Source organism: Lissotriton vulgaris, unplaced genomic scaffold (assembly GCF_964263255.1).
Source record: "Lissotriton vulgaris unplaced genomic scaffold, aLisVul1.2 SCAFFOLD_921, whole genome shotgun sequence".
Classification (NCBI taxonomy): Eukaryota; Metazoa; Chordata; class Amphibia; order Caudata; family Salamandridae; genus Lissotriton; species Lissotriton vulgaris.
In genome coordinates this window covers 648,252-720,340 of record NW_028255581.1, presented here as the reverse complement: position 1 = coordinate 720,340, position 72,089 = coordinate 648,252, and the positions used below count along the sequence as shown (strand labels likewise).

Genomic DNA, 72,089 nt, shown 5'->3' with positions numbered 1-72,089 from the left:
GGCTGAACTGGACAATGCCATAAACAGACCTCGAAAACTCTTCGAGATCTTAAAACAACAGTCAAACAAATTAACCAAAACGGCCCAAGAGAACCCAAAGAATCCCATAAGTTGTGAAAAATTCTCCTCATTTTTCATGGATAAAACTAAACTGCTAGAAGCTGAGCTCACAAATGCAGCGGCTAACCTCACGACCCAGCCCGTTACCAAAAATAAGGCGAACGCGACAACGGAAGATCCCCCAACAAAAAATAAGGCAAGCTGGGATACATTCGAACTATACAACCAGGAAAAGATCGCCAAAACTCTAGCGGAACTTAGACCCAACAACCACTACCAAGACCCGCTACCGGCAAAATGTGTAAGAGAAATCAGCCACACTCTAGTTCCAATCTGGACCGAGATAATAAATGCCTCACTATCACAAGGGACCCTACCTGACTGCCTAAAAATGGGGCAGGTAGTTCCCATCATCAAAAAACCGACAGCGGATGCAACTGACCCAAATAATTATCGACCAGTGACCAACATCCCTTTACTGGCCAAACTTATTGAGAAATGCGTGCAAGGCCAACTGAGTCAACACATCGCTAAGTTCTCACTATTAGATGACTGCCAACCAGGTTTCAGAACAGGACACAGTACTGAAACTGCGATATTACATATTGTTGATGACGCCCTACAAGCCCTTGACCAAAATCATGCATGCCTACTGATTCTACTAGACTTGTCATCAGCATTTGACACGGTAAACCATGAGATACTGATGACCAGATTACACGACAGGATGGGTCTATCTGGAAATGTTTGGAAGTGGTTTAACTCCTTCCTGCAGAACAGGACTCAGCTATTCCTGGTCGACCAAGCAATCTCCTCCCCTTGCCCTAACACAATAGGGGTCCCTCAAGGTTCAACGCTATCCCCTGATCTCTTCAACTTATATGTAGAACCTCTCACAGAGATCCTTCGGAATACACAGATCTCCTACCACATGTACGCAGACGACACACAAATATACATGAAGATTGCCTGCAGTGATGACATTGACCTTATGAATGAAACTCTAAAGAAAGCGTTGCATTGGCTAACAGCCAACCATTTGAAACTTAACGCCAACAAAACAGAATTCCTGTTAATCTCACCGACAAGAAGTCAACCAGAGGTAAAGGAATGGGCTAAAATGATAACTGAGCTTAACTGCACTCCGACACTTGTTAATTCAGCCAAATCTCTAGGAATTACACTAGACGAGAACCTAGACATGAAAGAACACATCAATGCAATGGCTAAGAGCGCCCGTTTCCATTTGAACTATCTAAGGAAACTGAAACCCTTTATCTCAGAAGCAGATCTAAAACTTGCGATCCAATCGCTAGTTATCTCAAGGATCGAATATGGCTGCACTACGTTAGCTGGCCTACCAAAAACATCCACTGCCCCGCTAAAAGCCTGTCTCAATGCAGCGGCAAGACTTATCACGGGAACGAGGAAATTTGATCACATATCTCCCCACCTGAAGGCACTAAACTGGTTACCCTATGATGCTAGAATTAAAATGAAGATGGCCTGTATTACACACAAAGCGGTCCACTACGACACGCCAAGATATCTAGCCAAGAAAATCAAGCTATCGGGAGGTAACAGATCAACGAGAAGCGCTAAAGAGTTGCTCCTACGGCCGGCCTTCTTCCGGAAAAAAAAGACCTATGACCGAGCTTTTTCGGGAGCCGCCCCCAGAGTCTGGAATTCACTCCCACCCTATATCAGGAAGATTCAAAATATTGCAGCATTTAAAAGGGAACTGAAAAGCCATATGATGAGTAAATACCCTACATAGAGATGACCACAGACCAGTGGCGCAAACTTTTTTTTTTATGCCAAAGATGACGGGAGCCATCATAAACAATTGGAAGACCAATAAGACAAATGTCTAAACACTCTAGTTATGACTATGACTATAACTCAAGCTTCGGCTGTACACCCTATCGCTACCTCATATTTAGGTGTTATCTGCACTATGTATCACACCAAAGTTACTATCCCTATCTTGTCATGTGAATATTTATGATCGTTACAACTAGCTATACCCATTTTACCCTTTGGTAATTACTCTGACACTGCTCTGATAATAATTTACAATCCTACCTCATCGAACTTGACTGTACGACTATGGCACAACCTAAACCATATGCACCACTTATCGCTAAGTGATCAGGCGTTAAGAATATATTTACTCAATCACCCTAGATAGCATATTGCCTCCTTCATTCCACATTTGTTTTTGTTGTTATAATTGCTACTATAATGTCAAGTTATTAACTTCATATGTCAGTTTGTAACCATCCTAGATAGTATATCGCCTTCTACCTTCATATATGTTTGCTGTTATAATTGCTTATATAATGTCAATCTGTAATCTCATATGTAAAGCGCTCTGATACCCACGGGTCTTGTCCGCGCTATATAAAACACTATAAATAAATAAATAAATAAATAAATAAATAAAGTTCACTTTAGAATAACTGGTATTGCAGGACAAAATGGATGTTTCAGTGCAGTCCGTTAGGGCATGCCCGGTGCAGAACTTTACAGACAGTGGGAGTCATGTACACCTTAGCACAAAAGTGGGCACAAAAATGCCCGTTGCAAACAACATTTTTGCCAGTGCCTGACAATATTTTACTCTGCAACTTGTGTGTGTGAGTGCGCTTTAAGAACCATGATGAAGCTGATGCAAACTGTTGTAACTGGATTACCTCTGATGCATCCTCTCCTTAGCTACTCAGCCACGATGAATGTGGTGTCTGCGTGGAATGTTGGAGTGCCTGATGAGAGAGAGATTGGAATGTTGGTGTGCCCGATTGTGTGGAGAATGACAGTTGGAGAGAGTGGGCTGAGTAGCCAAGACGCTGCTCCTGGTGGGACCTATTTAAGATCTTCATGAGACCTTCATGGAACCTGTAACATCTTATGAATAAACCCTCTACTTGAAAATATACCTCCTGGCTACCTCGGTCATTCCTACAAGTTAACTTACAACATTTTGGCGACGGTCTTTAATGCACTGTTTCACCCTCCCTTCTTTCCAGTCTCCTTGTTCTACTTATTCATTTCTTTCTTCCCTGCCACACTACTTTCATTTTTCCTTTCTTGCAGAGTAGTTGTAGACTATTGTTGTTCATTGTTCGCCAAGGGAAGGGGATGTGTTGTAACTTGATTACCTCTGATGCATCCTCTCCTTAGCTACTCAGCCAGGATGAATGTGGTGTCTGCATGGAATGTTGGAGTGCCTGATGAGAGAGAGATTGGAATGTTGGAGTGCCTGATGAGAGAGAGATTGGAATGATGGTGTGCCTGATTGTGTGGAGAATGACAGTTGGAGAGAGTGGGCTGAGTAGACAAGACGCTGCTCCTGGTGGGACCTATTTAAGATCTTCATGAGACCTTCATGGAACCTGTAACATCATATGAATAAACCCTCTACTTGAAAATATACCTCCTGGCTACCTCGGTCATTCCTACAAGTTTACTTACAACACAAACCTTTATGTAAGCGCAGAGATACTACAGTTAATGCCACTACATTGTTCCTGCTGCATCTGCATCTTTCTGTGTGCCTGCCTATCTCCGTTTCACTTGTGCGGTAAACAGTGTGCCCGCTTCCAATATTGCAATGCACTGTGTGGCCCTCGTCACTCCTCCCAATATAGAGACAACGCTAGTTGTGATTTTCGGGTGGCAAGTAATTTTTTTGGCAATTATTGTCCTGCATCTGGTTTCCGTTCATGCTGAGTTTCTCCATCTGGGCTTACGCTGCACAGCGACGCTTTGCTGCGATGCACTCAGGATTTCACTGGCTTTGGCTGCTGCAGGGGACAGTTGTATAACTGGGTGAACATCAGGATACAGTGCTTGTGAATAAAATGTTGTATGTGCAGGACACTGTTTGCATCATTTCAATACCTATAGTATGGCGCAATATTGCATAGCATGTGTTACATATCACTCCAGCAGCAGTGAATTGTGAAGTACATTACTATCTGACATTATTACAAACCTACTACCAACTTTAAAGAAACGTAGGAGAATAGCGTTGTACCGCCCCAAAGTTACTGAACAACCCTCAATTCACATTCAGTTGGATGGGGAAAACCTCTGTGCTAGCAAGGGATGATGGTTTGTTGCTATGCAGCAAGTGTATTTCACTGTATTGTAACTCTTGTATAGTGCCTTTTATCACTGACAAGGCTCCAAAGGGCTTTTGATTTTAAGGAAAGAGGCTATTCTCTTTCAAATGCATGGTTTGCCAAGTTCGGATTTATTGTGTGGTTTATGGAAAGAATGTGGGAGTCATGTGTGAGGTTCAGAGGTGCCCTTCAAACAATTGAGGCAAACTTGTGGCCATGTTTAAACGTGCACTGAAGCAGAGATTTGTGAGGTATGCTCACATTTACTTGGGCATTTACCATCTTCTAGTAAGAGGTTTCACAATAGTTATGCTGCTGTGCTAGAGAGCAACTTATATGGGAAGAGATTGGCTGTCATAGGCAATGTTCAGAGGGGTGAGACACATGTAATGGGGACTTAAGGCTATGTCTAAGCTAATAGTTATAATGTACGTCAAAATGTGTTCTTTTATTTTTGCACAATGCAGTATTTGAAGCACCAGTTCTTGGAGCTTGAGAAGATCTGCACTTCTGGGAGCACAGCACCAAATAGTAGAGAGGCAGGGACTTTGGAAATGGGTGTCCGCAGAGTCTTTCGCCTAACCACTTTCCAAGTCCACCTGCAGCCACTGAAGGAGGCATGATGCCAGCAATTGCCAACATCATGGACTGGCAGGTGTTTGGATGCTGCGAGGCTGGGAATTTACCTTCGGCTAGGCAGGGTGTGGGAAGTGGCAGGGACTACCTGTATATTAGAATTGCCAACACAGCCCATTAGGAATGCGCAGTATCTGTACTTTTCAGCAGACCTGTTATACCACTAATGGACAGTACCAACGCTTCTACTTAAAGCTGCTGTACCGTTAGCAATCAGGTACCAGTACCTTTCAGCAAGGCTGTCACCTTGTGAAATGGAACAGTACCAGTTTTTTCTGCTCTGGGCAGATGTTTCGGGACGAAACCACACACACACACGCACACTTTTCTTTTGCATTTGGGACCATTAACCCCTCCCACGCTGGTGACGGAACCGCTCCGTCATGCCCCTCGGGTGGGCTGTGCTGGTGACAGAGCGGTTCTATCACTGCCCGCTCGCCGAGCAGGCGCGGCACTGATTTGGCGCCTGCGCGGCGCATTCTATTGAGCGGGCGGGGCCATGTCGGAAACGCTCCGTCACAAGCACAGCCCACCCAATGGGAGTGACGGAGCGGTTCCGTCAGCAGCGTCGGAGCTGCGCGCGGCCCTCCCGCCATCTAGCGCTGCAGCGGAATAGCCGCCGCAGAGAAAGGGTTAAACACATGCAAATACCCCAAACGTAAACACCAAAAATATTTTTAAACATTTCGGGGCTCCAGGGTTCGTTATTATAAACTTGTCTTCTCATTGTTTTGCCTGTCCCCAGTACAGCTTGGTTGCACGGTTGATCCACGGAGCATTTGACGCAGCCTTTTGACTAAAGAATTCTCATGCTGCAGCGCCCTCTGCTGGGAGTATGAGGATGGACTGTCAGGGTAGCGGCTAAAGGGGGAATTCCAGCTTTGCCCATCGCGTTCGTTGTCAATGACACCTACACATGTGGGCGAGGAGGCATGATGCCAGCAATTGCAAACATCATGGACTGGCAGGTGTTTGGATGCTGCGAGGCTGGGAATTTACCTTTTACAACACTTACACATCTTCACTGCACTATTTCTCACTACTGTGAAGCAGTGGTCGAAGTGGGGGGGAAAAAGTAGGGGAACTGTGGGCGGAGAAACAGAAGGCGGGACTAACCCAAGGATTGGATCAGTGGGAGGAGCCAGAGGTGTGGCCAGAATGCACAAATATCCCAATTTTTAGTATTTGTTTGGCATTTCACTGCCCATTTTAATCAACCAATAGATACACATGATTATTTAAGGTTATAATGAGTTATTGACATTAAAATACATTCACAAAGTGGGATATGCTTCTAATCACAGAATGTCCCACATACGATAAAATGTGAAAGCACAAGCCATTTGTCTCTGAGCCATAGAGTTTCTGTCATCACCAATTCTCAATTTTTCCACAACAGCAGTTTAAACATGAATGGCAAAATATACTAGTTTGCAAATGTTTTCTATATAATTATGGCCATATTTGCCTCATAATGCAAGATCTGCTGCATGATCTGACCATTTAAACTAATACATTGTTTGTAGCTCAAATGTATCAAAAGTTAATAAAAAATGTGACTTGTGTTGCTGCGGAGTGGATGGCTTATTGCAAAGGTTGACTGATCACCTTTCTCACTGCTGCATTTGTACGTTACACTAGTACTAATAAGGCAACATCTTTTAAGAGACTGTTAGCATGTGTACACATGTCACAATAATAAAATATCAGAAAATATACTGTATTACGCTGCAGTCTTTTTTTAATGCATAATTTGGTCAACACTGTGGCATAATGTTGTCCTCCTTTGCTGCATAATTAATGCCAGTGGCCCCAGAGCAGGCAGCATATGTTAAAATTGCTTGTGAATGAAGCAGAGACTGTGAAGTTTGCGAACTTAGTAGTTTGGTGTGCGTGCAAATCCTGAATTGCTAATCCCTGTTGAGTTGCAGCTACTACTGCTGAAACAAGGCAATGGAGGTACCTATGGATGAGGCAGACTGGCCTCATGGGCTAGGGCGACCTAAGCACTGCTGGTGCCCTGTGCATTAATGTTTGTTAGTGCCCCCCAATTTCCACCTCTGCCATGGATTCCCTCACTACCACCCTTTAACAGTGCCCCTCAAGTCGTCATAACTACACTCTCTCTCAGATGCATTTAATTTGATTTACAGCACCACTCATACCACTGTAGGGTGTTAGAGCACATTACATCACACACATTACACTGTATACAAAATGTTACCTAATACTTATGACTACAAGGTGTAGGAGATAACTTGTTTAGGTTAAATTAAATGAATATCACTTTTTCTCATAATTGCCATGCGAATGAATCCTGCAATGGAAAAAGAACACAGAGAAAACAAAGCCCAAAAACATTTGTTGGTTCAACAGACCACATATAAACCAGGACTGTGTCTCACAAAAAGTAGAGAGACGTTCTTATTTAATATTAAATTAGGTTGAAACAATATTGCATTTCATACACACTGCACTTTTCGTAAAACAGGGGTTACTAGTCAAATAAAGTGCACAGGAAAGAAGTGAAAGTAAGTGCTGTTGTGAGCGACCGAGATGGTCAGAAAAAAAGAAAAGGCACAGTTGTCAAAATTGATAAAACTAAGGTTGTTACACCAATCCTTAGCGTAGCAAAACGGGGGAGCCTGCCCTTAACATGTGATTTGCAAAAATGTACTCCTTTTTGTTTAGGCACTGTGGACAATTCATCCGTACTGTCTTTTTATGGGGGCACAAGGGAAAAAGGGGAAATTCAAGGTACAGGCTCAAGGGGAGAATTGTCGACGTTTCGACCCAAGGATGTAAAGGGCGATTGAGATCCTCATGGACGGGTCTTCATCAGGACAGGAGGGTGGTGGAAAGGGGAAAAAACTTGGTTTGCACGACAGAAGGAACCCCAACAAGGCTAATTGGCACCCTCACATGGTGTGCCAACAATGCGAAATCAATTAGCACCTCCGATCAATTATCTTTAAGCCGTCACTACGTGCTTGGTGATACAAGGTAATGTAACCGGAGGAAAAAGATTCCAGTTTTGAATTGCTGTCAGTGGATGTTCAAGTGAATCTCCATTGTCAATGAACGTGTGCCGTCATCTCGGCTCCGTTATCCCAAAATGTCGTACCGGAAAACCGCCTGCGTCCGCTCTTTGAGATGCAAGTAGCCTTGCCAAGAGCGTGCACGCTTCCGCTATACGCTATACATTCCCAGACGTATAGCGGAAGCGTGCACGCTCTTGGCAACGCTGCTTGCATCTCAAAGAGCGGACGCGGGCGTTTTTCCGGTACAACATTTTGGGATAACGGAGCCGAGATGACGGCACAGGTTCATTGACAATGGAGATACACTTGAGCATCCACTGACAGCAATTCAAAACTAGAATCTTTTTCCTGTGGTTACATTACCTTGTATCACCAAGCAAGTAGTGATGGCTTACAGATAATTGATCGGAGGTGCTAATTGATTTTGCATTGTTGGCACACCATGTGAGGGTGCCCATTAGCCTTGTTGGGGTTCCTTCTGTCGTGCAAACCGAGTTTTTTCCCCTTTCCACCACCCTCCCGTCCTAATGAAGACCCGTCCATGAGGATCTCAATCGCCCTTTACATCCTTGGGTCGAAACGTCGACAATTCTCCCCTTGAGCCTGTACCTTGAATTTCCCCCTTTTCCCTTGTGCCCCCATAAAAAGACAGTACGGATGAATTGTCCACCTTGCCTAAACAAAAAGGAGTGACATTTTTGCAAATCACATGTTAAGGGCAGGCTCCCCCGCTTTGCTACGCTAAGGATTGGTGTAACAACCTTAGTTTTATCAATTTTGACAACTGTGCCTTTTCTTTTTTCTGACCATCTCGGTCACTCACAACAGCACTTACTTTCACTTCTTTCCTGTGCACGTTATTTGACTAGTAACCCATGTTTTACGAAAAAGTGCAGTGTGTATGAAATGCAATATTGTTTCAACCTAATTTAATATTAAATAAGAAAGTCTCTCTACTTTTTGTGAGACACAGTCCTGGTTTATGTGTGGTCTATTGAACCAACAAATGTTTTCGGGCTTTGTTTTCTCTGTGTTCTTTTTCCATTGCAGGATTCATTCGCATGGCAATTATGAGAAAAAGTGATATTCATTTAATTTAACCTAAACAAGTTGTTTCTTTTGACGTAAACGTCTAGGACCATTTTCATCTGTAACAATTGATACCCAGGTCCTTTGACTACAATTGGGTCGCCCCATTGGCAATAACGTACAAGGTGTGGGAGTCACATGACAACCATACTAGTAGGCCGTATAGTTTAATAGTGATTGGTCTAGAGAAACAGAAACTCAGGATTTAAAACGTAATACCATGGCTGGAGGTGCTCTTTAATAATCAGAATTGATCTGGGGGTCATGATAGACCCTGCCCTTGACATGAGCAAGCAGGTCAGTCGAACCATCTCCACCTGCTGGGGCATTATCCATATCCTGAGAAGGATTAGAAACTACCTTTCCCCTCAGGCCAGGAAACAGCTAGCCGTTGCTCTCATAGGCTCAAGAATAGACTACTGCAATGCGCTGTATGCGGGCTTGAAAAAGAGCCTACTGAAGCGCTTGCAGGTAGTCCAAAACGCCGCTGCCAGGTTTGTCCTGGACCTTCCTAAGCGCTCTTCAGCCACAGCGGCTAGAAAGCTGCTTCACTGGCTCCCTGTCGAGGCACGGATACACTTTAAGATCGTGTGCCTGACATACAAGGCCTTGGCCAGAAATAGCCCCTCTGGTCTTGGATCTATCCTGTCCCGATACTCTCCCATTAGGAATCTACGGTCCTCTGGCAGACTCCTGCTATCGACCCCCCGTTTCAGGAGAGCGAAATGGGGTGGCAGGGCCTTCTCCACCCTGGACCCTAAGTGGTGGAATGCTCTTCCCCTGGAAATAAGATCACTACCTACCCTTCAGGCTTTCAAAAGGGCCTTGAAAACTCACTTTTGTGTGCAAGCGTACCTGTAGCAATGTAGCGAATTCCTATTTTATTGTTCTGTTAGGCGCCTTGATACCCTCGGGTTATTGTCTGCCTTCAACTACAACCCAATTGTTGCCGGCTGTAAACACCTGGATGCGGCTCAATCTAAATTACGCACTAGACAAGAGCAATATGCGGCCTACAAAAAAAAGTAACATCCTGGAAAAAGCAAACCTTCACAGGGAATGCAAAATTTAGCAAACTATGCGAAATGTAAGCAAGAAAAACATGGTTACCATAACACTTTTTCACTCACTATTCAGATATCAGTGAGTTCTTGTGACTGAAAAGTTAAGGACATGACCACAGGGAACTGAATGGACCCATTTCACTGTCCATTGCTTGTATCCTTACAAAACGTAAGCAGTATGGTAAAAAAAAAAACACACCCTGGACGCAGACCCGCAGTACACATTTTGTTTTCCAATCCACATATTGCAGTACCTCCAGGTTTGGTACACTTGTTGCAAGCCCAAGGAAAGCAAAGACAAGAAAACAAAAATAGAGCTTCACTGGCAAACTCTGTAAAAGTGGCGCTAATGTGTTTGTGTGTGAATAAAATTAATCTGGCCAGTTTGCTACCACTCTGTCTTACTTTATTCAGTTATTTTTCATATTTTAACCTTTTATTCCCGATGCTGCACTTTGGAATTAAAATGTCAGAAAAGTACGACATTTCCAGCAAAAGTGGTTTTCTTTTTGGATCCATTTCACAGGGGAGCAAATAAACGCAAGGAGAGGAAAACGAGTAAGAACCGCTTCTTGAAGTCGCGGTTTTCAGTAAGAGGAGAACTGCTAGACAGAAAGAGAGGAAAGAGTGGGGGTGGCGCTGAAGTGGCGGATTAGAAGTGAACACTGTATTTTTCTTGTCTGGGCAAGAAGGAAAAGACAGAGTCCTGTTACTTCTCTGCCGCCTCGCCCCTCACGAATGCCAGGAACGCCAAGCTTTATTTATTGGCAATGGCAATTTCCTCTGGGACGCATTTTCAAAATGAAAAAGTAGGGGAACGGAATCCTTGGAATAAAAGATTTAGAGGCATGGCGTGCCCTACCGATCCCGCCCACTTCGACCACTGCTGTGAAGACATTGCAGGCCGGTCTTTTCCTCTGATATTTACAATCTAACAAGTGGTCCAAAAGGCCCTTTATTGCAATGCAATGGGTTTCGCATTTGCAAGAGTTTAAGCTATTAGTATTGCAAATGGCAATGCCTTTTATTTATGTTTTAAAACCTAAAACATATATAAAAGGCATTGTCATTTACAATGCCAATAGCTCAAACTCTGGTGACTGCGAGACCTATTGCATTGCAAATGCTTGTTAATCTTTCACCCTAGGTAAAATATTTGTCCCCATGAATAAAGACCTTCCCTCCACCAATTTTTAGAAGGGGAAAGAGTGAGGCGGGGGGTTCCTTTCCCACGCTTAAAAATGGTTTATTTATGTCCTTGTCAGGAGTAAATTTGCACATGTTGTCATGAAGGTGTATGGATGGTAAACGGTTGATCATAAACTTGCATGTTTGCACGTGTTGACCACTTTTGGATGTTACTACAAGAACTACCAGATATACTCACTCTTAAAATTGTCACAGTGGCATAGAAAGATTTTATAAGTGCATCGCTTTTGAGTGTAAATTCAGATTTTTGTGGATCGCTAAGGTGAGGTTCCATTCCTAAATAGCCATTTTTGTGTAAGTTATGGTCACGCATATCCTTGTTAAATTTGGTCTTTAAGCATCAATTTACTCCCAAAAAGTTGCAAATCTTAATTTGTTGTTTGAAAGGGTGGAAGGTATTTTCAAAAATTTGCTTTAGGGTGAGTTAAAATTAGGGGACCTCTTCGACTCATGCCAGACTGCAGAAGAGCACCAAGGATGACGCACAACATATGGGCAAGTACCATTTAATGTCATTTTATTTGTTTCAAATGTTGGTGTAATGTAGGTCAGTGTAGTGATTTAGTTTGTGTTTATGTTGCATGAAGCTGATTTTTATTTCTGGGCTTTTGGAGGAAGGGGTTGTTTTATTTATTTTTCTGGAAATCAGTGGGGCACTTTGCTCGGCCCATCACTTTCAAAGGTTACCAGCCACTCCTGGTGCATTATCAAATATGCTCCATCTGAGAGTGCACATTTGCACACATCTCTATTTGGGCAGCTATCTTCCTTCTTAGAGTGAATGTCGGTGCCTGTCTGGCTGTCACTCATTCACAGCTCTCTGCAGCATTCATGAGAACACTGGTGTGAAGTGCCTTGCACCGACTTCAACACGGGCAACATGTAAATAATAAAACACATGCCTTCCCTCAGTCCACTAGAGACTTAGTCTAGATCACGGGTACTCATAGTACGGCCCGCGGGCCGCCAGCGGCACGGCTAGCCTTCCGTGGCGGCCCGTGGACCTTGCAGACATTGTACCTGTGTTTTTTTAAAGAGTGTCGTCAAACACCGCCGCAGCAGCGCAGACTCAGAGAGACTCTGCTCTGTGGTAGACAGAGGATGGAGACGGAGGGAGAGGGAGGGAGACAGAGGGCGGGAGTGAGGGGGAGACAGAGGGAGGGAGAGGGAAACAGACAGAGGGAGACAGAGAGGCGGGCGAGAGGGAGACAGAAGGATGCAGAGAGAGAGAGCGAAACAGAGAGAGGGAGACAGAGAGAGGGAGACAGAGACAGAGACAGAGAGAGGGAGACAGAGAGAGGGAGACAGAGACAGAGACAGAGACAGAGACAGAGACAGAGACAGAGACAGAGACAGAGACAGAGACAGAGAGAGAGAGAGAGAGAGAGAGATGTGTGTGTATGCCGGGTCTGCTGGCTCAGTGGACGAAGGCGTCCGCTGCAGGGCCTCGGTTCAACCTCATGGTGAGTTTTTTTTACTCTAGCCCCGCCCACTTCCCTCACAGACCCCGCCTCCATCGGTGCGGCCCTCGGCCACAAACCACACTGTAAATTTGGCCCCCAGAGAAAGTTTGTGAGTACCCATAGGCTAGATAAAATGAGTCGTCTCCTACGAACACATACTAAAGCAAGGACATCGTGTTCTAATATGTGTGTCCCTGGAACTAACAGGGTTGACTACAGAGCAACGTCTACCAAAAACAAATGTGTGCATTGCACATTCTTGTGTTATTGAAAAATATGTTCAAACTACCATTTAAAAAAGGATGCAAAGTTAAAAAGAAAACCTATAATTGAGAATTAATAGAATCCCTGTAACAACACTTCCACTATGTTTTGATTATCGGCCAGCCCCAGACCATGTGGAAAAAATCCTGCCAACACATGGCACCAAGAGCAATTTGGGGCCAGGATCCTTCTCTTTTTCCATGATTGTTCAGGAGTATAATAAATGCTGTGGAGATATTTATGTTGAATTGGGAATAGTCTAGTTCAGATAGCTGTGTCAAGGGGAGCCATGTCTGCCTCGCTCAACTCTTCTTCCTAACCAACAGGACTATAACTCAGTAAAGAGGTCAGGAGCATTTAGCACCAGTGATTGATAGACCCAGGAAATCCCTCTCGTGACCAATGATGAGCACGATCATACCCTTCGTTAGGCTAACTCTGGAAGGAGGAGCAGGTGCGATTGGTACACCACCAGGGTTATTGCAACTTCATGAATCTATGGAACTAAAACTTAATGAAGGTTGAATTCCCCTACTTTAATAGCACAATATAAATCATTTATGGTGATGTATTAATATTGTTATGAATTATGGTGAGTTCATAAGGTAGTGTCATCATGGAAATTATGAGTGCTCCAGAAGTTAAAATGCACACATTTCTTATAAATTCACAAATATCTTCCTCAGCCATCTCAAAAAAGGCCAGATAAGCCAAGTAAGCGTATTTTCAGCAGCAGCAGCAGCGGTCTGTCACTTGACTCCCCAGTGTTCTGCAGCTTCCCACAGTATTCTAATGAACCAGAGTGCTAGCATTCTGTATTTATGACAAAATGGACACCGTGCTGCTGAACAGGGGCTGGTGAATTTAACGCCTTTCATATCGTGCAGGCTGTATTAAATGGACTTTAAATTGTCAAAGCAGCTGTTAAACCAGCAGGATAAAAATGTTAGAGGGAGTTTAGGTTTGAATTCCTTTATGGCATAATTTAGGCTCCCTGTTTTCCGATTTTACTGATTTTTACAGATGTGGATAAAAATAAAAATTGGGTTGCTTTTTTGAGTGATTCTAAATACTGGGTTTTCCATGACTTCCAGGTCAATAGATGTGTGGATTGATAGATAAGAGGGTCAAAAAAGAAAGGAAGTTTAGTAAAGAGGCTTTGACAGCAGTAGATATGCACAAGGTTGATACTGAAGTGTGCATATTTTCATATTAGTGCACTGATTGATCTTCTGCGGGTGTTCACAGCTCTGAAACCTGGCCAACATTCAAGCATAAGTGCATATTTATCCGGTAAATAATTGGCGTAATATGCTAATTTCAACTTAAATTTCCCACAAAACCCAAAATAAATATGGATAAATACAGATACAATTAACAAGAAATGATATGGATAAATACAGACTGAAATGGGAAAAAAATTAATACCATAAAACCGGAAGCCCTAGGAATAATCCATTTTTAAAGGGTTTATAATTGTTGATGAACGATCTCTACACAAGTCCAGCATTTAATTTCTGTTTCCTCAGACTTTTCCTCTTGTTCATCATTCATTTACTTGTTTTTTCTACGTTTCACAAATTCCTTTTCTCATTACTAGTTGTACTTCTGTGCATGACTGAACTATAGTCAAAGTCATTTTTATTGTGACTATAATACAAGAAAATTATAAAACATTTAGAGCCTGACTTAGAGGTGAACAGATGAAGTAAAGACCATCATGGTGGAGGAGTAGTTCAAGTCCACCACACCACCTTTCATCGTCCTGTCAACTTCAGAGTTCACGTCATCCCATGAACTGCCGCCATGTCGGTTCATACAAAGTCATTTAAAAGTCACTGGTGATGGACGCATACACCAAACGTTCAATATATTTTTCTTTAAAAAAAACAAAGTCCCAAAGTGTGTTCTCACACATGGTATGGCCAAGTTTTCCTTTTTATTTTACTATCCCTCATAATCGGAAATTTATGTCAGTGAAAGACAACAAAATGCCATCCCACTGCACACTCTAAATAGAGGTTATCTCTGATGGCCTGTACTCCCTGGGGCTGAGAGAGGAAGGTTTACACTATGAATGGATTTTACTCAGTCTGCGTAAATCTGGCGGTCCACCTGACCCTAAATAGGGTGGGAGGACCGAGAGTTTGTCAGGCAGGGTACTTCGTTCTGTCTATCTTTGAATCAGGCCCTTAAACATATATATTGGTCTATAAAAACTTTTTACATTGTATGCCTTACAAATGAGTGACATCTCATAAACACACCCACCCACAATTACGAGTACTCTACAATTCTTTTTTATTCTATTCTTTATTTTGGTCTAACAAAGATCATAAAAGCACAAATATTAAGAAAAAAATAACTTACAAATATAGATTTACAGAAAAGTACTATGTACAAAGCAATTATTAAAAACAAAGCATTCACAGTTAAAAGCATTCTCAGTCATACCTAAAAACAAAGATCCATTTGCCTCCTGAAATTCAAGCAAAATACTCAGTTTGGCCTCAATAATTCATAGAATTACTCAATAATACATCGACCACATGAGTTAAAAAAACATTGAATGTTGAAGTTTTATGGCAGATTTTAGAAAATGGCCAATCCTTAAACATATTTCTATACTACATAAGACACTGCAGATTATTCAGATCTGCTCCACATTTTTATAGGACTCTCCTGTATGATAGTAGCCAGAAAACCCTTCATCAAATGTTTATAAAAGTTATAGAAAAATACAAAGTGCAGCAAAGCTTGATCCGAGGTTTCATCTCAAGGACAACATACACTAGTAGCATTGAGGCAGGCCAAGAGGGCAACATGGTTTTCATCTGACTGCACAAACAGAACCTGGTGAGTAGTGTTGTTTTCCCATGGGTGGCTTACTCCCTCCAGATAGGGCTCAATCTGGGGATACATTTGGATCAGCAAGTATTCCTTAATGGTGTGCATAGACACCCCCAGGTCCCTATCCCTCGCCTTATTCTTCATAAAGTTTTTATTGGCCCATACTTTGTATCCTTTTCTGATGGAGCCTGGGTCACAAGTGAGATTGGTTCTGCCAAATCCAACAAGCTCAAATGATTATTCTTTATCCAGGAACCATTGGACTGGAAGCAGATGCCAGACAATCCTAGATTATATCTCTATTTAGAGTGGCCTGGTTATTGCTCCAAATGCAGCACCAGAGGAGAAAATGCACCAATTTATTACAGTCCTCCACATAGTCCAGACCAAGTTCATTATTCACTATAAATTTAGGACTCCTAGGTTGAGTACTGAGAAATCTAATAAGCACCACATTTTTTCGAGTTGTAAATTGTTTGTGTTGCAGTAACCCCATACCTCTGCTCCACATGCAAGAACGGGAATACATCTGTATTTATAAATCAACCAGCAGACAAAAGGGCTGGTTCCCTATGCAAGAAGAGACATTAAAACTAGAACTAATGGCCCGTGAAAAGCGAACAGTCTTCATGGCAAGACAGGTAGACCAGATGGTATTTTGCTAAAAAATTATACCTAAATTAGAACACACTCTCTCCAAGCACTTTCCCTTAGGGGTAAAGGTTCCAGTTTTCAATTTTATGGGCCATATGCTATGACAAAGGATTTCAATCTACTTGTTTAAATATTAAGGTTCTCCATCATGCCCACAAAACTTTCAACTAGGGCCTCTCGGCTATTGGGAGTCTTTGCTAGTAAAACTGCATCATCAAATGAGGTATAAAGAGAGGAAGAGAAAAAGCTTATGTTTTCAGCTGCTATGGTACAAAAGCAATCTATCCTCATTCTGGAAATAAATCAAACATTTCATCACATCAATTCGGAGAGGCAAAAACAACCATGCCCAACTTCAGTAGCGTTTCTTAAATGCAATCATTCAGCATCACAAATTCCATTTCAGACTCTCAATTAATTCATTGGTTAAAAATGCATTAGTGCTCGAACCAATACCACCAACTCCTAAATTAGATGAAAAGTAGCCCCGTGGCTGCCCACTGCAAGCTCACACCACACCTTCAACATCGTCAAAGAGTTCTCTTGCCCCTCAGCCACCGGAAACGCCATTTTCACCAGGCTCTGCGACTCCCTGACAGACTTCTTCCACAACAAGATCTCCACCATCTACAGAAACTTCAATCCCAAAGACAGGCCCTCCTCAGTCAGTTTGATCTTACGAATAAAGAACCTGACCACACATTCACCACTTGGAACCAGCTCGCCACACAAAGACACCACAGTCATCATGACCTCCATCCTCTCAGGGGCACCCAATGATCCATGTCTCCACTACATTTTTAACCTCGGGAGCAAGACAATCAGCAGTGAGCTCCTTCCTCAACACATTGATCCTCACGGGCACTTTCCCTGAAGGATGGAAGCACGCAGAGGTCAAGCCCCTACTCAAGAAACCATCCGCTGATCCAAACGATCTCAAGAACTACCATCTCATCTCTCTGCTCCTCTTCCCAGCCACAGTCCTCAAGGCCATCAGCCACCAACTTGCTGAATAGTACGAGAGGCACGACCTTCTGGATTCGTACCAATCTGGATTCAGCACCAAAACTACCCTGACTGCAGGCACAAACCCATCCTAGACCAAGGCAAAACAGCAGCCCTGATCCTCCTTGACCTCTCAGCAGCGTTTGACACAGTATCACACCACACCCTGATCAGAAGCCTCCACAACATCTCAATCCAAGGATACACCCTGAAATGGATTGCCTCCTTCCTCAAAGACAGAACACAGAGAGCCTGTCTCCCGCCCTTCACCTCTGAACCTAAGTAGAACATCTGCTGCTACCTCCCAAGGCTCAGCCCTCAGCTCGACCCTGTTCAACGCCAACCTAACCTCCCTGGCCAACATAGTAAGATCACATGGACTCAACATCACATCCTATGCAGACGATACACAGCTCATCATCTCCTTGTCAGAAGACCCCACCACGACACTGACAAACTTCCCTATGAGCAAGACGAACGTCGCCAAATGGATGAGGAACAACAGCCTACAACAACACAGACAAGACAGAAGTGCTGAACTTTGGAAACACCTCTCCATGGAATGACGCCTGGTGGCACCCCAAACTAGGACCCACACCAACATCGACTGACCATGCCTGCACCGTCTGCTTCATTCTGGACAGCAAGCTCACCATGAAATAGTAAAGCAACGCTTTCTCATATGTCTGCTTTGTCACCCTCCGCAAGATCTTCAAATGGCTCCCCATCAATACCAAATGTACAGTGACACAGGCCCTTTGCACCAGCCAACTCGACTATGGGAACACACTCTATGCAGGAATCACCTCACACCTCCTCAATAGACTGCAGACGATTCAGAACACAGCAGTCAGACTTGTTTTAGACCTCCCCAAGCAGACCCACATCACCTTCTCACCACAGGAAGCTCCACTGGCTCCACATTCACAAGAGATGCCAGTTCAATATACTGACCCAGGACTTCAAAGCCCACCACAAATAAGGATCAGAATACATCAACCACTGACTAAACTCCCACCATCCCTTCAGACACATGTGATCCGCCTCTCTCTGCCTCACCCACAACCTCTGCATCCACTGCAGCAACAGTGGAGGACGCTCCTTCTCCTACCTCGTGGCCTGGTTGCTCAACCAAGCCTCTGCAGTTGCACTCTCCGCCCCTGGATACTCTTACGGGTTATTAGCCGCACTCTACAAATCGAGACTGATTATTTGTTTTTTGGTAAAGTGGAAAACAGTTTTTTGTGGGACATAATACGGGGCAAAACCTATTTTTGACATGTCCCCATTTAAATTACCCTTCCCATGAATAGATCTCTGCAAAATGTAAAATGCCCAAATAAACTTGCTCACCAACGACCCTTTTCAGTTGAGGCATGGCAGTTGGATGAGTCTCTTGATGCCCTCGTACCTTGTCTAGAGGACACTAAAAGTTGTACGATTTAACCTTTAGGCTTTCTTTCATGTATGGACACGTTGGTACAAATCCAGTGCCGCGTGTTGTAACTTTCTCCACTTTTGATATTGCGATGATCGAGGTAAGCATAATCCGAGTAATCTGCAACCAGGAACCTGTAACAAAAATACACCGTTAGGACTGTGGAAGACATTTACACTGATACTGATGAAATACAAGTAAAGGCACAAGTGCAGCTAAAGTCTTTAAAACATATACTAGGGAAACAAGCGACATAATCTAGGTATGGGATTCAGGCTTGGAGTTCTGGACTTTTTGGTTCCGTCCAGAGGTGTCAGGGAACAACACCCAAAGACCCCGGAGTTCCACCTGCCTTGGTGCGCAAATGAACAGAAACACGGGCTTCTCGGTGGTGGCGTCAAAGACCAAAGGTTTATTACTGCAGGGACACAGAAGTCACAGAATCTACACACGGGCAGAGACTAGGAGCCTGTTCGATTTGTACATTGAGGGTTGCTCCTTATATACCAAAAATTGTGCTTCAGGCAAATATTTCACATGTCAGTACATTCCCAAACCTTTGTGTCTTAAACAATAAATATTTGGCGTTACACAGGAACTGTCGATAATATCTGATGCCAAACATCACGAAGAGGGGTTCCCACTAGTCCATCACAATCCCTTGTCAATATTGCATTCAAGAGCCGGACCGCCTCATCGTAAAGTTTGTTACCTCCCCCTAATAAAGATTCAGAAAGAAAGGAACGGAGCCAGGTGTGGAAGATGGCAAGGTGGGATAGGAGATGTTTGTGGGTCGTAAATGGGCAAGGCTACCGGCTTCGGCCGCCTAATCATGATCAGGACAATGGACACGAGAACCAGTTCAGGTGGGCTGGCCTCGGGCAGAGGAGGCAGCCTTTGTTGAGTCATGCAGCTTCAGCGTGATCTGGTTTAAGGTGTACGTGTCATGTAAGAGGTGAATCTCCGGTTAAGACTACGTGTCCTTAATCAAAGTGGAGTGAATGAAGTGATCAGAGGCTATTGCATATGTGAGGGCAAGGAAACACAAAATGGCGGCCATGATCTAAGATGGATGCCATGGGTAGATCAGAAATGTGTTCATAACAGGAGTGCTCTTGCTCGTAGCGTAGCGAAAACACCAGGATGTGCTAAATGGATCATTTGCGGTTCGCTGATACTAATATTATGTATTTCCGACAAACTTGAAAACACGGGTTCAAATCGTCACGGAACCTCAGACCCTCCTTTTGCCCTTACATAGGCAATTAATCAGTCTATATCAGAGTCTAATTCTATGCTCATTAGGTCAGTGACATGCTGTTGTATCATCATCCTTTCTCGTGCCTTTTCTCCAAACGCAGGTGGTTTCCTAAAACAGGTTGCAGCACAAAGACTACACAGAGCTGGACCACACTGGATAATCAGGCAACATGAGAATAGGAATACTAGGATGACACCAATGACCATAAGAACCTTCCATCCCCATGCTGAGATCAGAGTCCAAAACCATTCCATAAAGGACCAGTTTCCCTCATCTACATGTATGGAATCGGAGATCTTATGTAGCTTTGAGATCGCCTCATAGACTGTTGGAGCATTATTAGGAATAAAGACACAGCAGCTCGATTGGATCATTCTGCATACCCCACCTCGGTCTGCAAGGATAACGTCTAAAACCATACGGTTTTGCAACGTCATGAGTCTATCCGCCTGAAGCTCGGCTGTCAAATTGCTAAGGGCACCAGCAGTTTCGGTAATAGTAGATTCAACTACCCGTGTTAGCTGACGTATGTTTCTACTATTAGCCATTGGCCCCCAGAACGGAAGGAAGCCTTTGAAGAAGTCTCCAGCTTCCTGACCAGCAGTATCTTCTTTGTTGAAGACGCCTCTCGCTACTCTTGTTCTGTGGTAATCAGATGAAGCAGTGTAAGTCGGAGGCAACAATCGAGCAATGTAGCATGAACCTGCAAAGTCAGCAGGCAACCATGTATATGCTCTGTCTCGACAGATGAAGTAGGTACCCCTAGCAGTAAGAAAGGCAGGGGAAGAGTTAGACGGGAATACGTAAGTTTCTACGCACTCACTCCTCCCTAGCTGAGCTCTCGGATTTCTCCCATTACCTTGCAAACAGACCTGACCTCGGTGAGGTACGACCCAGATTGGAGTTGAGCTTTTACGCTTGCTTTCTCCTAAACTAAGGCGATACTCTGAAGTATTCCAACTTAAATACACTCGTAGTTCGTCTCTAGGGTATGATGGAGTATTATTGACATCCTTGATCATGTCAATAATTCCCTGGACTAAAGCTTTGTTGGCAGAGTTATATTTAGTGGAACGTGGTGGACGTGGAGGATAGGTCTCAAGGGCATAAGCAAAGATGGTTTGAAGGGCCTGAAATGATCCATTGTAGCTGAAAGGCAAAACCAGATAGGGAATACCTTTATCCATAGTGTGGGGTATCAAGCCACACACCCAGCAGTCTGTAGTGTTAACTACCAGTTGGTGTTGATGCAAGAGCTGTACAAAAGTGTTGTTAATGAATTCTGAACGTCGGAGTTGCTCATGTTCAGGAAACGAGTGAAAAGAGTGTATAGAAGAAACAGTAGAAGTAGCAGGATCAAGGGGAGGTACTGTAGTAACTGGCACAAAAATCAGATTTATACTAAAGACTATTCCACCCACCAATGTTGCTAAAATAATCAAAAATGTAACGGCACATTGCATCAAAAAGCATTTGCTACGAAGAATTTTGTACAGTCTGTTTCTGCGAACATAAATCACATTTTCTCGTTGCAGCGCAGGAAGCTCCATCTTCTACAATCCGCTCGCGACCACTGATGATGTGTACGTAGATGAAAATGCCTCTGTCAGCCCTGGGAGTTCCCAGAACCAACAGAAAGATCGACCTTGTGTCAGACCCCTGCAAATTCAAACTAGGCACACAGCCACGACCCTACGGCTACCCAGACGGCAAGGCAATTTAAAAACAATAAACAATAGCAAACTTCCTGGCTGAAAAGCAAAAGTTCAATATATATATATGTATCGAAATTACAATATGCAGTTGCCTGCTTTATTAGTCCTTTTTATGGCTTCTAAGGTTGTATCTCTTCTTCGTTGGTACTGTCTGATCGGAAAATAGTGTATCACTAGCAGCTGTTGCAGAGTTTAAGTTCGCAGATAACAAAGTTTCTTCTGATGCTGGAGACAAATGTTCAATGTTCGAAGGAGTTTTCTCAGGAGAAGAGTCAGGTTTCAAAGTGTCAATAATCAAATCGGCATCACTGAAGGGGATAAATTTCGGGGTGATTTCAGATTCGGAGGCACCAATTCCCTTCTTCACCCAGTCGTCATAAGGCAGCGGCAACGGAACACGCTTTACGTGGGAAGCGTGGATCCAGTGCTTGCGGCCAGCAACACGTACGGCTGTCCTCGTTGCCAGCAGGACCTGGAAGGGGCCGATGTAGCGAGGCTGAAGATTCTTTGTCCTCCCGAAGTTCCGGACCACAATGAAGTCACCCGGTTTCAGTTGATGCCCTGGACTCTCCGGAGGCTTTGGTAGTGCATCGAAAACCTGTTGATGAATAAGACTCAATTTAGCAGTCAAGTCGTAAAGGTAGTCTATCAACATAGGATATTCAATGGAGCAAAATTGTTTAGGCCTTGGCACACCCCAGACATTTGCCGGGCGGCCAAACACAATCTCGTATGGAGAAAGCCCTATTCTAGAATGCACTGTTGCTCTCGTTGATAACAAGGCCAAAGGAAGTGCGTCTGGCCAAGCCAAACCTGTGGAAGCTTGTATTTTGGCTATCTTCAGCTTGAGGGTGCCATTATAACCCTCCACTAGACCAGCAGACTGGGGATGGTTCGCACTGTGAAATTTTTGTTTCAGCCCTAGGCCTGCACACACACTCTGCATAACTTTCCCTATAAACTCACTTCCGTTATCTGACCATACAATCCGTGGCATTCCAAATCTAGGGAAATATTCTTTGAGAAGGATTTTGGCAGTTGATAAGGCAGTATTGTCCTTCAGTGGATATGCTTCTATCCACCTGGAAAAAGCACAAACCACCACCAAGACGTATTTTAAATTATTACAGCGTTCCATGTGAATGAAATCTAACTGAATCACTTCAAATGGACAGGAAGGAGGAGCGAAATGACCAGCTGGAGTTGGAGTTCCCTTACCAGGATTATGCATCAAGCACACCATACAATTTTTCACCACTCTCTCTGCACATTTACTGATCCCATCATTCTTCCAGACCGGAGCCAACATCTTACAGATGCCTTTAGAACTTATATGCGCTACTCCGTGCGCCATTGTCACTACTGCAAGCACATACGCATCCGGCAACATCCAACGCTGCTGTTCTGTCAAATCAATCCAACATCCATTTGAATCCAACTTGCCCGTACTCTCTCTCCATACACGTTTCTCTTCCTCAGTCGCTTCTCTCTGAATCTCTTTCACACTTTCCATTGTATCTTCACACATTCCAGACTCAGCAATCCATCTTGCAGACGTTGCAACATACATTCTGCTCATCATGTCTCTAGCTGTTTGTTTAGCAATTTCATCAGCAAAAGCATTCCCACGTCCAACATCATCCGTGATTGCTTTATGAGCACTGCACTTCACAATCGCAACTTCAGTCGGCAAGGTTAAAGATTCCAACAAGTCGTTAACTAGCTGACCATGTTGAATCTTAGTCCCATGGGACGTAATGAAACCTCTTTCTCTCCACAACCGGCCAAAACTATGGGCCACGCCAAATGCGTACTGACTATCTGTGAACACATTCACTCTCTTTCCCTCAGCTAAAACACATGCTCTCGTTAGAGCTATTAATTCTGCAGCTTGGGCAGAATTCTGACTCACTCTTGCAGTTTCCACAATCGTCTTCAAAGTCGTCACCGCGTAAGCAGCAGTCACATCACCATTCTCTAATTTAAAACATGACCCGTCCACATATAGCGTACCATCCGGATCGGGTAACGGAGTATCTTTAAGGTCAATTCGTCCTTTTGTCTCTTCCTCCGTTTTAAAATAGCAGTCATGTGGCTCAGAATCACTCGACTCTAGATCAGTCGGCAACAGTGTTGCTGGATTCAATACATTACATCTTTTGATCTGAATATGACTCGCTAGTAGTGTCAATTCGTAACCAGATAATCTCGCACTGGTAAGGTGTTGTGTCTTCGTTCGGTTCATGAGTGTATCCACTGCATGAGGAACCATGACCACTAGCATGTTGTTCATCACCAATCCAGCAGATTGTCGAATGGAAGCCGCAGCTGCCGCTGTAGCCCTCAAACAACTAGGTAACGCTCTGGCTACCGGATCCAATGTTGATGAGAAATACGCACAAGGGCGTTGTTTATCACCAAACTTCTGTGTCAGAACACTCAACGCGCAACCTTCTCTTTCGTGAACGTAGAGCGTGAATGGTTTACTGTAATCAGGTGTACCCAATACAGGAGCTGAACACAAGGCTTTTCGCAATTCAGTGAAACTCTCCTGACATTCATCAGACCAAGGCACCGGACTCTGAACATTTTTCCCAGTCAAAGCTACCAATGGCTTCGCTAACAGAGAAAAATTCGGGATCCACTGCCTACAGTAAGAGGTAATACCTAGAAAGGCACGTACTTCCCTCTGTGTGCGTGGGACACTCATTTGTGTAATTGCTTTTATTCTTTCTGGGGTCAACTTCCTTCCCTCCTTTGACAAGAGATGACCTAGGTAGGTCACTTCTTGGCAGCAGTATTGCATTTTGGAAGGTGACACCTTGTGATTCAAATCAGACAAATGATGCAATAGTGATACCGTAGCTGCTTTGCAAGTGTCCTTGTCATCGGCAGCCACTAAAAGATCGTCTACGTACTGTACTAGGGCAGAGCCTGGAGGAAGGACAAAAGAATCTAACTGGCTTTTTAATGCTTGACTGTAAATAGATGGACTCTCACAGTAGCCTTGTGGAGCGCGTTTAAATCTGAAGCTTCGACCTCCTAGACAGAAGCCAAAAATATCTCTGCTTTCCTCGGCTATCGGAATGCTGAAAAAGGCATTCTTCAAGTCGATGACTGAGAACCAATTGGCTGTGGCAGGAATCAATGTTAACAAGGCAGTAATGTCTGGAACCACAGGAAACTGCGGAACCACAATCTTATTAACTTCTCTGAGATCTATGACAAACCTATATACTGGAGGCTTCGTAGGATCAGTTCGTTTCAGAATCGGCAATACAGGACTATTACAAACATTTCCTCGAGTTTCTTCAACCACACCTTTCTTAATCAAATCTTGCACAATCAATAAAAGTGCACGTTCTCCTTCACTTGATATTTTATATTGGGGAATTCTAGGAAATTTTACATTCGCTTTCAAAGTTACTACATACGGTGGTATTTCCAAAAGGCCTACATCATTAGGACCAGTCGCCCAAAGAGAATCTGGGAGTGAGCGCAACTCTGGCGGGAGTGCGTCCATTGACAAGTACATTGGAGAAGTGAGTCTTTTACCCAACGTAAGCTGTACCCCTTCCGGAGAACAGTACAATGTCGCATATAGTCGTTTTAACAAATCTAAACCAAGCAGATTTTCATTACAACCTGTCGTCAAAATCAAGGGTGCTTTCAATTGGCATGGTCCAACAGAAATAGACAAAGGATTAGATATCGGGTTGTAAACAGGGGCGCCTGAAAAACCTACGGAAACATTTGTTGAGCCAGACAAAGGTGCGCCAGGGAGTTTCGCATGAATTATAGAACTTTTCGCAGCACCAGTATCCAACAGAAACGGTTCGACTACACCTGATGTTGCTACTGCGACATAAGGCCCACTCTGATCCACTGGAACTGATACTACTCCCTCTCTCTGTCTATGGCTGTCCTAGTACCCATTTTGCTGGAATCCCTCATCAACTTCACAATAATCCTCAACAAGATATTGCTGAGATCTATTTTGTTGAGCTGACTGTACGTTTCGTTGATCAAAGTGATTAGAGGGACGATCATTTGTTTGCGGAGGCATAGCACCTCGCCCTCGACCTCTAGAATTCTGCGCAACACCACCACGACCTCTCTGAGCTGCTGCCGCATTATTTTGCGCTAGAATCTGACAATCATTCTTGTAGTGACCCTCTTTCTTACAGTACGCACACTGATTCCACTGGTATTGAGGCCTGGTCGAATTATAATCTGTCTTTTGATACAAATTCTGTTGCATATTAGTCTGATTCGTGCGAGGCGGATACGCCTGCTGTAAAAGAACTTTAGTCTTTAAATCTTTCGTTTTCTTCTCTGATTTCTCTTTTTCCTCTTTATCCCTATTTTCGTAGTACTGTGCAGTCGCAAGAATTTGCGCAGTCGTGGAAACAGCCCACGCACTCTCTGAGTCCTTTAATTTATTGCATAATTCAGGTAACAGATTATGCACAAATTTATCGACAAACAATCTCTGTCCTCCTTCTGTGCTCATATCCTGACCACTATGATCTACAAAAGTCTCTTCGAACCTCGTGAAGAAGTCAGAGACACTTTCGTCTTTCTTCTGCTTGCATGCAGACAATTTATCCCAATTAACACGCAACGCAGGCATCAGAGTCTTCATTAGATCAATTATTCTACCAGGAAGATTAGCAATTAGGGGTTCGGGTTTTGCACCACCCGTTTGCTGACCATCTGCTGCAGTGATAGCTGCCCAATCACCACCTAAAGCTGCTTGATGATCCTCTCTACGAATTTTAGCCCACACTGGTTGTGGAACTACATTGCCAAATAGCATGTCAATGTCTGCCAAATTCATTATACAAGCTTCAACTGTCTGTGTCAATTCCTTGTAATATCCAGCCGGATTCTTACGCGGATCTGGTAAAGCCTGTTTCACTGCTAGTACTTCTGCTCGCTTCCATGGAATGTGTATCCACACTCGTTGGAACTGTGCTGGAGCAGCTACAATACCAGCGTTTTGATCAGCTTGCACAGCTTCGCGCCAAATTGGAGGAACCTCCCTCATAGGATATTGGCGACTTAGCTTCATTCTACCTTTCTCTAAATCTCTCGGCGAACGAAGAGATGGATCATTCCTAAAACTCAAAATAAGTTCCATCGCTTCCTTTATATTATCGCCCACTATCATTCCTGCAGCAAACTCTTTTTGCACCTTAATTAAATCTTCCAAGTCTGATTCAACATCATCTTCCTCTATTTCCTCACGTAACAACGAGCACATCTCATCAAAGACGTACCGTTGCGTTGGTTCTTTCCATTGCATAAACGTATCTAATACATCTCTCGTATTATATCTTCTAACTTTCGTAATCCATCTGAAAGCCGTGGAATCTAAAACTCCCCGTTCTTCAGTACTTGGTAGCTGACTACGTCTCTGAACTGAATCAGAAGTAGGAGTCTTAATTAGGGATTTATATAAAGGAGACAGAATATTAGCAACAGAATCAGTTATTTTTCGACGTACAGAAAGTGGAGTTAACATACTCGCAGACGTAGAGAACACAGTAGAGGTAGGAACAGATTGCGAAGCGGTAGGAGTATCGATGAAAATAGTTTGTGAAGTAGTAGGTGTAAGCGAGACAGATACAGGTATAGAAGTCGGCAACCCAGGAAAAGGAGGAGCCGTAGGAACATTCACATTGATCACAGGAGGTACAGGAACTAGATTCTGAGGAACAAGAACGCCAGGTTGTCCAGCAACCGGCAATTGAACATTCGGTACAAGTTGAGTTGTAGCACCTTGTGCGTACGGTGGAGGTGAGCGTAACAGATAAGACAACAGAGGATCGTTTTCGGGATCCTCTAGTATCTTAGCTGTTTTCGATGGCAAGGCAGGGTAACACTTGTCAATCGCTAAATTATGCTCTCTAATTGCTACATCTATAGCCTTCTCGCACTCATTATCTTGCAACTTTTTAGTTGCTTGCTCTAGAGTTAACTCTTCTTGCTCTTTCTGTTCTTTTTTTAACCTCTTCATTTCTCTCTGTTTAGATTCCTTTCGCCAGTAACGGAAAGAATCAAACATTGCCGGCCGGGCTTTCTTCTTAAACAGTTTCGCTTCTAAATTGTCAAGGATCTCGGGTTCAAAACTACCATGTAGTGGCCAACTAAGGACACCATCTTTCTTACAGTAACGGACCCACACTTCGTTATAGGATATAGGACCCACTCCAAATTTGCAATATAGGTCATAAAGGGGAGTCCCAATCGGAGGAACCAGACAGGAATCCTCCAATCGTGAATCACTGTTGCAACTAAAACAAGACAACATTTTCCGACTTACCATTTTCAGCCTGGAACACAAGACAAACAAAACACGGAACAAATATGTGCACTCGAACCAAGAACTTAGGCCTACCAAAACCAAACTAATGTATCGATACCCAAACTGAACCAAATAGATTATCGTAACCAGAACAACTAGTGATAATCTTACGAAACCAAACCAAACCAAGAACCGATCAAGGATTTTTAACAATCCTCACAAAGTAACCAGCTAGCTATCACTAAATACTTAACTGAGGCACTGAAGACGTCACCAAGGAGAAACCCGTCACGTTTCGCTGTACTAAGGCTGCACCTTGGGTCCAAGACAGGGCGACGGTCAAGGCAACGGCCCACTGCAGCCGTCTTGAACGGGAACCCTCGTGGAAGAGAACTTCAGGGCCACTTTTGCGATATGCCGGGATCGATGAAGTGGGGCGCCTCCCTCAGGAATCTTCACACGAAGCTTCTCGAACTCTTCAGGCTTTTGGACCGGTACCGAATGACGTGGCCCCACGTTGGGCGCCAATTGGAGTTCTGGACTTTTTGGTTCCGTCCAGAGGTGTCAGGGAACAACACCCAAAGACCCCGGAGTTCCACCTGCCTTGGTGCGCAAATGAACAGAAACACGGGCTTCTCGGTGGTGGCGTCAAAGACCAAAGGTTTATTACTGCAGGGACACAGAAGTCACAGAATCTACACACGGGCAGAGACTAGGAGCCTGTTCGATTTGTACATTGAGGGTTGCTCCTTATATACCAAAAATTGTGCTTCAGGCAAATATTTCACATGTCAGTACATTCCCAAACCTTTGTGTCTTAAACAATAAATATTTGGCGTTACACAGGAACTGTCGATAATATCTGATGCCAAACATCACGAAGAGGGGTTCCCACTAGTCCATCACAATCCCTTGTCAATATTGCATTCAAGAGCCGGACCGCCTCATCGTAAAGTTAGTTACCTCCCCCTAATAAAGATTCAGAAAGAAAGGAACGGAGCCAGGTGTGGAAGATGGCAAGGTGGGATAGGAGATGTTTGTGGGTCGTAAATGGGCAAGGCTACCGGCTTCGGCCGCCTAATCATGATCAGGACAATGGACACGAGAACCAGTTCAGGTGGGCTGGCCTCGGGCAGAGGAGGCAGCCTTTGTTGAGTCATGCAGCTTCAGCGTGATCTGGTTTAAGGTGTACGTGTCATGTAAGAGGTGAATCTCCGGTTAAGACTACGTGTCCTTAATCAAAGTGGAGTGAATGAAGTGATCAGAGGCTATTGCATATGTGAGGGCAAGGAAACACAAAATGGCGGCCATGATCTAAGATGGATGCCATGGGTAGATCAGAAATGTGTTCATAACAGGAGTGCTCTTGCTCGTAGCGTAGCGAAAACACCAGGATGTGCTAAATGGATCATTTGCGGTTCGCTGATACTAATATTATGTATTTCCGACAAACTTGAAAACACGGGTTCAAATCGTCACGGAACCTCAGGCTGGTGATCTTAGTCCAGGATAGGTGGGCATTTTGCAAAACGGAAGTGACAATTTGGTTTACAAAGAGGTCTGTTCTCAAGCTGGTGCTTCTTAAAGCTTTTCTAAGCAATGTTGCACATCAGTGGGAAAGTATGGAGTGTGTGTATAGAGAGAGTAAAAAGCCCTGCCATGGTGGTTATCTATAAAAAAGAACTATGTAAAGAAGTACAATTGTGGGTCACTGTGTAAAGATCTTATGTAGAGATCCTTAAAAACTGTTATGGACCGGACCTTGTTGGTTCTACATTGGGAACTTCAGACATAAAAATTGTGAAAAAGCCCTTGGAAGAGCAAACCTAAGGCTAGGACTCAGAGGAGTGTCCTGTATCACGAAGCTGGCCGACCGAGGCAGCCGGCGGAACCCCATCGAAAGAAAACGACCGACTATTAGACGGAACCCGCGGATGCGGTCCCCCGCGATGGTTCTAAAACTCTGTCGGTGGAATCCATAAATTAAAGCCGGGCTCGAATTAACTCTGAAGTTACGGAGATACCAGACGCACTATATATCTCTTTACCCGATCTATGGCATCGAAAATAAAGGATTAGAAAATACAGGAATATCTAGCTACTATCCCTCATCCTGATGCCCGTCAGCATTTAACGAAGAAGCTATAACTAACTAACTGAGCAACAAACCGAAAGAAGGACCTGATATTTCTGTCTGTCCGAAGTGATAGGATTCATCCGAATCAATTGATCTGATAACCCTATAGGAGGGGCCACGGGTGGACTCCTTAATCTTGGGTGACAAAAGAAACTTACCCCCTCCTAAAAATGGTGAAGATGACACTTAGTTCGTAGGAGTCTCCAATGACCTAAACAGATTTTTTACTCCTTACCCCTGCCCAGCATACTACCTTGGCCCTGACGAAGGTGTGGCCACATTGGCCTTCCACCGAAACGCGCGTCGGCACGTTGTCCCAGGAATACGGCAACCATTCCAAGAAAACATCAGGACCCGTATTAATACCATCCTCCTGGTTTAACCCCCCGTTTTAGGCAACTTATTTAATATCTATTGTTGCCTGCGCCAGGACTATAAGAATGAATGAATGAGAGTCGAATGTCCCTATTGTAGCTAGGAAACTCCCTGTGTGAATGAGTGTGGTAGATTGATTGAAGTGTGGGCAGGCCCTAATCCTGAAAAGAATTTTGCTTATGTATTTTATGAAATATCACTGATTATTTAAATTTATATATGTATGTCTTTTGAATATATTTAAGAAGAAAGAAAATAATAAAAAAATATGTATTTTTTCACAACATGTTGTCTATTTTGGTTGGAATGACTTAGTTTTGTCCTGTGCAGCCTCAGCCTCTGAGTTAATCACCCCCTCACTTTATCACAGTAGGATCCCCCAGTTGGGACCTCTATAAATAACTGGCAGGGTACCTTCTAACTTTCTTTATACAGTTGTCTTTCCCCCTTGGCCTGCCTATATCTTTAAGATACCCTACGGGGAGCCCCCTTCTATTGTTGTTGTTAGGACTCAGAGGGAAACTTACAAAAAAGAGTTGGTATTTCACAGTACATGCATTTAGCAAGCAGGCATGCTAAAATGGTTAATGCCTACTTGGAGTAGACCGCCAATTCAGGTATGGTGTAGGAGAGGAACAGGGCTCAGCTGGCAGGATTCACTTACTAGTAGATCATACCACTCAGTGCCACTGAGCAAGTGGAATTGAAGTTCACGTGGCCCATAAAAGTGTAGTCTCACCCCCTTCTTTCGCCAAATGCCACACTGGTTTTGAAGAGCTGGCAGAGGTTAGGAGGAATGTTCCTAAAGGGGGTCAGAGGGGAAGAAATGGAGCAAAATCACATAGCTTGGAACCCACCCATACCTGCCTGGAGTGTGGGGGGCAATGATGGTGACAAGTGGGAAAATGCACCACTTAACCATCAGCACAAGATAGGGATCCAGTAAGACTTCGCCAGATTTAAGGCGGCGGTATACCAAGTCCAGAAGACCGATGCCAGCCAGTAACATACACCTAAATCGAGCTATTGAAACTTTTAGTCCTCAAACTGAAAATAACCATGCAGATTTTGGATTACCTGGTCTCTTTTGCATGATCATCCTCGATTCCAGGAACTTTTCTGATCTCTTGTTTCACTTGTAATGAGCATGTGGTAAATAGGAATGGAAGGCCAATGTGGGTTGCAGGTGGAGCAAAGTGTAGGGAGGATGGTGGGGCGAGTGGTGACTCCATATTAATTGGAGGGTGCGTTACATCCACACAGAGGTGTGGGCTGGGGAGAGGAGGGCTCAGCCCTTCTGGAGGTCCCTGTGGTTTTATAGGGTGCAGGCCTGTACCCGAAAAAACAAAGCAGAGGGTTTCCATGCCCAGTGATCATATGTGCAGAAGCAAAGGCTCACTTGGGATCGGCTGGAGACGGATGGACCGAGTGCTATCCTACAGAGTATTATTCTGTCCGAGCTGTAACGGGGCACCTAGGCCCCACAGGGGTACAATGGGATGTGTTTTGCTATTCCAGACTGCCTGCATCTGCGGAGGTATTCTAGTTTTAGAAAGGTCCTAAAACCTGCCATTTTAAGTCAAACCCGGAGCCAGCGCGCATACGCTGCTCAGCGGGGCATGCAGCAATTCCTCTGGGCTTTTGAAAACGCCTATGCCGGTGGCCTTTGTCACTGTAGTTCTATGGCCCTTCTGGTTCAATTGTGGAACAGCTGGGTTTTGAAATCCTTTCATACGCCGACCACACTCAGCTGATGTTCACGATCGAGAAATGTCCAGAGCAAGAAAAAATGCGCTTTGCCAATGGCATGAGGCTGATTTCAGACTGGATGACTATGAACTATCTTCAACTGAACCCAGGGAAGATGCAAATTATGCTAATGGGGAAAGCCCCAGAAATCTGGACGGATGATTGATGGCCTGATCAATTGGGCACTGCTTCCTCCCCTAAACTCTCCGTAAAGGTCTTAGGAATAAAAATTGACCGCTCCTTGTCAATGAAAGACCATATTGCGACTAAGACCAGCCAATGTTTTTATGGTCTCCGACTTCTTCGGAAAATACTAACGTTTATACCCACCTCCCATCGTAAGACGTTAGTACACGCAATGATAACCAGCCGTCAGGATTATGGCAATGCCCTGCTGGCAAAAGTGGGGGAGACTCTTCTGGCGAAATTGCAAATTGTTCAGAATACGGCTGCAAGAAGGATTTTAAATCATCCAGCCGGCTCTCCATCAATTCCGCTGCTTAGAGAACTGCACTGGCTTAATGTAAAAAAGAGATTTCTGTTGCCCAACCCATAACGCCCTCAATGACAAAAGTCCCCGTTACCTACAAGGTAAACTGGTTAAATATTTCCCCAGTAGGAGACGAAGATCCACCTCACAGGATCTGTTACAAGTTCCCCGAATTCGTCTGACCCGGACAGGGGGGAGAGCCTTTTCCTATCTGGCTCCCAGGTATTGGAATCAGCGCCCTCAGGCTCTCCGATCCATTCCGCACTATAGCACCTTCCAGTTAAAACACTTGAAGACCTTTCTGTTTTAAATTCTTGCCCCAGCCGGGCTTTTTCGTTAGCAGTAGTCCAGTCCCTAGTTAGCGCCGAGATGCCCCAGGGTGAGTTGAGCGCTTAACAAATACTTAATCAATCTTAATCAATCTTAATCAAAGTCTCCTATTGTAAATAGGTTTCTTACGGGCATTACTCAACTCTTTCCTCCTATTCCTTTCATAATGCCTCAGAGGGACTTGAATCTCATCTTAACCTACCTTATGCGTGCCACTACATAATCTCTCAGACTTTTGACCTTGAAGGCTGCTTTTCTGGTCGCCATCACCTCTGCTAGGATGTGGAATGAGCTTCAGGCTCTATCGTATAAGGCTTCTTTCCTTGCTGTCCATTCGGACAAGCTCGTCCTACGAACTAGGCCTTCTTTTCTTCCCAAAGTGGTTACCTCTTTCCATATCAGGCAAACCATCACTTTGCCTACCGTCTTCCCACCCCCGCATCCTTCCAAGGAAGAGGAAAGACTCCACTCTTCATCCAAAACGTGCGTTATCATTTTATCTGAATCGACAAAACAATTCCGGGTGTACGATCAAAACTTTGTTGGCTATGTGGGTGCCAGGAAGGGTCAGGCCGTGCAAAATCAGACTGCACGCCCATTCCACCAGGGTGACAGCAGCCACTACCGCTTTGGGATGTGGAGTTCCCCACAGTGACATATGCCAGGTAGCCACATGGGGATCACTGCACACGTTCACTTAACATTACTGCCTTGATAGTCCAGTCCGGAGAGATGGCTTCTTTTGCCATTCAGTTCACCAACACTTTCTGGGGAGAACTTGGTTTGCTGACAACTCCTGGGCTGGAATTGCTGGGGTATCTATTCTAAGGTAAGGAATCTACGTCTCTTACAGATATATTGTTACCAAAGGTAAGTAACTTTTTTTTTGCACACTTCCATCCCTGGGCTGTACTTGGAAGACTTATTTGTTATGAAGGGCCCCAATGTTCTCATTTACAGCAGTATCCTCAGTAGAAAATGCGTTCAGCTTTCCACTTTGATTCCATCAAGATAGTGCTCAGATGTTCCACACTTTTGGCATGAATTCAGAATGTTAGCACTCTAGTTGCCCATTAGAAAACTGTAGTAAAGCTGCTGATCACCCGGGAACTAAATGGCAGTCTTGCTGCTGGTGTTGAAAGTGCATGCTTCAGTCTGCATGTCAGAATGTATTATTGGAATAGAAGAGGACGATATACGAGTGCTTACTCAAAATGTGTCCTAATTTTTCTTTCTACAGCGCTAACTATCATTTCTATGGCAAAATCAACCCCTTCATTTTGTCCTTTCTGAATTAAGTATTTAACATTTTAACAGTTTGATGCAATCAAGATGGCTTCAGGTGAGCCATACTTTTGTCATAAGTAAGACTGTTATCGCTCTATTTATTTTTAGAACTCTCTAGAGCCTGCAGAAGAACGCAAGTGAATCAACTGACAGATTGCTCCTTTTGAAAGTAAGCATTTTACTGAGAATGTCAGACTTCATTCTCGTATGGCTGAGAAAGTTAGTGTGAATTTACAGGAAATATGCTCTCATTTTGGCTACTAAAGCACCTTTCATAACCTCTATGGGAAAATCATGATAAAACAGTTCTCTCTCAAACATGATGAATGAAATCCTGAAGAAGGCTTTTTCACAGAGTAACATCATCTTCAAACACACCACAATTCCTAAAATTAGAATGGTACAGTCAACAAATGATTTATATTGTAACTAACATCTGTTATCACCCTTTATACGTTCTCCTTTCTGTGACCTTCAAAACCGGCCATTCAATACAATGCTCTTCAATGGGGTGCCACCGTATATATTGGTCCGAAGATGGCTGTCAGCACTTCCTGGTTGAAGTGTTGCCAGCTAATCAGATCTCACCATGAGATCTGTCCCTAGGCTCTGGACTGATATACACATTTCTTTTTCCTTTAGTATCTTAAAAGTCATTGAATGGATTTACACCAAATTACAAAAAGAGCTCTTTCTGGACCAAAAGCAAGTTTTCTGCCAAATTTGGTGTAACTCCGTTCAGCAGTTCGGGCTGTGGTTGGGTCTAAAACCTAAAAAGGAATTAACATGGGAAATACTTTTATGACACCCTTCCCCCTTTTTCTAGGCCTCCGCTTGACGGATTACCCTGAAATGTTCCATGCACAACTAGAATCAGGAGGGTACTTTTTTGGAAAATATGAAGATTTGACAAATGGCTCAGAATTTATAAGCAAGTCCAAAAACATTTTTCAGATGGAAACTAGGGGATGGATTACGATAGCGGTGAACCCGCCACCGACAGGCTGTCTGTGGCGGCTTCACCGCCATCATAAGGCCATTTCCCGCTCACCATATTATAATGGTGGGCGGTACTGTAGCTGTCAGAACTCCAACTGCCATGCATCCAATGGGCTCCTTGAGCCTGTGGGTGCTGCAGAGGCCTCCTAATCCCTGAAATGACGGCGGTGCCTACCAGGCACTAACGTAGGGATTATGGTGGTCCATCCCCACCAGCCTTTCCATGGCACTTCACCTGCCATGGGAAGGCTGGTGGGGATGGACATTGGGGGCCCGTGGTGGGCCCCCCTTTACCCCGTGCCCTTTCATTTTGGTGGTTGGGGCACCTATTGTGCCCCCCAACATATCCATGCACCATGTGGCAGACACGGCATGGTGCCTGCCACGCAGTGTATGGAAATGTGAAATGTGTCGTTTTTACATTGCAGCAGGTGCTGCTGTCAGTAGCACCTGATGCAATGTAAAATATGGGAAGTACGACCGCCGTGGTGGCGGTTGGATTGTAATCATCCCTGTGGGACCACCACCTTGTAGGCAGCTTGTCCCACTTCCCAATACGATGGCAGACAGACTGAAGTCAGTCTCCCATTGTAATCAGCCCCAGGTCCTAACTATAACTACCTATTGGTGACGGCACAAACACACATCCTGCAATCAAGGAGGAGTGAGGTCTCCAGGTCATGCAGTGTTTCAGATTTTACGAGGGCGCCCGCCCTATTAAGCATGCATGCAAAAAGTAAGTCATGTATCAGAAATGTTGATATCTGGGTACAGTTGCACAAGGGTAAAGCACCCACACCTGAAACTCCTGACGCTATCAAGACTAAGAACTTTGATCTTTTAGATAGACAGCAAGTCACTAGACCAAACCTCCTCCTTTAAAAAGTGATGCCATTGCTGCTAAAGTTGATACTCTGTTCATGATTGTGGGCGAGAGGTGTACTCGGGTTAGAATAAAGGCTTTTGGCAGGTCTATCAATATAGTGGATCTAGGGATGGAGCATTGTTGGGGTGTCAACATTCGGGCCAAGCCATCCGATTGTCATCCCTGAGAAATGGCCAAAGGTTGGAATGAGTGGAAGTGGCATCAGCTCTACTAGTGTAATAATATGCATATGAGTTGCCCTGGTCCAAGGGAGGAGGTTAGTGGGAGGGGCGCTTTCCTGTCCAAAGCCCCCCCAGTCGCTTCTCATTTTGCATTGGTGCATATTGAATACATTTTGAAAAAAATACAGAAACTTTAATCCACAATCATTGCGGTTATACATTTAGGGGCCAATTTAGATTCATGCAGGGTGCACAATTAGGAGATGTGTGTGCACTTGTACTTGGTAATGTACTTGTGTTTCCATGCACAATTTCAACTTGATGAAAGCAGTTGGAATTTGTGTGTTGAAAAAGATCTGGAATGGGGAATCCTGTTCTGAAAAGGATGGGTAAATCTTGGATGTGTGCATTATTCTTCACTCTGACCCCAAAACACAGGTGCACAGATAAGAATATTGTTCAAACCATGCTTTTTGGACCTGGAATTCCCATTGCTCTGTAGCATGCAACTTGTAACAAGATCTTGAACATTTCGTGTCGGTTGTTCACCCCAAACTGTGGCTTATCGAACAAAGGAAAGCCATTATTTTCAGTCCCTCCACAGCCCAACAAGGGGATTCCTTCTGCACCTCTTTGTGTTGGGATTAGATTCTCAATATGCTCTTTGAGTTGGACAATTAAAATGTTGACAGTAAGCAAAGCAAAACAGTGTGGACTTGCCAGTTATTAAATCTAGTGCCATTCATCCATTTCCATTGCTGATCGGAATCCCTCCAGAGGCCAATCCAGTGATCACGTTTCCTTATGTAGCGCACTACGAAGTCCTGCATATGACAAAGATAAAAGGGACCGATATAGCATAGAGTAAAGTTATTGAATAGAATTACGATGACAAAGACCATTCCAAAATTATTTACAAATATCAACAGAGTAATGCAGTGAACAGATTCCCGTTAGCAAAAATTGAGACTCAGACTGCTGTAGTGTACCAAAAATGCTGCATTTTGATTGCCTCCTGGCCAGACAATATCTACCCAAGAGATTCATAGCAGGTACCGGAGATACGCCTTATTACAGTGAGATTCTACATTACATCCATATCCAATAACAGTAGCCTTTGAAGATCTAAGAGTGACAATAAAGAGCTAGAATGTTTACCTAGCTCCACAATGTACCTGCACTGGGGGACATGCTACAGAAGGCAGCTTTAGAACATTCACCTCCCTGTCCAGAAGACTAAATATGAACATGAAAATGCTTCTTATCTATGCCCAGGCAAAACATTCTGGGGGCTCCTGTTCGGATCAACCTAAAATGTGATTAGATATTTTCTGCTAATTCAAGCACACTTGATGCCAACCAATGACAAATTATGTTATTCTTTAACATGAAAAACAGGTGAAAAACATCTTGCCTGGGACCCCAACAATCTTTAAGATGACAGCATAGACAGACATGTCAGACGTGGAGGTAGGAAGAGCTGGAGAGAGGATAAGATTGAAAAATAGAACAGGGAGAGGTCAAATAGGGAGAAGATTCACTTCCAAGTGGGCAGCTGGGAAGGAGATGGCCATTTACAATTGCCCAGGCCTTATAACGTCTTGGATGCGGACTCAAGTGGTTAAAACAACGAGGTCCCAGCATTCCTTTCCAGTTAATTGTAGTAGATATCCAAAGTGATCAGATTCCAAACATTGTGTAGTCTATGACATTTTCAACTGTATTTAAGTGATTAATGATAGCCTCATCGTTCTGTGATCTATAATGTTACTTGTTAAAAAATATATTTTAATGAACTCTAAAAGCAGTCCCTTATATGTTATTCGGAGAAATATTTTAGAAAGAAAATATATTTTTTCAATCATTTTTTAAAACTTACAATAGAAATTAATTTGAAACAAGTGCATAGTGATGCAATGAGATGCAACTGCTGACATGAGGAAATGGAAAAAGGTATAAAGAAAAATCAAATAAAAATGTCCCAACAGGGACTTCATTGAATGGCCTAACTACTCATTAGCAAAAGGAGCTAATGATGAACGGAATGCTGAACAATGTAAACATTCACACATTCACCAGCAGTCACAAAGATCTGGGATTAATCCATCTTTCTTTTGCTCACCATGCCACCCCAGCTTGGACCCAGCCATATACAAATCAGTCTTGACCCTGTGCCTCATAGGAACATTCCAGCCCAAACTGACAAATCAGGTCCACACTGGAGCGGGAACAAGCATCCTGCGACTGATTTCAGGACATCACCCCCCATCAGCCAGGCTAGCTTGAAACCAGTGGTGCAGTGAGCACTGGACCCACGTCTGGACATACCCTTCCCACTTAGTGTGCTCTCCATGCCACTGGAGTCAAACAACCCTGGCTGATGAGGGATGAAACCCCGAAACCGGTCCTTGTATGCTTGTTTCCAATCCAGGGAGGACCTGCCGAGGCAGTTCGGGCTGGACTTTTTCCACTGGGCACTGGGTCAAGACTGATTTGCATATGGAAAATCCGCTGTGGATTGCATTTGTGAAGCAATTTTGTGAGATACGCTTGCAGGAAACTTGACTGATGGATAGTAGCTTTTTGTTATAAGGTTACAAGTCGTTCTTCGTTCCAGCATCCCCCTCTTCGGCTGGCAGACCAAAAGGTGGTCTTGTAACATATATTTCTATAACAGTGGATTGCAAGATAGTGGTTCTCCCACACCGAGTGTTAGACCTGACATCATTGGCCTGAGTCTCTCCTCCTTTTTTGTCTGTTTGCCTCCTCTGTTTACGATGTTTTTGCTGGTATATCGCTTTGGGCACTGTGGCACTTGCTGATCAGTGCCACAGTGCAAGTGCTCCCTATGTGAAATTACTGTATTGATTGAATTCCATGTTTGGCTTATTTGGTTTACTGTCAGTCCCTAGTCTAGTGCACCAGGAGTGCCAGGGCTTGTAAATACAAATGATGCTCGTGGGCTTGCAGCACATGTTGTGCCACCCACAAGAGCGGCCTAGTAAAAGTATGTCTACAGGTCTGCCATTGCTAGACCTACGTGCAGTCTGGTACTGTCACGCAGACTGCGCAAGTACACCTACTTGCCAGTCCCTAAACCTTCCCTTAACTTCATGTTAGTCACCCCTATGGTAGGCCCACGGGCAGGGTGCGTTGTAAGCATAAGGTAGGACAAGCCTGACTAGGTTGGCATGTCCTAATAGTGAATTACAGCCATATTCGTTTTTCACTATTGTAAGGTCACCTGCTCTCCATAAGTTAGAATGGGCTGCCAGGGTTATTAAAATCTATAATCCTAGCTGGCTCGGGGAGCATGGTACAATGTCGAGTTTGGAATCCCTGAACTCAGGGTTTAATAACGCATCCGTTTGTGTGGATAGTTTTTGGACTCTGGGTTTGAAAATAGCACTTTTAGAAAGTGGCTATTTTCTTGTCTAACTATTACCGGTTTCTGCTGGTTTGGTGTGTGTGTGACAGGAGCTGGGTGGCTCCAGAGGTCTGAATGAGTCAGTGTGGGGTGAGTGAGGCATTTGCATTGAGAGTAGGGGAAGAGTAGCTCCTGATAGCCTGCCCTGCCTGACACAATGCTGGCTCCACCTCCTGCCGGGCGACTGATGGCTCTGCTCCTGCCAGTGACAATACTGGCTCCACCTCCTGCTGGGCGTCTGAGGACCCTGCCCTGCAGAGTGAATAGGCCAGGTGCCTCTGCCTGGCTACACCCACAACAAACCCAGGATGAGGGGAATTCCCCTGCATGGACAAAGGGATCAAAGCCAAAAAGGGGTATAAGAGAAGGACCCCTGAACCAAGAATTTAGATCAATTCTGACAAGGAACCCTGAACCAAGAACAAGAAGCCTGCTTATCCAAGGACTTGCCTACCCCTTTTGCCAGAGTGCTGTTTGCTGGGGGGAATCCTGCAGTTGCTTCTTTATTTTTGCCAAGGAACCAGGAGAGGAAATGTGTGTGTACTCTCAAACTTTGCTAAAGAAAATCTCTAAGGGTTGGAAGAGTGCCGGCCTCCTGTTGAAGTCACAGGGCCAAATGACTTCATTTATTTGCTAAAAGTGGTTGTTGCTGGAACCTGTGAATCCAGCACCTCTGAAAGAATCCAGCAATCTCGACACCGACGGACGCCGCCGAATCCAGCTCGACATCGTAACGGCTCCAGTGTCCCGCTTCCTCGACGCCGGCCGCCGGGCCCGATCGACGCCAGTAGCGACGCCAGTGAGTAGTGAGTTCGGCTCCAGCTCCAAGTGACCCCGTGTCTGCACCGCCGCTGATCGCATAGACTCCGAGCCCTCTCGACGCCGTGAGCGCTGCTCTCTCTTGCAACATCATCATCGACATCGACGATGCCCCCGTATCCTGCTTCACCTCGTGAGCGCTGCTCCTGCCTGACATCTGTCGACGCCGCTGCAGATCGCCCCGACTCCGAGGCTCGATCGACGCCGAAGATGCGACGCCGGACATCTCGACGCCGCTGATCATCGTGTGCTTTGCTTTTCCAAGGTACTATGTGTGGGGGTCTGTGCGACTCCGGGCTCGACGTAGCGCTCCTCGCGGTCGACGCCGAACCTTTGGATTAAATTTGCCTCGACGTCGTGTGACTGCCGTGTGGGTTACATTGTTGCCAAGAACTGTGATTTAAAGAAGAAGAGTTGCTTTTGTTACTAAAGACTTTGTGCTAAGAAGAAACTACACTTGAACTATTATTTTTCCTTCCAAGAGTATTTATTAGGATTGTGGTATATTTTTGTCGTTATTTGGTCTTGTGCTAAGCCTTATATAAAAATCCTTATTTTTATAATACTACTGTGTCGTGTCCATTTGTAGTGTATTCACTTTATTACTGTATTTGGTCATAAATGCTTAACGCACTGCCTCTGAGAAAAGCCTGTCTGCTTTGCCAAGCTACCAAGGGGGTGAGCAGGGGTTATCTAAGTGTGTGATCCCCTTGCCCTGACTAGAGGAGGTGAGTCCCTATTTGTCAGAAGTGTATACCTCTGCCAACTAGAGACAGCCAAGTCTAACATTGGTGGGTCAGCGGTGAGGATTTGAACTTTGCATTTATGACCCATGTGCAGTGATTAGTGTGTGCTACATAGCGAAAGCAGACCATAGCGCAGCCACAATCTATTTTTGGTAGGATATTCTATTTTTGTTCTCCGCTTTCCTGGAGCTTGATTTTTGAACACTGCCAGTTTTGACCATGAGTGATGCCGGAGTCACTACCCCTGTTGTTGTTGTGGAGGAGTTCGATAGGAGTAAGATAAAGGGCTACAAGTCACAACAGCTGAAATCCTTTTGCAAGCAGTTTAAAGTTCCTATCACTAGCCTCTCAAAGAAGGAGGAATTTTTCAAAGCATTGGAAGCTTGGTTAGAGGCCAGAAATCCCTCTGATGCGGTGGTAGTACCGCCAGGGGAAGGGGATGAGGAGGTGCCAGTGAATGGGCCCGCGTCCTCTCCCGGTAGCAGTGTTTCCTCTAAAGGTCTTTCCCTGAAGAAAGAGAAGAAAGGGCGAAGGAGGGTGCATACAACATGGAAATGGCAAAACTTAAGATAGAAGGGCAGTTGGAGTTAGAAAATGCAAGAGGAAGGAGAGATGCTGATATGGAGATCAAAAGGTTGGAGTTTGAAAGAGAAAAGTTAGCCTTTGAGCGTGAGAAAATGGTGAGGGAAATGGAGCTCCAAGCTAAGAGTTTAGGATTGAATCCCTCTGGTGGCAGCATCCCATCTGTGCCTGCAGAAAGTAGGTTTTATTTTCCCAAAGATGTGATCAAAGATTTTCAGAAGAATGAGGATATTGGTCAATGGTTTAAAGCATATGAGTTAGCATTGTTTGCCCACCGGGTCCCTGACAAGGATTGGGGAGCGGGGTTGTGGGGTCGCTTTGTGAATGAGGGGAGAGATACCCTGTTGGACATGCCTGTTGAGGATAGGATGTCTTATGCTCATATGAAAGATGCTTTAATGTTAAGGTATGGCCTAACCCCAGAAAAGTACAGACAAGCCTTTAGAGAAGGTAAGAAATTGCCTGGTACTAAGTGGGTTGAATATGTGTCATTTTTTTGCAGAGCCATGGATTGTTGGGTAAAGGGCAGCAAAGTGGAAAGTTATGAAGCTCTTTATGATTTGTTTGCTTGGGAGCACTTGTCTAATTACTGTTTTCCAGAGCTGCGCCAGCACCTTATTGATAGCAAGATATCTAACCCTAGAAACCTTGCTGAGGAGGCGGACCGCTGGGTCAGTACCAGGGTCCACAAGGGTTCAGTGGGAGACTCAGCCAAAGGTGGGCAGGGTTCCCAGCAGAAGAGTGGGGGGGACAAGGGTAAACAGAGGGAGTTCCAGAAAGGGCCCAAAAGTAATCCCCAAGGGAGCCAAGAGAAGGGTTCCCAGCCTCCCCATGTGAAGAAGCCAGGGGCCCCGACAGGTAAACCTGTTCATAGGGGCCCAATGACCTGCTATGTTTGTAAGCAGGTGGGACATCGTTATTATGATCCCCAGTGTCCCATTAGGGACTCTAATGCACCACCACGTGCACCACCCCGTCAGTTGGAGAGTGTAGCCCTGGAAGGGGAGGAGATGGTTGCCCCTGGTGGGAGGGGTCCGCAGAAATGTCCCTGGTATCTCTAGGAGACATGGAAATGGTCCCTCTACCCCCTCTGCCTAGTAACACTAATAAATATAGGCAGTGGGTGACCATTAATGGCCATAGAGTGGAAGCTCTCAGAGACACTGGAGCGAGTGTGACAGCTGTCAAGTGTCACTTGGTGTCCAGAGAGCAGGTGGTTCCCCACGCATTCTACCCCGTGATAGCTGCTGACAACTCCCAGAAAGAGTGTGAGGTAGCTCAGGTTCCCTTTGAATGGGGGGGGGGGGAGTTTCAGGTACTCTTCAAGTTGCTGTGAGGCTCGCCATGCCTGTTGATTGTCTCCTGGGCAATGATTTGAAAGACTCCCCTTGGGCTAAGGTGGAGCGAGAGACACATTTGAAAATGTTGGGTGTGCCAGAGTGGGTGTGTGCAACCACTCGATCGATGACAGCAAGTAAGGGTGTTGATGGGGTCCCGGAGCCTGAAAGTATGGCCCAGGACCCAGCTGTGAAGAGAAGAGGCGGGAGGCGCGGGAAACCGGCCCCCATAGTTCCCGTGGTCCAGGAGGAGGCAGACCCTGAGGGGGATGCCCTGGAGCCCACAGGGGAACAAGTTGCTGAACTGGGAGACCTGCCCGAGCTGACCCACTGGCAGCAGGATGGTGGTCCCTCCAGGGAAGAATTTTGTGCAGAACAGAAAGTGTGCCCTTCTCTTGTGGGTATGAGGCAGCAGGCCTCAACCCATACCACAGGTGATCAGTCAGGATCACATTTTGTCTACTGGGAGAACGACCTCCTGTATAGCGAGCCTAAGGCTGCTGAGCCTGGGTCAGCCCATGTGCTGGTGGTACCACAGCGCTTCAGAGCCTTCCTCCTGGGTTTGGCTCATGACGTTCCGTTAGCTGGACATCTGGGGCAGGACAAGACCTATGACAGGCTTGTCACCCATTTTTATTGGCCTCAGATGAGAAGGGATACAGATATCCATTGCAAAACCTGTCAAACTTGCCAGGCAAGTGGGAAAAGCGGAAGGAAGCAGAAGGTTCCCCTCCAACCTTTTCCCGTCGTCAGTACCCCCTTTGACCGGGTGGGGATTGACATTGTTGGGCCCCTGGACCCCAAGACAGCCCTGGGCAACAGGTTCATCCTGGTCTTGGTGGACCATGCCACACGGTACCCGGAAGCCATCCCTCTCAGAACAGTGACCGCCCCCGTGGTGGGACGGGCACTGATGGGTGTTTTCTCCCGCATGGGGTTCCCCAGAGAGGTGGTGTCAGACCGGGGCACCAACTTCCTTTCCAATTACATGAAGTCTCTGTGGAAGGAGTGTGGGGTAACCTACAAGTTGCCCACTCCTTACCACCCTTAAGGTAATGGGCTGGTTGAGAGATTCAACTGGACCCTTAAAGGCATGATCATGGGTCTAGAAGAACCAATGAGACGTAAATGGGACGTCCTCTTGTCATGCCTGATGTTTGCTTACCGTGAGGTGCCACAGAAGTCTCTAGAGTTCAGCCCCTTTGAGCTTTTGTATGGACACCCGGTAAGAGGACCTTTGAGTATGGTCAAAGAAGGCTGGGAACAATCTCTCAGGAAACCTCCCCAGGATGTATACAGTTACATGCTGGCCTTTAGGAACCAGACAAGGCGCTTCAGAGATCTTGCTCAGGCAAATCTGGAGGCCAGCCAGGAAGAGATGAAGCGGTGGTACGACCGGAATGCCACTCTGGTGGAGCTTCGGCCTGGTCAAAAAGTTTGGATCATGTCCCCTGTGGAACCTTGTGCGCTCAAGGACAGATGGACTGGACCATTTGAGGTTGTGGAGAAAAAGAGCGATGTCACCTACTTGGTGGACTTGAAATCTCCCAGGAACCCCTTGAGGGTCCTGCATGTCAACCGGTTAAAGCCCCACTTAGAAAGGTCCGAAGTGGGCATGCTCCTAGCTACAGATGCTGGAATGGAGGAGGAGAATGGAGCCCCTTCCTGACCTCCTGTATGCAAAAGAGCAAGATGGGTCAGTGGATGGTGTTGTCCTCTCTGACACACTGACCCCTGAACAGCAGCAAGATTGTCGCCAACTGTTGGGACAATTCCCTGGTCTGTTCTCCTTGATTCCTGGTGTCACTCAGTGGTGTGTCCATGATGTGGACACCGGGGACAGCACTCCTGTGAAGCACAAGGCTTACAGCGTGACTGATAAGGTCAGAGCATACATCAAGGAGGAGGTCTCCAAGATGTTTGCCTTAGGGGTGGTTGAGTCCTCTAGCAGTCCTTGGGCCAGCCCAGTGGTCTTGGTCCCGAAGGCTGCAGTGCCTGGTGCTTCACCAGAACTTCGGTTCTGTGTGGATTACCGAGGACTCAATTCAGTCACCAAGACTGACGTGACCCCATCCCCAGAGCTGATGAGCTCATAGATCGGTTGGGGCTGCCCGGTACCTTAGTACGTTTGATCTAACGTCTGGGTACTGGCAGATCGCCTTAACTGATGGGGCAAAAGAGAGGTCAGCATTCTCCACACCAGATGGGCTCTACGAGTTCCGGGTTATGCCCTTTGGGATGAAGAATGCCCCTGCCACCTTCCAGAGGTTGGTCAACCAGGTATTGGCTGGACTGGAGGATTTCAGTGCCGCCTACCTGGACGACATCGCAGTGTTCAGCGCCAGCTGGGAGGAACACTTGCGCCACCTCCAAGAAGTGTTGTTGGCCCTGCGCAGAGCAGGCCTCACAATCAAAGCCAGTAAGTGCCAGATTGGGCAGGGTTCAATGGTGTACTTAGGGCACCAAGTAGGGAGCGGCAAGGTGGCCCCCCAGCAACCCAAGATGGATACCATCCTGGCTTGGGCACCGCCCAAAACCCAAACTCAGGTGAGAGCCTTCTTAGGTCCCACGGGTTACTACAGGAGGTTTGTCAAGGATTATGGTAACATTGTGCACCCCTTGACTTCGCTGACTTCCAGGAAGCAGCCACGAAATGTGATCTGGACTGACGCCTGTCAAACAGCCTTTGACACCCTGAAAACTGCAATGTGTAGAGCACCCATACTCCAGGCACCCGACTTTTCTAAAGAATTTGTTGTCCAGACGGACGCTTCAGAGCATGGCGTGGGGGCTGTTCTAGCTCAGGTGAATGAAGAGGGCCGGGACTTACCTGTAGCCTTCATTAGTAGGAGGTTACTTCCCAGGGAACAGAGGTGGAGTGCGATAGAGCGAGAAGCATTTGCTGTGGTCTGGGCGCTGAAGAAGCTAAGACCCTACCTGTTTGGGACTCACTTCCGGGTTCAGACAGACCACAGGCTCCTCAGATGGGTGAGAATCCAAAGCTGTTGAGGTGGTCCATTTCCCTACAGGGGATGGACTTCACGTGGAACACCGCCCTGGTACAGATCACGCCAATGCTGATGGTCTGTCCCGATCTTTCTGCCTTAGTGATGAGGACTCCCTAGGTCAAGGGTAGTTCTCCCCACATTTCAGCTGGAGGGGACACGTGTTTGACCTGACATCATGGGCCTGAGTCTCTCCTCCATTTTTTCTGTTTGCCTCCTCTGTTTACAATGTTTTTGCTGGTATATCTCTTTGGGCACTGTGGCACTTGCTGATCAGTGCCACAGTGCCAATGCTCCCTATGTGAAATTACTGTATTGATTGAATTCCATGTTTGACTTATTTGGTTTACTGTCAGTCCCTAGTCTAGTGCACCAGAAGTGCCAGGGCTTGTAAATACAAATGCTGCTTGTGGGATTGCAGCACATGTTGTGCCACCCACAAGAGCGGCCTAGTAAAAGTATGTCTAAAGGTCTGCCATTGCAAGACCTACGTGCAGTCTGGTACTGTCACGCAGACTGCGCAATAACACCTACTTGCCAGTCCCTAAACCTTCCCTTAACTTCATGTTAGTCACCCCTATGGTAGGCCCACGGGCAGAGTGCGTTGTAAGCATAAGGTAGGACAAGCCTGACTAGGTTGGCATGTCCTAATAGTGAATTACAGCCATATTCGTTTTTCACTATTGTAAGGTTACCTGCTCTCCATAAGTTAGAATGGGCTGCCAGGGTTATTAAAAGCTATAATCCTAGCTGGCTCAGGGAGCATGGTAGAATGTTGAGTTTGGTATCCCTTAACTCAGGGTTTAATAACGCATCCGTTTGTGTGGATGGTTTTTGGACTCTGGGTTTGAAAATAGCACTTTTAGAGCGTTGCTATTTTCTTGTCTAACTATTACCGGTTTCTGCTGGTTTGGTGTGTGTGTGACAGGAGCTGGGTGGCTCCAGAGGTCTGAATGAGTCAGTGTGGGGTGAGTGAGGCATTTGCATTGAGAGTACGGGAAGAGTAGCTCCTGATAGCCTGCCCTGCCTGACACAATGCTGGCTCCACCTCCTGCCGGGCGACTGATGGCTCTGCTCCTGCCAGTGACAATACTGGCTCCACCTCCTGCTGGGCGTCTGAGGACCCTGCCCTGCACAGTGAATAGGCCAGGTGCCTCTGCCTGGCTACACCCACAACAAACCCAGGATGAGTGGAATTCCCCTGCATGGACAAAGGGATCAAAGCCAAAAAGGGGTATAAGAGAAGGACCCCTGAACCAAGAATTTAGATCAATTCTGACAAGGAACCCTGAACCAAGGACAAGAAACCTGCTTATCCAAGGACTTGCCTACCCCTTCTGCCAGAGTGCTGTTTGCTGGGGGGGAATCCTGCAGTTGCTTCTTTATTTTTGCCATAGAACCAGGAGAGAGGAACTGTGTGTGTACTCTCAAACTTTGCTAAAGAAAATCTCCAAGGGTTGGAAGAGTGCCAGCCTCCTGTTGAATCTATAAACAGGACAGTGGTCCCTAGACAAGGCAAGTTTAACAGGTAAATAAATATAGGCTAAATAGACACTATATTCTTTGTCCAGCTGGACAGATTTATTTTTTAGTAGGCAATTTTTAGAAGTATAAAAAGTGTTTAACAGCAGGACACCAGCCGATGTCAACTGACACACTAAGGAAAGAAACAGACAAGGCAACTCAACAGTCTGTGTAGTTAAATCACAGTCAGACTATAGTACATACACACTATTGCTGGCATCAATTAATACATTTCATCTGCATATAGTGTGACACAGTCGACAACGTTTTGAACCTATGGGTAATACAGGTTCATCCTCAGGACATTAATTATATGCCTTCCACCTTTCAAAAAGTTGTAAAAAAGTCAAAATTAACTTTCCCAACTCTTACTGAGGACAATAATTGCCAAACCATATATTATGCCAGACAAGAAATTTAGATGGGAGAGAGAAAGAGAAACAAACAATGTACATAGATTAGGGCATTTTTAAGAAAGGCTGTACATACACAAAAATTCAAAAAATTATTATAGCCGTTATCCCCATTATGGTTCAGAACGTCATCGACTGTCACACTATATGCAGATGAAATGTATTAATTGATGCCAGCAATAGTGTGTATGTACTATAGTCTGACTGTGATTTAACTACACAGACTGTTGAGTTGCCGTGTCTGTTTCTTTCCTTAGTGTGTCAGTTGACATCGCCTGGTGTCCTGCTGTTAAACACTTTTTATACTTCTAAAAATTGCCTACTACAAAATAAATCTGTCCGGCTGGACAAAGAATATAGTGTCTATTCATCCTATATTTATTTACCTGTTAAACTTGCCTTGCCTAGGGACCACTGTCCTTTTTATAGATATAACTACCCTAAGGTCCCTAGCATACTGCTTCCTTGGGTTCCCTTGTACACTTAAAATGAGCCTCCTGTTGAAGTCACATGGCCAAAGGACTTCATTTATTTGTTAAAAGTGCTTGTTGCTGGAACCTGTGAATCAAGCACCTCTGAAAAAATCCAGTAATCTCGACGCCGACGGACGCCGCCGAATCCAGCTCGACATCGTGAGTAACGGCTCCAGTGTCCCGCTTCCTCGACGCCGGTCGCTCGGCCCGATCGACGCCAGTAGCGACGCCAGTGAGTCGTGAGTTTGGCTCCAGCTCCAAGTGACCCCGTGTCTGCACCGCCGCTGATCGCATAGACTCCGAGCCCTCTCGACGCCGTGAGCGCTGCTCACTCTTGCAACATCATCATCGACGACGACGCCGTATCCTGCTTCGCCTCGTGAGCGTAGCTCCTGCCTGACATCTGTTGACGCCACTGCAGATCGCCCCGACTCCGAGGCTCGATCGACGCCGAAGACACGACGCCGGACATCTCGACGCCGCTGATCATCGTGTGCTTCGCTTTTCCAAGGTACTGTGTGTGGGGGTCTGTGCGACTCCGGGCTCGACGTAGCGCTCCTCGGGGTCGATGCCGAACCTTTGGATTAACTTTGCCTCGACGTTGTGTGACTCCCGTGTGGGTTACATTGTTGCCAAGAACTGTGATTTAAAGAAGAAGAGTTGCTTTTTTTACTAAAGACTTTGTGCTAAGAAGAAACTACACTTGAACTATTATTTTTCGTTACAAGAGTATTTATTAGGATTGTGGTATATTTTTGTCGTTATTTGGTCTTGTGCTAAGCCTTATATTAAAATCCTTATTTTTATAATACTACTGTGTTGTGTCCATTTGTAGTGTATTCACTTTATTACTTATGTGGTCATAAATGCTTAACGCACTGCCTCTGAGATAAGCCTGTCTGCTTTGCCAAGCTACCAAGGAGGTGAGCAGGGGTTATCTAAGTGTGTGATCCCCTTGCCCTGACTAGAGGAGGTGAGTCCCAATTTGTCAGAAGTGATACCTCTGCCAACTAGAGACAGCCAAGTCTAACACCGAGCATTTGCATACAGTCTCAGGCACCAAGAAAAGGGTCGCTCAATCTGGGATCTTATCATCTTCTATAATTCACCAAAAAGTCCTACGGGCGGGTGTAACATCACTACGGGGGGTTCTTGCATAAGGCAACATTGTAATACCGCTCTTCAAAACCTCATGATTGCTGGGGATTTCAACATTCACCCATGTGGAGTCCTGGGGCGGCAATGTTGGCCGACCTGGGATGTCCACGTGTGTGGGGAATTCATTTTGAACACTCCTCACAGAGGGACATGTTGAATGATTTTCTCCACGAATTTTGATTTAATGTCTTTGTTATCTAGGATGTGACCCCCATAGCCAGGCTGCTTTTCCCTCATTCAAAGAGAGAGGCGGAGGCTCACTTATCGTTTTGATATTAATTTCATGGTCTGTTTAAACTCTATTCACAGGATTCAAGCACCTATAGTAACCATAATCCCTTGTGTGTCAAAATCGGTAGTTCTTTACTGGTGCCCAAGAGAGGTGTTGGGCAAAGCGGGTCTGTGCGATCAACAGATGGTAGAAGGAGGCTAAAGTGGCCACAGATCTCCGCAGATGGATTCTATTAGTCAGTGAAAGACTCACATGCTAGTGAGTTAGCACTGTGCACCTCATCGCAACCATCTCCGGGAGAAGTCATTAGCACCATTAATACCATCGCTGCTAAAGTAGGTGACCTTCTAAGCATCCTGGGCCGATGCCCAGTCACCCAGGCCCCAAGATGGTTAAAGTCCTCCTGCAGATAGGAAGCTGCAGGAAGCTTTAAACAGTAGCCCAAGAAATCAGACCCTGGTCAGATTGTGTCGAAAAAACTATAAATTGAAGTGGCCAAACATAAGTCTGCATTGAAGGAAGAGGCATGGAGAGGGTCAATTGAGGCTAGCACGCTGAGTGCCAGCTCAAGATTCTGGGGCATTATTAACAGTCCTCCATTAAACCATGAAGAAGGCAGTGCAGTAGTCGCACATAAATAAAAAAATAAATATCACAGAGGATGAGTGGGTGCTGCACTTCGAAACAATGTTTGAGAGCCCCGTTGAGCTAAATCGCCCGCCAAACCATGAGACAGTCAGCCCTGACCTGGATCGTTAGGTTGACTAGTAACAAAGCCCCAGGACCCAATGGTATCCCTCCGGATCTCTATAAATCTGATCCAATTTTTGGGGCGCCGGTCCTTGTGGCAGTAGCTAATGCTAAAGCAAGGACAGGTTGCCATGAGTCCTGGGCCACTTCGACCATTGTGCCAGTTTTTAAAAAGGGAAATCATGTTAGCACCCACTGTTACAGACCAATTTCACTGTTGGATTTGGTGATTAATGTGGTGGGCCGAGCGTTCGATCACGTGAATAGGACCAAACTCTGGCAGTTCACGATCGATATCGGGGTAGATAGAAACATTGTTTATTTTTTAGAAGATATTCATCATGCAACCAAGGCCCGTGTTAGATTTTCGCAGGATTTAAGAGTCTCACGCAATTTTGACATAAGGAGAGGTGTACGCCAAGGGTGCATTTTAGCACCCTTTTTGTTTAATCTATATATCAATGATTTAGATAAAGCCCTGTTGTTAACAGGGGTAGATTATCCATACGTTAGCCACTGTGGTCTCCTTGTCCTCCTATACGCAGAGGACGCGGTCCTTATTCCTAGGAGTCCCACGGGGGCTACAAACCCTCATTGATGCATTCTCTGCCTTTATCTCAGAGCAGGATTTATCTATAAATTACTATAAATCCTAAGTTATGCAGGTGGGTGTCCGTCCCAAAAATCCCCTCAATTTTGGGTTCGATCTGCTAAAGTACCCCACACAGATGTCTTTTTATATTTGGGGGAAGTAATGGACGAGCATATGAAATAGGCCCTTTCAGTAGCAGCTCCTGGAGGGAGAGCTGCGGGGCAGTGGGGCGGGGAGGGCAGGGTGGCAGGTAGTAAACTCCGGATTAAGGCCGAATGGAGTTGAGTAACTAAGTAAATAGATTAAACGAATTACATTGCGCGCGCTGCAACGCCAAACCGGTGATGCAGCGAGCAATGTAATTAGTTTTATTTATTTATTTAGTTACTCAACTCCGTTCTGCCTTAATCCGGAGTTTACTACCCCCACCCTGCCCCTCCCCCACCCCGCCCCGCAGCACTCCCTCCAGGAGCCGGTACCGGGCCCTTTAAAACAAAGAAAGAGGGGAGACTCGGTACGGGTGAATGCAGATATTTTTAATTTTGCTTCAAAACTTGGAAAGAGTCTTATCACAGCTCTTCTCGAGATCGATCAGGCCAAAAGTGGTGCTACAGCTTTTTATGGTAGTGTAATATATAGGGGCACGTTACCCCTGATGACTTACAAGTAGCGGAGATTGCATTCCTGAAACGTTTACTGGCATCCCGCGTGGCAACTCTAACCTAGTGGTACATGAAGAATTGGGGTTGCCTTACTTAAGTGACACACTGGCCCTCCGCCCTTTAACCTTTTGGATGAAAACATGGTTGAGTGAGAAATCATCATTGACTCGACATAGCTTAAAAGAATGCATGACCCTTGACCACGCCCTTCACATACCATTGCTTAGATATATCAACAGTTTGTAAGGCTAGGAAGAGCAAAACAGCATACTGACCCCGAATTGGTGACTAAAAAGGATGTGGGGCAAATAAGGGAGTCTTTTAGCAGCTTAAGGAAACTGGAGAGGGAAGAACTGGAGCTGAAGAAACCCAGTGTTCGTAAATTCCTCATGTTGAAAACAAAACTTCTCTTGGGAGTTAAGTACATATGAACAGTTTTTATTAACCAGGTTTAGACTGGAACTCTTCCATTTTTTGTTGGCTATCCCGAGTGGGGGGGGGGGGGGGGGGGGGGGGTAGCAGAGGCCAGGTGTCAACAACCTGTGACTGAGACAACGAGTCTCCACTTGACATTATTCTGTAAACTATGAAGTCCCTCCAAAAACTTTTATCGGCCTGAATTTAAAGAAGATTAATTTTACAGAGGCCAATCCAGTTTTTATCTATTTACAGTTGTTGCATGAAGAAAGTATTTTCTTTGTTCTCAGTTTCCTGAAATCTGCTATGAAGGCTAGGTCCTGCCTTGTGTGTTTTGGTTAAATGTCAGCATGGGGGTAATTCCTAACCCCATCGAAGTACGTGCCACTCCAACGATATACATACTCAAGAAAGAGGCCTCAGATATCACTATTTTAACTGTTTCATATCTTAATTGTGGGTCAATGGTACATGTATTTAACTTTACACCCCGGGCTCTGAATCAACAAGGTCTCTCTTGGAAGGGGTTTTAAGTGAGATTAATTATTTTATCCTCTTATGATATTTTATGTATCTATAATTTTTAATAGTGATGAATTGGGCTATCTTTTTACATTTTTATGTATTGTTAACTTTTATTATGGTTTTATATGTTTAAACCGAATAAAGATAATTGATTGATTGAATAGTGGTTAAATAAAGGCATCTATGGACATCTACATAAGGGATGCTTTTATTGGATATGGGTAAATCCCAATAGGTTGGAACCATGGTGAAAAAGCCCCATTGGAACACCTGCGGCAGGGCACAGGTCCTGAATAGGAATTTGGCGTCCCTCACTTACTTATTAATTTTATTGGAAGTGGGAGAATTTATAAGTCTGTCCTGAAGAAGGTGGTAAAAGCCATTGAATCCACAGAAACACGTCAATGAAATTTAAAAGACTAGACCTATAAACAATCCCAGAATTACGTGTAGTGATTTTATGACTAAGGGATCACGTATAATGAGGAAACAGAGCAGCAATATTGAATAGATTATTAGTCCTGCCAATCTTTGTTTCTTAGACAAGTTCACAAAGAAGTTTCTTTTAAAACAGCTTTTTTTTGCATTATTTTGTTTTGCAGCATTATGGAAAGATAATCATGTTTTTTTAATGTATGATGCAACGGTTTTTAACTTTGTAAAAATGATATCATCGCTTTTTATTATGAAACGAGTAAAGAAAAATACTGTAGGAGTCTTCTATTCAGATCCATTAAATATATTAAAAATACATCCTTTTCAGAAAACATGTTTCTTCTCCTAGTGTCCTTTCACACTGCAGTGGTACTGAACTTTGAATTGATGCAACGAGTGCCCAACATCCTTGGGCAAAAGAGTGCATGTCGCACATACATGTGTGGCGTTGGACTTCCCAAGGGGAAAATGTGACTTTTACAGTTATATCATATGCTGACAATACTCAACAAATGTATGAAATGCAGAAAATATTTGAACAATGGGTGTCAGACATTGGTAGCCATGTTGATACAAAGTCATTACTTGAAATATAATGGGAATACAACTGTGTTGATCCTATTAGGGAAGGCAATTTGGAATATTACCTGGAGGCCAAGCATGTTTTCGCCTGCCCACCCTCAAGAAAGCAGCAAGGAATTAAGAGATCTTAATGGAAGACAATCTTTCCATGAAGGATGGGGTTATCACGGTTTGTACATCCTCCTATAGCATCGTGGGCTTCGGCGCAGGATTTTTAACTGGATCCCCATCCAGTGTCGGAAAGCCATAGTTCAGGCACTCATTACTAGTGGACGGGATTGTGGGAATTCTCTGTACATGGGTTTGGCAGACTATCAGTCTTTATTCCTGCAGCTCCTTCAGAATGCAGCAGCATGTATGGTCTGCAATCTACCGGCCCAAACATCTATGTCCCCCATTCTGTGAGGTCTGCATTACCTGCAGGCACATAGACATGCTATTCTTAAGTTACTCTGCCATCTGTGGTTGGCTCACATCCTCTGCAGAATAAAGTTTCTTTTTAAAATCATGTTTGTGCCCTAAGATCAGCTAAGCAGGCTACGATCACTACAAGGTCACTCCTTTTCACATCTTGCTGCAGTCCACTGGAACACTCTTACATTGATTTTGTGACTTATACAGTTATAAAAACTCTTGTCTCTTTCCGTCTTAAGGGTCTCCTGGTCTTTTTCTGTTTCTCTAAGTCCTCAGTGTGGAGATATCCTCTCAGGGGGGATTGTGCGGTTTAAAGTTTGTTTTAACATAACATAAATAGTGATTCACATAATGAAGAGAAACTTAGAACCTGAATAGCACATTTAGTTCTTTTATGCGCCCATTTGGCTGAACAGATTTCCCGAATTAAATGGTTACTGTAGGAGGCATTGGCAAAGCCAACAGGTCTGGCTATTAGAAAAGAGAAAGTAAAATCTTTATTGACTGATGAGACTGTGTGTGGTCCATGGCTGCCTTTAAAATTTGTTAAAGGCAGTTATTAGCCAATCAGCTCATGACTTGTCATCGCTATGTACCTTACTTAGTAGTACCAGGAGTACTACTGTGGAAACATACATCACCAAGTTTAAAACACTTTAAACTTATAAAATACTTACTCAAATTACCTGCAGCACCCCCACCGAATCATCTGCACACCATAATATATAATCCTGCCAAATATCGTGTTTTCGCGCAACACAATATACAAAGGTCTATGTAAAATATCTTGGAGTTAACGCCTGTTTTTGGACCCCCCCTTTTTTTCTTTGTACCCCCTAGCCCAAAACGCCATAAAACTTTTAGTACTCTGACAATGAAACAGAGGCACCAGATCTGCAAAGTTTTGCAGACATTCATCAAAGTTAATAAGGGACAAAAAAAAAAATCCATGGTTACCCTAACTATAACTGCATAGTAGCTACTGCCACACTGTTAAAGCGGATTATTAGTTTTGGCAGATATGCATTCAACACTGGCAAGAATACCACTAACACAAAATAGGGCTCAGAATAGGTCTTAGAAAAGTATTCCCATGCTCAGCCCTGGTAGCTTGGCTGTGAGCAGGCAGGCTTCACTTCAAAGGCAGGTATGTAAAGCATTTAACACACAATAAAAATTCAACACCAATTTATAAAAAATGGAAATATGTTTATCTTTAATATGACACCAAAATGAAAATAATTCAATGTAGGGAACTAGAGCTATGAATTTTTAAAGATTTAGAGCTGTACAGCACATAGAAACCTGTAGCACTTCTTGGGACATCTGGTCGTACTAGGCCGGGTCAAAGTGAAGTTTTTAGGCCAACCACAATTGAGCCCTGCGTGCAGTCCCTCAAAGCTCTCAGCCAGTCCCGATTCAGTGAGAATTCGCCAGCCAGCCTTACGATGAGGTCCCAGTCAAACTTATGGAAATCATACCTCCTGAGCTTATGAGCAGGACAAACCAGGGATATAGGACGGCTCACGGTTGCAGATCGGCAGCTTGGCTCCTGCGGTTGGTCCCGTCACCTCTCCTAAGTTTGGACTTAGAAATTTGTACAGAGCTTTTTCTTGCGGGGTCCTTTGAAGCTCTTCACCAGGCCCGATTTGGTGAGGGTTCGCCGGCTTGGGTTTCAGCCTATTGGAAGGCGGACCTCCGGAGCTTTACAGCAGGATGACCCGGGAAGGCAGGCTTTCTTGCAGTTGAGGGTCGCCGGCTTGGCTGGCCAGGTCGAGTCGGTGCATTTATAGAGCTTTTTTCCAAAGTTGCTCCAAACTTCGGGAACTTCTTCCTGAAGTTCCCCAAATTGTCCATCACTTACTCCAAAGGTCTGGAAGTGCCAATATGGTCCTTGAAAGTTTGGAACTTCAGTTCCCACAATCCACTTAGACAAAACCATTACAACTCCACTGGTAGTACTCCAGGCTAAGTATTCTTGGTGGTTATGTTCCAGGTGAGCTGATAACCTGTAGCTTGCAGGGAGGTCACTCTTTAGTCCTTTTGAAGCAAGGTAGTCCACATGGCTGTAATTCTGGATTGTGAAGCCGGCGCAGTCTTCAGAGTACCGGGTTGGTGCAAATCAAACTTCTCAGCATGGACCCTTCTTCTCTCTTAAGTTTCATGCAACAGAACTAAGAGGCTCTGCCCCTCTCAGATACTTATTTCAAGTTCTCTGGGTCAAGTAGGAGGATAATCCACTTAACTCTGACCAATCGGGACAGACCACTGGAAGGCTGAATTTTGGCTTACAGACAAGAAAGTCTTATAACTTCTTGTCTGTGCACTTGAGGAGAAATTCAACGATACCATATTGTTGGATTTATCAATAACATTTGAGGATGTCTTTGAATGACATTTTCAGGATTCTCCTAGCGGGAATGATTAGTTAATAACTTCTTGCCATGTTAACCTATGTGGCAGGGAATTAGCAATGGGAAAAATTACTTGAGACATTTTCCAACACCAGGACTTATAAAAACATCTTTTATAAGGATCCTACCTAAATCTACTGGACCCCCACCCCTGGAACACTTTGGGGGAAACTTTAGGGGTTCTGAATATGTAAACATATTGCAGATCATCACTGGACAGTGCTCCTAGCACAAGGCGATTTTGTGAAGCCCTTTCTCGCAATGTGGGGAGTGAAATGTGCCATTTCACTCAACCCAGGGCATATAAAACTGATTTTATAAGTGTCCTCCTTATAAAAACCTGCCCCCCCAGGACACCTAGGGAAAACCCTGGGGGTACCTAATATGCCCAAACTTTGTAGTTAATCATCCATTTTTAAATGCCCTAAACACCAAATTTGAGTTTGGCACGATTAGCATTTTAAAAGCAGTTCTGCAACTCAGCTGCTTTCAAACTGACATCAGGCTTCAGCAGTGCACACATGCAAGTGCAGGAAGGGCTGCTGGCCTCTAAACTGCCATGCCCTAATATATACTAGGGACTTAAAGTTAGTTTCAATCCCCATGCCCTGTTATGTACTAGGGCCATTATAGAGGAGGTCAAGTCAATCATAGGGGTATCCCAAACCCATAGTGTACCCTAGTGTATATAGGTGTTTTACCTGTATTCAAAGAGCCTATTTCACTCTAGCACTTACCATGGGCCCAAATAGGCAGAACCCAGGGTTAGTCAGTCAGTTTTTACCAGTACCAATCAGCAAAAACATTAGGGGGTTCCCAGGGCACAGGATGACTTTGCAACACACTATTATTGCTAGGTCGAGTAAAGGGTCCAATAACTTAAACCTGAGTTCCACCCCTGGTAGCAATGGCACAGAGCAAACAGGCTTAACTTAAGAAAATGTGTATAGCATTTAGAATTACAAAACAAACTGCTTAAAAGTATAAAACAACACAATGAATATCCCATTCCAATTTATAAATATAGAGAATATTTTAATGATCAAAAAGTGACTTCAATGACCAAAAAGCGCAAAGGGCCGCCCATGGTCAATTGGTTGCCTTGACTGGGAGATAGGTAAATTTTAAGGCTTACCGCTATGGAGCGCAGGTCAGATACATGGGTCAGGCTCTCCCTTATTATTCACCCTTAGAAAACTTTAAAGGCAACAGATTCCTCAGGAGGGCAAGGCTAGAGGCTGGATCTAAAGATGGACTCATTGATGACAGGCTGATGAAGGATGAGGTCTTGGTGAATCTGTTGAAGAAGGTAGGAAACGCTCATAGTGGGAAAAGGCCAAAGTTTGCATCCCGAGAGACTTGGATCGATTGGATGCTGCTCTGTGCTGGGCCCTGTGAACATTTTTACATTCGAACTTAGTCTATTTTCTGTAAGTCAGATTTCCCTTAGCCTGGCAAGGCGCAGGCTGTGGCTGAAAAGGTTTTGATGTCATCAGATGCCGCTCAGCATTGGGCCACTGAATCGGGGATGCTGCTGAAGAGAAGACCGAAGGGGCAGCTGCGACAAAGTCAGAACCACAAGTGATGAACCCTCAGTGGATTGACTGGCAGGTTAGCTCTGGTCGAGCAATAGTTCTCCAGGCAAAATTTCTGGAATTTTTTTTAAAGTCCCAACTATTAGGATTAGGCAGGAGGAGCACACAAACACTAATCAAGGGTTCCAGGATCACACAAACAGATCCTGGGGGGTCAGGCCTCACTCCACAGAAGCCGCCAGGATTGACCAGGGCAGGTCCAATTGGAACTGGTCAGTAGGGTTCTTCCAGGAAAATAGGCTTCTTGCCTAGAGGTCATTCAAATGATCATTGAAGTTCACTCCTTTCTTCTGGGTTCAAGTAGGATCAGGTCCTGCCCTTGGGGTTCTCCTCATGGGTCTCAACAGCAGGTGCAGCCCTTATGTCTTTCAAGGGTCCTGTAGTGTTCTGAAAAATGTGACCCAGGGTTGGCACATGCATGCCTGGCACTAGCTTGTGGGTGGGAGGGGACTTGAGGCCTTTCCCTGACCAACAGAGAAAAGGTTCTATGGGTAACCCTACCCACTTTTCAAACAGTTCCTATTTGCCTGGCAGCAAACATTCCCACACTGCGCTGCTCCTACTAAATACAAAATGGCAGAATTTCTCTTCCCCTTGGAAGAGCTTCCTGACCTGCTCAGATATGTGCCTATGGAAATGGGCAAACCCTGCTACCAGATCTTTCTAAACCACTCTGTGAGTAGCTCCCTCTCCCACTGGTATTGGAGACTGGCTTAACAAACAGACAAAAGAGAAGGCCAAGCCTTGTGCCAGGTACAGTAGGCTTCTTTGAAGCATAACCAGTTCAGGGAGCACATCCCCACAATTCATCCGGACAACGAGTGTTGCGCCTCGCCCACCCAAGACCCCTTTGTTCTCTTTCCAGGGAACCGTTCACACCTCCTTGCAGGGGATCCATCAGGCTGCCAGGTGACAGTAAAATACTTAATCAGAAAGACCCCCAGAGGCCTAAAGTCACATTTTCTTTATTAGTTAGACAAAATTTGACTACCATTAGGTTCGAGAAGCATTCGAGACATGATTAATATTTATAAAATTCGCTGTGTTCCCTCGGCATTGTATGGGGCGGGGGTGTGGGGCCACATAGATGGCACCTCTCTCCAAAAAGAGGAAAACAAGTTTTTAAGAAGAGTGCTATGTGTCCCCCACTCCGCTTCCATTCAATTAATTCATGACGAGGTTGGGGTCGAGTTTATCTCGGACTTAGCAGCTGTTCGTCCACTCTTATTGTGGCGTTCTATTTGGGCTAAGCCAGAAACTCGATTCACTCAAGAAATTATTCTTGACTGTATAGGCCTGGACTTTTCCTCACGTATACTTTGGCTGAAATATATTCGTTTTTGGTACAAAACTTTGTTTGACATTGATGTTCTTCTCGACCCCGAACTGGCGGTAGAAATCCCTAAAAAAGAGATCAAACAAACTTTTCTAATGTACAAAAAAAAAAAGGGCGTGATGAGGTATATGGTAAGCTAGTTACTGTGAAGTTCTATAGAGAACTTAACTTACCAACGGGGCTTCAAGCCTATCTCCTATACGTCTGCCGCCCATCTCACCAATATGTTTTAACCCGCGTCAGGTTGGGTATTGTACACCATCTAGTTGCGTTCCCAGTACAGAAACAGAAATCTGAAACACCCTGCCCTTGTGACAACGTTTCACGTCAGAGTTGCTGCCATTTCCTACTTTTCTGCAAATTTTATCACTTTTTAAGATTAAGGTATCTAAAACCTATATTCATTAAATATAATATACGGTCTTTTAAGAATGCCCTTGTGTTACTATCAGCTCTAGAAAATGCAGACATTTGTTTTTTTGTTGCCACCTTTATTTTGAAATGTACAGCTGCCAGGAAAAGTATTGTATTGCTATGATTTCTACATTCCTGTCTGTACTTTCTTAATATGTACAGCTGCCAGGACGAGCACTTTTTAGTAGTGATAACCCATTCTCAATCCTGTCTGTACATGTTTTTCTCTTTTGCTTTTTCATATTTTTTATGGTACAGCTGTCAGGAAACATTTAGTGCGGTTATATTTCTATACTGTCCTGTCTGTACTCTAATTTTTAAAACTAAAAACTTATATTTCCCATGATCCAGGCAGGGGTTTGATATTTAACGTACAGCTGCCAGGATAAGCATTTTGTGACAATATATTTATTCCTGTCTGTACGATTTTAACTTCCGTACCTTTTGGTCATCTTTATATTTTAATTTTAACTATGATCCAATGATTTAACGCTTGTCAGTATGTGTCTTATTCCTATATGAAATACTTGGATTCCCCTGTATAAATTTTGTATCCTATAATAACCTTTTTAATGTAATGAATTGATTTTATGTTTCGCTTGTATGATTTGTTTACAAATCGAATAAAAGCTTTTGAAATTGACTACCATTAGGCTGGATTTTGTTAAATTTGTACAATATGTACTTGAATTATTTATCTAGCTATTGAAAATAAGGAACTGGCTTTACTGAATATAATAAAGTAAGCTAGTGCTTTCCTATGGAAAATACAGCCTTTAGAGATTTTTCCATGCCAGGGTATGTCAAACATTGAATACAAATGCCCTACTTTTATATACCATGAACTCTATCCTATGGACATTTAAGGCCTACCTTGACAGTGACATACGTATTAAATGGAAGGTTTTACCCCTGCCAAGAGCTATTTTGACCGTTGCAGACCGGAGCTCATATTTTACAGTGTCACTTTTAAAGGTGGAACAAGAAGTGCTGCAATCCAAGTGACCTTATAAATTACAGGTCCCGGGTACTAGGGAGTTATAAGTAATTCAAATTTGCAAATTTGGATTTTACCAACTTGACATATTTTTAGGTGTCAGAACACCTGCACTGAGGCCTGCTACACATTGTGCCAATGCACAGACTTGAATGCCAGCACGGCAGTCAAAGAGGGCAAACATGCCCATCCCCCCCCCGCCACCCCCTCCCTGGGGCACTTTGTGTAATATGGCCCCAGTAGGTCTCACAGGATCTTATTGAACTATGACCTTACTGCAAGTTGGCTACACATGTTCCCGAAGCCGGTCTCCAAACAGGAATATTTAGATATCCTGAAATGCCTCTCCTCTACCCCCACGGTGACCATGAGTAGAAGCCCTTCACATCATTAACACCGATGTTGGGAAAAGTGCTTCTGGCTTCTTTGGCTGTGAATCCTTTCACTTTCTGTATCATGCACTACAGAGCTGCGGACTCCTCACCAGACTCTGCAAGGACCCCTTCCTGATCTTTCAACATATGGGTAGCCTGAATATCTTGGATAGACTTAGCCCCCCATGACCTACGTTGGACTACATCCATTCCATATTACTCTTCTGTCCGCCTTTGTTGCAGAGCCCCAAACATGCCTCTTGGAATAAAGTACATCATGCATTTTATACGCTTCCCACTCCAGCCGATGAGCTCCGGATTTGATTTGATTTGATTTGGGATCTGTAGAGCGCGCGAATGCCCATGGGTGTCTTGGCGCTGAGAGACCAGGGGACCTGCTACCTCAAGACGTCGTTCAAAGACTTGTGGTGAACAGCCAAGTCTTTATTTCTTTTCTGAAGGAGTACAAGGAAGGGCAGTTTTTAATTGATGTTGGGAGCTGGTTCCAGAGCCGGGCTGCGTGCATTCTGAAGCTTCTCCCACCCCATCTAACCTGCTTGAATCTTGGAACCTGAATCAATTTCAATTGGCTAGATCTCAGGGATCTAGAGGGTTCGTACCATTTCAAGTGATTTTTCAGGAACTGGCAGCCTGTTCCATGGAGTGCCTTGTATGTCAGGCAAAGGAACTTGAATTTGACTCTTTTGGCAATTGCCACCCAATGCAGGCCCATCAATTTGTGTGTCACTGATTCATACTTTGGAATATCTAGCAACAATCTGGCCGCTGCATTTTGAAGACGCTGCAACGTCGCCAATTGCTTGACCTGAATCCCTGTATACAGTGCACTTCCAAAATCTAGCCTCGATAGCGCTAGTGCTGTGATCACTGTCGTGCGGGAGTCAAGGGGAATAAAAGGTAGGAGTTTCCTGATTGTTTTGAGAATATACCATACAGAAGAAGCTAACTTGTTTGTTTTTGCTTTAAACGTAAGTCTGTCGTCCAGGAGGACACCCAAGTTTCTGACCTTATCAACTGGGCTGGGACAGTGGCCTAGGTCCTCCGGCCACCATTCCTGTGACCATGATTGCATGTCTGTCCCCAACAGCATAACTTCACTTTTGCTCCGGTTTAATTTCAAGCAGTTACCCTGCATCCATTGAAAGATGTGTTGCATGCATTTTCAAAATTTCTCTGCCGTCTCATTGATGTTGCTTGAGATGGACACCACAATCTGTGTGTCGTCCGCCTAGGAGACTGGCATGAAGCCATGGTTCCTTATTATTGCCGCCAGGGGGGCCACGTAAAGATTAAATAAAGTGGGACTTAGCGACGACCCCTGTGGCACGCCGCATGGGGAACTGAAAGGTATGGATTTAGCTTCTCCTACTTCCACCGTAAATGTCTTGTTAGACAGGTAGGATGCTATTAGAGTTTGGGCTGATTCGTGTACTCCCGCCTCTCTGAGACGGCTGAGTAGGATATCGTGGTTTACCGTGTCGAAGGCCGCCGAGAGATCTAATAGGATTAAGGCGGCCTTCCCTCCGGCATCCAGAATATACCTCAGTTCCTCTGTGGCAGTAAGTAGGGCTGTTTCAGTTCCATGCCCTTCTCTAAAGCCAAATTGCGAATGGTCCAACAGATTATTATCATACAGAAATTGGGATAGTTGCCTGTTCAGAAGTTTTTCCAAAACCTTCGCTGCGAAAGGTATTCTTGATATAGGTCTATAGCTACTTGGCTCTTGTGGGTCAAGGGTGGCTTTCTTTAGTAAAGGAAGAAGTGATGCAGTTTTCCAAGTCTCTGGGAAATTGCTGGTCTTAACTATTTCTTTAAAGAGCAACTCTAATTGTTCACTCAGTAGTTCCGGGAAAAGGTGCATTATCCTGGGCGGGCATGGGTCGGAGGTGCCTCCAGACTTTGTTTGCCTCACGACCTGGCTGATCTGTTCGATTGATGGTGGGTCAAATTGGAAGGGGCGTGCGATAGTCTGTGGAATCTGGTGGTCATTAGATTCCCCCGTGGTTCTAAAAGACTCGTAGACACTAACCACTATGTCTATAAAGAACTGTCCCAAGGTATTGCAAAACGCAGAGCTGATTTCGGGAGGAGCCGAGTTGTCTTCTTTGGTTAATTTTTTTACTATGGAAAAGAGTTCCTTACTTGAATGTTTCGCTTCCTCTATCTTATGTATGTAGTATTTACTTTTTTCCCTTAATATCAGTTTTTTATAGGTAGCCAGTGAGGATTTATATTTCTCTCTTTTTTCTGGCTCATATTTCGTCCTCCATCTCCTTTCCTCTTTCCTGCAGGTCTTCTTTTGGGTTCTTAGCTCAGATGTAAACCATGGCTGGGAAGGCGATTTTCTATTTACTGTCTTTCCACTACTAGGCGCGCCACCATAGTTGCCGCTTTTATCCAGCTTGCTATTTGGGTCGAGGCTATGCTGCAGTCTTTGTCCAAGACTGGGATGGAATTAGACAGATGGTCCTCTAATAGTGTGGTATTGATTTTAGACCAATTACGGGCGTCTGTGTGTTTGACTGTAGGGGGGATTTCTGCTAGCGGGTTTCCCGTTTTTATCGTGAAAATTATTAACTTGTGTGGGACCATGCTACCAGGAGGATTTCTGATAGCGAGACCTTTTTATTGGAAGTAAAAATCCCGTCTAATGTATGGCCTACATTGTGGGTGCTTTGAGTGACTGAGTCATGTCTAAAGTGGCCATAGCGTCTGTCAGTGTTAGTGTGTCCTTGTCCGTGCTCTTTTCTAAATGAAGGTTAAAATCCCCCAACACCGTGGAGTCCGGTTTGTACACCCCTGATTCCAGGTATGGGCTCAATAATTGCGTTAGTGATGTAGTCACTTTGGGGGGTCTATATATAAGAAGGCCTCTGAACGTCTCGTTGTGGGTTAAGTTTGATTGGAAAAGCAACATTTCACAGTCCGGGTTACTGTCCTCAATTTGGCCTTTGGTCCTTAGGGCACTGCGATGAATAATAGCCAGGTTCCCCCTCTTTTTCCCTTCCTGTCTGCTCTAATTATGGAATACCCCACCGGAATTGCTAGCGCTAGGTGAATATTAGAAGCGTCATCTGCCCAGGTCTCTGTGATAAAAAGGATGTCAAGGTTTTGTGATTCGATGAGTTCCAGGGTCTCTATTATGTTTCACAAGAGATCGTGTATTAATTAAGCCTGCCTTGAAAACTTTAGGTGGTGGATTATTATGCGCGGGTCCTACCCCATTCAACCCTTTGTTATCTTGCGCATTCAGGGATAAGTTGCAGTTTGAACAAGCGTTGGTATAAGGACGCTGAAATGTGGGGCATGTTGCTTTAGGCCTGAGGGCGAGTAGATCTTCCCGAGAATAGCTGATAGCAATAGGGTCTGATCCCAGACTCGCAAGGGTACTGGCCTTGGGCCTGGTCCAGGCGCAAACGGGCGCAGACGGGCTACACGCCCGCCTCACCGAAAGTGCCCCCGCAGGAAGTAGATCAGCTCTCGCCCGTTCCACCCTCCGTTCAATCGGCACTTAACGTGATGGACCGGGGTGATTGGGCAGATCTGCCAGGATTTGTGGGAAGAAGCGGAGCGGAGTGCCAAGGTATCCGTGAGTTTTCAAATCAAAGTTTCTAGTTACCACATGTGTTTCGAAATTAACATTGCTTATGCCTAATAAAAACAGTGCAATATTTAAAAGAAAGGAGCGTCACCGTACAGCAGTGGTGCGTGGCAGCAATCAAGGTAAAAGCAGCGCGGTCTCTCAGTCAGGACTAATAACCTTGAGAGGAGGATCCCGGCTTGTGAGCACCGAAGGATGGATTTTGAGAGGCCAGGGCGGAGCGCTTTTATGAAATAATACAGACGAAGGAGCAGAGAGTACAAAACTGACTTGTGCTGGATGAAGAAACGCGAGTTCATAGCCGTAGAGCACTTTGCACCGCGCATATTGTGGTGCAAACTCTGGTGCAGACTGCACTCACACCGATGAATCTTCAGTTCCGACCGAGGCTTCTCATCACAATCAATACAGTTCAATAACGTCAAGCACATGCTACAAAAAGGACAGAGTATTAGATTTGCAAACCATGAACCTTTATTGAACAATTAGTAAAGTTACTAATTGAAATCATGAAGGTAGCAGAGAATTATTAAGGTGTCTCAAATAAAGTAGCGAAAAATCAGTTCCTCAAAGGGAATGTCCCATCTGCTAAGCACAGTGAAAGCTGTGGGGGAAGTCAGAGTGAAGGGGTGACCATGATTGCCTCTGAAAGGCAGGAACAGCTTCTTTTAACAAGAAGCAGAGGGCATCTCCTGCATCTACCGCTGTAGGTGTACATTGTATTAGTTTAAATCAGTCTTACAAAACATTCCACTAAACTTACACACAGTAGCAGCTGCCGCTTTACTCAAGTGGTAGGGTGGGGGACGGACATGCTCACTTATAAGTGCCTACTACTGCTGCCATGACGCTTGGCAGCATGGCCCTGCCCTAACCTCGGTTGGAAAGGAGGTAAGAAAAATAAAATGATAATAAAATGGTTTTATTATGATTTCATCTTGGTAACTCTGCACTGCTACAGCGGACGAGCCCCCCCCCCCCCCAACCCCCCCACCCCGCCTACACACAATTACCCAATAGCGCAACCAATTGAGTTGAGGAACAGAAAGATGTTCGTTTTACAAGCATGAACACAATGGCAGCTTTCCAACAGTCCTTGGATGGCAACATAAGATGCATTTGTCTCACACTGTACTTCAACGGGTGCGCATTAACACATACTACAAGAATTGTGTAAAAGAAACAATCCAATGGGAAAGAGAAAGCAAATGATACATCATTCGACGCGGCTGGTACAGCATTTCTCAAGCAAAAGCAAAGATGACCTGCAGTAAATCCTCACCCATCTTGTAATGCAGCCTGTGTTAGCTAAAGCCAATTAAAAATGGCACTGCACAGTAAATAATTCACGTGCTAATACCGCTCTGTGTGCACAAACTTGTATTCATGATAAAATCCCCATCAATTGCTCACATGAATAGGAGAGAACGGGGCATGTAGTGAATGACACTTCGTCACAGCTCTTACCAGTTCATTCTGAGAGTCAATCGTTGCCAGGGTGGAGTTCAGTGCAGCGCAGGAGTCTTTGGCCTCCGTCCAGTTGCCTTGTGTTTCGGAGAAGTAGTAAAATTTGTTCTGGTACCAGATCCAGTCTTCATCATAAGGAGGCATCTCTTTGCTGCCCTTTAAATCTTCAGCAGCACTTCCTTGTATACCCTCTGCCTGTCCACACTGATGGGGGAGCTGGCTTCTCTTTAGAACTGTTAAAGCAGGAAGAGAGAACAGTCAGGACATTTCACTGCAATAATTACACATAAGAACTACACATTGTCAGACCCATCAGCCTTAGGGTGGTCTTCCCCCTAAATTTTAGCCTTCGTGCTCCTTATTTGCGGATTTTGTTTTGGCTGGACTTAGGACTTTGCACACTTTACCACTGCTAACCAGTGTGAAAGTGCATGTTCTCCCTTCTTAAAACATGGTAATATTGGCTTTTCCCAGTTTGCCTATTCAGTTTACTTGAACCTCCTTAGTAAAGTGGTGCTATATGTACACAGGACCTGCAAATTAATTGCTCCTCGTGGGCCAGCAACACTGCTTGTTCTACCCTCTTCAGTTGCCCTTTAAGCCGGTTTCAGGCCTGACATTGAAGCCAAATCCTTCTTTTTTATTAAATACTAGCAGCCCGTCCCGACGTTGTCCGGGTATGAATTGCTGCCGGCCAGTAGTATATTGTTTTGTAGGATTTCGTTTTGATAGCATTTCTTATCTGTGACAGGCATGTGAAACGCTCCGATTCACAGTGCATTGCTGATGCACTTAAGAGTGCGCGTTCATTGGTGTATAAACTCGAGTTTCCCTACTTTATTTTTCCTTGCAATATGATATAGCGCGGACTCGACAACATGGCATGAGCACAATTTACATTACAGAAGAACACATTCATTTGTGGTAGGCACGGGGAGACAAAGCGATTTGCCTGCAATCACAGGATGTTGAGCTGATGCCGAGATTTGAACGTAGCTCCCCGCCTCTAAAGTTCGCAATTCTAGAACTTGTGGCGGGAGGTGTGTCTAAAAGTGTATGTCGGTGCTGGCCATCAATGAGAGAGACCTGTCCATTTTTCAAATGGGTGGTGAAAAAAATAAGAGTATGTTGCTGGAGATGTGGGACGCCGTGCCACCAATGTACTTACCGGGAGAGGGTAAACACCCATTATTCCGCAACTTTCTTTCCGCATACCATCACTCCGCATACTTTCATTACGAAAGTACCATGACTCCGCAATGCCATTATAACGCATGGCATTACATTTTATACGCTTTTACCACGCATACATTTACAACAAAATTCGTTGTAAATGCATGAATGGTAAAAGCATGTTTTTTTTTTTAATGTTTGAATAAGGTAAGTATGGGTATAGGGGTATATGTTTTGGGGTACTGAGGTATATGTTTTGGGGTGTTTCGTTATTTTAAGGGTTCAGATATAGTTTTGGGTTAAGGGGTACAGGGGTAATTTTAGGGTTTAGGGATAGGTATGGGTTTTGGGGTACAGGGGTATTTTTAGGGTTCAGGGCTAGGTTGGGGTTTTGGGGTATAGGGATATTTTTAGGGTTCAGGGGTAGGTTTGGGTTTTAGGGTACAGTGGTTTTTTAAGGGTTAAGGGCTAGGTTTGGGTTTTGGGGTACAGGGGTATTTTTAGGGTTCAGGGCTAGGTTTGTGTTTTGGGGTACAGGGGTATTTAGGGTTCAGGGGTAGGTTTGGGTTTTGGGGTACAGGGTTATTTTTAGGGTTCAGGGCTAGGTTTGGGTTTTGGGGTACAGGGGTAATTTTAGGGTTTAGGGATAGGTATGGGTTTTGGGGTACAGGGGTATTTTAAGGGTTCAGTGCTAGGTTTGGGTTTTGGGGTACAGGGGTATTTTAGGGTTCACGGGTAGGTTTTGGGGTACAGGGGTATTTTTAGGGTTCAGGGCTAGGTTTGGGTTTTGGGGTACAGGGGTATTTTTTGGGTTCATGTGTAGGTTTGGGTTTTGGGGTGCAGGGGTATTTTTAGGGTTCAGGTGTAGGTTTGGGTTTTGAGGTACAGGGGCTTTTTAAGGGTTCATGGGTAGGTTTGGGTTTTGGGGTACAGGGGTATTATTAGGGTTCAGGTGTAGGTTTGGGTTTTGAGGTACAGGGGCTTTTTAAGGGTTCAGGGCTAGGTTTGGGTTTTGGGGTACAGGGGTATTTTTAGGGTTTAGGGATAGTTTTGGGTTTTGGGGTACAGGGTATATTTATACGGTTGAGGTGGGTTAGTGTTTAAGGGTGTTAGGGTATTTTAAGGAGTAAGGGTGGGTTAGGATTATGGGGTGCAGGGGTATTTAAAAGGGAGCAGGGTGGGATTCGTTTTTAGGGTGTAAAGGGTAATAAAATAAAATAATAAATAAAAATAATATAAATAATGCAATTTAAAAGAATAAATGTTTTAATTAAATTTTAAAAAATTGCAACTGAATAATAAATCTTCTTCGGATCATTAATTCACGTAGTCAGCGCCTTTCTTGATTAATAAGTTTGGACTGGTTTTCAATACAAAGGATTTCCCGTCCTGGAAATCCAACGCTGACCCTCCTCGATCTGGATGCGCTGTGCTTAAATGACACATGGTGGTTCTCTCTTTGGAAAGAAAGACACGCAGCGCCCTCCGGAACCGACATCCTGGGACCGGAGTAATCTGCCAAACTAATACGAAGCTGACTGACTGGGAATCTAGAATCGCTGGAGGGTAATCGGAGATTGTCAGGTAAGAAGGCAAGTGTTGTGTGAGACAGAGAGAACGGGCCGTTGAAGTGGTTTATGGGAGAGGTAGTCTCGGTGAAAAAAGTCAAACGCACACGGGCAGTGAATTTTCCAAGTAACATTGTACATTCTCGGCATGGCTGCGGAATGGAAAAAGGGAACGGGAAGAGGCAGCACTGGATATCTTCACCGACACAGATACAGGCATAAATACCAAAAATAAACTAACAGCCCAAAATCAGGAAGCGGATAAGGACGATACTAAAAAACGTTTGACAGAACTTGAAAAACTACGGAAAAAAGAGGAGGCTAAGTGGTGGGAAGTGAAATCCCTCAAAAGATACCTTGATGTTGGGCGAGTGCCTAGAGGGCTGAGAATCATGGTAGCCCCAACATACGAAAATCCAGATCCTGAGATGCTGCAAAACTGGGCAGACAACTAAGCATGGGCGAATTTTGCGAATCTTGCGTTCGCGAATTTTGCGGATTTGCGAATTCGCAATCCGCAAAATCCGCGAATTCTCGCGATTTTTTTTTTTGTGTGTTCGCAAGTGTTTCTGCCAGTTCGCGAGGATTTGGTACTAGTTCGCAATTGCGAACTTACTTGTCGGCTCGCAACGGTCGCGACTATGTTGTTTCTACGTCTGGTTCATCATCACAGCCTCCCAGCACCCTCTGTTTCACCACTGGCACCCTCTCTTTGACCCATGCCACCCTCTGTTACATCAATGCCACCCTCTGGTTCATCATCACTGTAGAAGATGGGGGGGAAAAGCAAGCCCACCTGCCCTGCTTGAACTGACATGAATTAATTTGGGGTTAGTTTATTAACAACACCTGCCCTGCCCCAACTGACAATAATGAATTAGGGGCTAATTAATGTGTCACTGAATTTGAAGTTCCAGCCTGGCACCTGCTTGTCTGCTCCCTTAGCTGTAAATCAGGACCTTTGTGGCATACAGTTAAGGTCAGAGCAGGGTCACACAATAGTTGCAAGCAGGCAACCGAATTCTGGAGGGCCCCCTCAGGAAGCACTACAGGGAATCGTTACAAATCATGAGGTTGACCTTTTGCACCTGCTCATTGCTTTTGCAAAAATCGTTTTTCGGTTTTTTCGCGCTATTCGCGGGGCGCGGCGTCGTGCGAAACCGACCGCGGAAGCCGCCAATTCGTGCGAATGAGCTTTTTATTTTTTGCGGCTTGTTGTTTTGCGAGTTTTTTTGCAGTATTCGCGAGCCGCTTGCAGCGCAACACGCGAATTTACCCCAAGGTCGAGTACGGGCGCGGCCATTTTGTTTGCGTGACATATTTCCGTTTCCGCCCGCTATGTATAATCTCGCGCAGTAAGCGCATTGCGAGTAGAGGTTTGCACGAGATCGCGAGGGAAATCTCGCGCGAACTTACTTTCGCGCTCGTGAACGGGCGCCGGCCATCTTGTTTTTCATTCATTTCCTGTGTCTGGGCATGGTGTTTAATCCTCTTGCTATCTTTGCCATCCTTTGCTTGTTTTCAGTTTTTTTTTAACGATTTAGCTTCTTATCTATCCCTCTCTTTTCCTAGCTGTATATTTTTGTCTTTTCTGCTATTTTTCTTTACTTTTAAACTACTTTTTTAAACTCTTTTCTTTTCTTCTTCCCTATCCTATTCCTTCTTAATTTTGTACTTCCTACCTTACCTGCCCAGACCATGGTGAAGCCAGGCGCCGTGAAGCTGCCCAGGCACTTGAGGGCGGCAGCGGCGGCGGGGAGGAGGAGTCCTGGACCCCGTGCCAGGACACCATGCGGTCGATTGAGGGGGGAGCAGGTGATGCGACGGGAGATCTTCAGCCCGGATGAAGTGGGCGCGCTGGTCTACTTCGTCCAGCGCCGCCTGCCCAGGACCATCGCGGGAGGCGGCAGGGTCGCGGCCGGCGGCTACAACATGCGGGAGCGCCGGAAGCGGTGGGAGAAGGTGTGCTGGGCCATATCCCACCTCTACGGGGTCCAGCGCACCTACAGCCAGGTCACCCATCGCTGGACGGACCTCCTGGACCGGGAGCGCGACCTGCTGGACCAGCTCGGCTTGGAGATCCCCGGGCTTGGTGAGTAGTAGTAGCCATTTCATCACTCACTACTATGAAGTTTTCTCCTGCTCTGTGTTGTTGTATTGCAAATATTTGTTTTTTTACATGGAGCAAGCCAATAATGCCGCTGATGACGATTACATTGTAGTTAAATTATATTTCAAAATCTTCTGTGCATTTCAGGTGCACTGCTCTCCTTCTCAGTGGCGTTGCTACTATGCTTATTTGTTTTCTATTTTGTGGTCTCATTGGCCTGAGTAACTATTATGTATGAGTGTACTTTACAGAACTGCGTAATGCTAGACACTAGGGGGCAGATTACATTTACAAGCCCCTTGCGCCACGTTTACGTTGCCTTGCGT

At 44.9% G+C, this 72,089-nt stretch overlaps 1 protein-coding gene across 1 annotated transcript; it reads right to left on the bottom strand.

The window, feature by feature from the left end:
* Positions 1 to 15,279: 15,279 nt before the first annotated feature.
* On the bottom strand, positions 15,280 to 67,345 carry LOC147659074 (C-type lectin domain family 2 member D-like). Its single transcript, XM_086951988.1, has 4 exons — positions 67,330 to 67,345; positions 66,913 to 67,145; positions 37,321 to 37,424; positions 15,280 to 19,034 (listed from the first exon to the last, which is right to left on the bottom strand). Exons 1-4 carry the CDS (start codon positions 67,343 to 67,345, stop codon positions 18,905 to 18,907), a joined length of 483 nt encoding a protein of 160 aa, XP_086808114.1. The 3' UTR covers positions 15,280 to 18,904.
* Between the last annotated feature and the right edge of the window lie 4,744 nt (positions 67,346 to 72,089).

Coding starts and splice junctions, on each gene's coding strand:
- LOC147659074 (XM_086951988.1), bottom strand. Junction 37,425..66,912: donor TTGACTCTCAGAATGAACTG/GTAAGAGCTGTG, acceptor TGTCATATGCAG/GACTTCGTAGTGCGCTACAT. Junction 19,035..37,320: donor GGCACTAGATTTAATAACTG/GCAAGTCCACAC, acceptor TTTTTGTTACAG/GTTCCTGGTTGCAGATTACT.